Source organism: Neolamprologus multifasciatus, chromosome 15 (genome assembly GCF_963576455.1).
Source record: "Neolamprologus multifasciatus chromosome 15, fNeoMul1.2, whole genome shotgun sequence".
Taxonomy (NCBI): Eukaryota; Metazoa; Chordata; class Actinopteri; order Cichliformes; family Cichlidae; genus Neolamprologus; species Neolamprologus multifasciatus.
This window is the reverse complement of record NC_140453.1, coordinates 6,038,994-6,111,082: the sequence shown is the minus strand read 5'-3', so window position 1 is coordinate 6,111,082 and position 72,089 is coordinate 6,038,994. Positions and strand designations below refer to the sequence as shown.

General features: G+C 39.1%; 1 protein-coding gene across 1 annotated transcript; it reads left to right on the top strand.

Annotated features, from left to right (window-relative positions):
* The first annotated feature begins 23,838 nt into the window (after window positions 1–23,838).
* On the top strand, window positions 23,839–70,858 carry syndig1l (synapse differentiation inducing 1-like). The gene is made up of 4 exons (XM_085132974.1): window positions 23,839–24,346; window positions 31,263–31,911; window positions 56,983–57,120; window positions 66,680–70,858. Exons 2-4 carry the CDS (start codon window positions 31,396–31,398, stop codon window positions 66,836–66,838), a joined length of 813 nt encoding a protein of 270 aa, XP_084989100.1. The 5' UTR covers window positions 23,839–24,346; window positions 31,263–31,395; the 3' UTR covers window positions 66,839–70,858.
* The last annotated feature ends 1,231 nt before the right edge of the window (window positions 70,859–72,089 follow it).

Here is a 72,089-nt window from a genome sequence, read left to right as displayed (position 1 = left end):
GCTAAGTAATGTTAGCCAAGTTCACAGCATATTCCATAATAGCGCTGCCATACTGCATCACACTCAGTGCATTTCCATCATTTCTCCAGCGAGTTTGATAGCTAGCAAATAATAATCATATTTTTTTAAAAATAGCATGTGTAACGTACATATACTGGAAAATTATTTTCTAGGACTCACCTATCATGCGACCGGAGAGCGCAAACTCCGCCATTGTTGTTTTCCATCAAACACTCATTAAAACAGCAACCTACAGGTATGTTAGCGCACTCATCCCCGACTGTCCGAGGGAGGGGCGGGGTCACATGTTGAAACAGACAGAGGCGCAAGGCAGCCAGGCGGGGAAATTTTGCCTCTACATTTTGCGCCTCATTTTATTTCTCTATCTGATAAGAAAACTATTCAATCAGATAGTTATTTGTGGTGAATGAAATACAGTTACACTTTCAAGCACTTTTAAGCACCACATTTGAAATTCAAGCACTTTTCAAACCTTGAAAAGACAACATTAAAATTCAAGCATTTTCAAGGATTTCAAGTAAAATACGTTTTGGGGCATGTATTCTGTAATCTGTAGTGGAATACATTTTAAAAGTAACCTTCCCAACACTGCTGATGATCCTCTACCTCAGACCTTCCCAAAGTGTGGGGCCCGCCCCCTAGGGGGGCGCAGAGCCATTGCAGGGGGGGCGCGGCATGAAAAGGGAAAAAAAAAACAACGCTTGGACACTGCTAGCATGGGGTGCCTACACAAACGCAAAGCAGGAGATGAAGCATCGCTGAATATGTTTCCAAACCAACTTCATTCTAAGCCAAAGACTAGAAAATATGGTGAAGCATATCTTCCCTTTGGCTTCACCTGCACAGGTGCTGAGGTAGGTCTCCCCTGCAGAATTGGTTTTCCCTTTCGTGGGGAGCAGCGCTGGGCTGTTTAAATCACGGACAAACAGTATCCCACATTCTTGATTTTTAGTTCACAAACACTTCTTGTAATGACTAACTACTCCTGACATTTTAGAGAAGTTAGCTCTTTATACAGTAAAGTTACAGTGGGATACAAATAACATGCTGATCCTGCCACGATTTGTTCCCTCGGTTCAAATCACAGACAAACAGTATTCCACAGCTGTTTATGTTTTTAAACCCATTTTGTACAGAGAGGCATTTTTTTTGACAAATATATTGATAGCAATGTTGAATATTATTACACAGGAAAAAAACAACTACATGTAAAATAATCACACCGTGACGCCTCTGCCTTTCTAAATAGAGGGACAGTAACTGCGTGTTTATATGTAAGTGTGTAAAACCTGAAGATCGAGACAAAATACTGTTAATCTGACTATCCGCCATTCTGCAATTCATCTCATGTAAACAATGATGTGTCATACCTTTGACGTTGCATGACCAACTCTGTATTCCTTGTCCACACGTAAACGCAAAAAATTTGTTTTAAAAAATCTTCGTTTTCGGTGATTCGAAACGCCGTTTACGTGTGGATGAAACAGCTGCGTTTTCAAAAATACCCGTGTAGGTGCGGACGTAGCGTAAAAGAGTTAGTAGTTTATTTTCTTACTACCTGTAATTTATCGCAGATTACTTGTATTTGCTTAATTGTTTACTAAATGTTTGAGGTGTGAAATAAACCGCAATTGAGCAAAATATGGGTGTGTGTGGTTGGAGGATGTGTTAGTGCGTGCGTGTGTGGGGGGGCGCAAAAGTTTTTCTGTAAAACAAAGGGGGGCCCAGCGAAAAAACTTTGGGAACCACTGCTCTACCTAATCACATGAGCCAAGGTGTGAAACTGGGTGTGGGTCACAATCAGACAGGGTTTCGGGTGAGCTCATTGTGAAACCTGGCCCCACCCTATCATGTGATTTCCTGAGGTCAAATGGCCCAGGATATGAGTGAGCGTTAAGGCATCTGGGAAGGGATCTCAAAACTAGATCATAGATGGCAGACAGTTGGTGTTGCAAACCACCGCCTCTGTTCAAAGATGGTCGCTCACAGTGGACATAAATGGCTTCTTTCACTCCTCTTTCAAACCATCTGTCCTCTCTGTCCAAAATGTGAACATTGGCATCCTCGAAAGACCTTTGTGACCTTTGTCCTTTAGATGCAGATGGACAGCTGAGTCTTGTCCCGTGGAGATGGCTCTTCTATGTTGTGCCATGCGCTTGTGAAGTGGCTGTTTGGTTTCCTCCGATGTAGAGGCCTGGGCATTCCTCGCTGCACTGTATAGCATACACCACGTTGTTAAGTTTGTGTTTTGGAGTTTTGTCTTTCGGGTGAACCAGTTTTTGTCTGAGTGTGTTGCTGGGTCTGAAATGCACTGGAATTTCGTGCTTGGAGAAACCCCTCCTGAGTTTCTCTGATACACCGGCTACATAGGGGATGACAATGTTGTTGCGTCTGTCTTTCTTATCCTCCCTCGCTGGTGTCTGATCTTCTTTTCTGTGCATCTTTGAAGAAGCTTCTCGGATGAGAGGTGAAACGTCTTCAAGCAACTTAAAGAAGTCCAGACGCTTTTCTTTCCAAGCTCCTTGGACTACGATGACCTGGATGACTGAGAACCTCCACAGACAAACTTCATAACTTCTGTGTATTTGTAATTGTCTTTTCCAACTGTTGCTGAAGAAGTTTGAGAAAGAATCCCACAACAATGGGTAAGCATTGTCTTTTGGTCTACAGGGTCATCTTTGTAAAAAGGGCGAATCCCCCCCCCCCCCCAAAAAAAAAAAAAATCACACAAAACAATCAATAATCCTAACTACACCTTCAACCTCCTAATATGGACTTTCACAGTCTTTAAAAGAAGACTCTGAGCTCACGTCAAACAACTTTGCCACTGCTACTTCATCAAAGCACGGACACCAAAAGAAACACATAGTCTTCTGTACTGTTGTGCCACTGTGACCTACCTCTTACAAGGAAGAAGTGCAAACTGAACAACTCTTTTTTAAAATCAGACTTTTCTATCTTTCCATTCCCTGGATCTTAGCATCACCATCCATGGGGCAAACAGACTCACTGAATGGTTCAGCCAGGAAAAACTGAATCATGTACTAAAGCCCCACAGTCACCAAGATCTCGACTAAATTTTACCCTTGTGAGAGATTTTGGACCAGCATGTCAGACAGCACTTTCCACCACTGCTTTCCAGAGACCTTTGAATTGGACATCCAGCATTCATGCAACTTTAAAAAAGATTTCAGGGAGGCTGTATTTGTTTGGCTGAGATAGTAGTATGGTGGGTGTCACAGCTGTGAGCCCTGACTGCATGCTCTACCGTGGAGGTCAGACAGCAGCCGTAGAGTCCATTAGCACATTACACACTCCTCTCAGCCAGGAGACGAGAAAAAGCCATTGAACATCCCATTCCACCCCGCCACCACACAGATTAGAGTGGTCCTAATGCAGCTACGATAGGTATGTTACTCATGAGAGAGGAGGAGAGGGAGCCGTGAACCAGAGGGTAACAGCAAACGAGCAAGCGAGGGGGAGAGGAAGACAAAGAGAATATTAGAAAGAGAAACGAGAAAGTAAATGAAGTGTGCGCCACTGATGATCATTCTCTTTGATGGCGTATTGGCATAGCGTCCAATAGACCACACACTCATTAGAGACAGAGAACAGAGTGCAACTTTCCTCCATATGCTTGGTTAAAGCAGGCCAAAAGTTAAGAACAAAACTTAATAAAACACACTTCACTAATTATCCTGCTGTATCAGCATAAATGTTGACACGTTTATTTATTTATAGTTCCTCTGAGCACAAACCTGTATGTATAAAAAAGTAGTAAATGTGCTACAGCACATATCCCCTTGGGAAAACGTGCACTGAGCATGTCCGGGTAATGTGTGAGTTGAATGGAAGGACATGTGTTTTATCTGTCTAATACTTTCTGATGCTGTTTTTGGGTTTCTGGGCCAGTGGAAGTGCACTGTGTCAATGCTTTTGATGAATTACGCAGCTCTTCCCGGTTCTACAAATTGATGGTGAAGATTTAAACAAAAAGTACATTCTCCATGAACAACATGGAAGTTTAACATGACTTGAAAGCCTTTTATTCTCTTGGGGAAAACCACATATCTACACTAGCATCACCGAGTTATTTTCCTTGCTCTCTTTCGGTTGCCGAATTTCATTTGTCTCTTGATTTGTTTTCCTTTCACCACTTGTAATAAACACGTGTTAGAGTACATGAAAGGGTATTTGAATTTCCTTTATCTCAAAAGCAGCGAGTGATAATGCAAACTGCCTCAGAGGCAAAAGAAACCTATCCAATTTAATAAACTTTTTCTCCACAATCTGTTTATATGGGCCTGCCTGCCAATGGCACATCAAAGAATAAACTTACAAAAGGTTTTAGAGTGTGTGGTGCCTTATTACAATTCGCTTGAAATCGTTAAAAGAATACTGGGTGTTGTTGCTTCTGGTTCGTCTTTCATATCAGGTGGTTTTGATGAAGGAATGGTTGGTAGGGAGACTTGGAGGCAGCAGCACAAGGTGGTAAACAACTCATCCCTCTTGCATTTATTTTTTGAAAAGCATTATAAGTATAAGAGACTGAAAAAAAGGAAGGAGGTGGAAGGGAGAGGTGTGGGTGTACAGTGATTCATTAAAACTGATTTCCAAGCTCAGTCGATTTCCCTGCTATCGGTCTCTGCAGACATGGAATGCCTTTGGGTATATTACAGACACAGCACAGAGTGATATATATTGGAAGTCTTGTTCAATGGATGCATAGATGGACAAACAGATAGGCTCAGGAGCACCAACCATTTATAATCACTAATGTTATGCAACCACTTTTCCATGATATGAAAGCCTGGAGTACATGAGATATGACAATGTTTATTCTGGGGAAGCTTAGAAACATTAAACCAGGGGTGTCCCAGATGATCATCATTCTAACATTTGTTCACATAAATCAATAAATTCACCTATCTATCTATATTCCCGCAGAACATATAGGAATTTCTGTTCTCCCCCCCCTCCCATTTTCCCATGCTTTAATCAGCATGGAAAAACCTTAACTGACATCTTTTATAGTCATTTCGAGCAGTTTGCCATGTTTGTTGTTGTCAAATTGTATGCTAGGCTTGCTCATTAGCTTACTGCTCCTTGTAGTGGTGTGGAAGAGCTGGGAGAAATTTGCATAGATGCAATAACCCAAGATTAATTTTCCTTTCTTCTAACATTAAAAGCAACATTTGAATGTCTGTTACAACGAACAGAAGCATATTCAGACACTCTGGGCCAGATTTGCGCTGTTGCACAGTAGTTCTGCGGGCTATCTACTTATAGTGCAGTAATCTATCAACAAAGACACAGCCAATTTATTTGTGTATTCACAAACACATTCCACAAAGAGAAGTGCACATTAGTGAGTAACAAATGAGCAGACCTAATAAAGGGGTAGAGGTATGTACCAAAAGGTTGTGGTTCTGTTTGAAATCAACATAGCATTTGACATAGATTAGAGACAGCTGAAGGAGAATCGATATGTTTTTGTTATACAGGTGAACTCCTGTTAGAAGTCACTGTGAATTGTGTATAGGTTGACACAACCGTCCCCTGGATGAAAATGACAGCTCAGGTCGAGTGCTAGCCTTATCCAGCATCTGACTGACAATAGCTTCATTTTTCAGCCTGGCAATGATCCCAAACACCCTGCCAATGAAGTAAAAGCATACCTGGATAGACACACAATGAAAGATCAGTTGTAGATTGGCCTCCATGGAGCAGGGACCTTAATATTATTGAAGCAGTGTGGAATAATCTCATCAGAGAATGGAACAAAAGGCAGCCACCATCCAAAGAAGAGCTTTGAATGGCCTTTAAGAAGTATGACGAACTATTTTTGAAGACTACTTAAAGAAATCTCAAGAAATCTTACCTAAGAGAGCTCAGGTTGTGTCCACACATTTCATTCGCAAAACTGAAACAACACCCCCTGGCTAGGTAATGATGACAGTCTTTTTTTAAAATACTAAAACAGAGTTTTGGGCTCACACAAACTATTAATAAATCTGTCTGTTCATGTCAATATATGCTTAACATTATCTAGTGCTTACAGTAATGTAAAAAGCTCAGCATAATATGTTTTTGCAACTCTCCCCCCCCCCCCCTTTTTTTTTTAGCAGTAACAGCATGGCTTAATTTATTGATTAGAATTATAATCTTCTAAATCCACTGCATTTCATTTGTTGTTATCTAATAAGCTGTATAGACAAATAACTTGGTTTCCACTTCATCAAAATAGCAATTACTGTAGGCCTAATTGCAATAATCTTTTAAAGAAAAAGATTCTATGCAGATTTAAAAATCCTCCAAACACTTTAGGTATTTGTTTAGATTGCTTTTAAAATTATTACATTAAATTGATTTAGAGCCTTGTGATGCACTGGCAACCTATACAGAGTGTACGTTGCCTCTCAGCCTGACAGGTGGGAAGGGCTCCCCATCAACCTAGATTGGATAGACCTCTAAGAAAATGGATGGATTAAAAGTCCAAAAATAAAAATCCAAGTAAGACTCTGTTTTTCTGTCCAAAACACTGCCAGAAGACTCAAACATTGCAAAAATGCAGTGAAAGGTCGTTATTTCTTCTTCATGCTTAACCATTACCTTCAGCCTCACCTTCACATCTTGGGTGCATTTCAAAACTAGCACACAACAGAAATTGACATTTTTGCTCCTAATGTCATCTCCCTGCACAAAGACTCTTGCCTCTTGTTTCACACAGAAATGTTGAGGCTCATTCATTTCTGCAGAACTCTGTCAGTTCACACAACATGCCCCCTATGACTTAGCTGAAATACCATGCAATGAAAAAGCCCTTCCTCTTTCAATAAAACATAATATTATCCCTTTTATCCTATGTTCAGCAGGACTGTATAGCACAATCTATCTGTTTATGTGTTCATGTATGTGCAGTTTAGCAAATGAATCTGCTAGAATTTCCTGTGAATGACTAAATCGTACTGAAAGTAAACATATCTCTTTTTATGGTGGAAATAAAAGTGGCGATTACAATGAATGCTGTATCTTGTGGGATGACCGATTATATAAACTCAACAACAAATATCAGAGGAAGACTTGTGACATCACTGTCAGGTGAATGACTATTTGAACAGAATGCATCAGTAGCAATACCTCAGAGAAGTGTCTGCAATATAACAAAAGGGGGGAAAAGACAAGCGCTGCCAAGACAAAAAGACCCAGATGGCAGGGATAGACAAGAAAACAAAACATATCAAACTCTGACGCCAAAAACGCTGCCTCTCATAACATATTTGTCTAACTAGGTTCTAACAGGCACTGTCAATCGTTGTCCCTCAGAAAAGCCAGAATTTATGTGTCTTCTCCTTGTTCTTATGATTATTTTGGCGAGATGAACAAACAGGGAGGAAGAGAGAGAGAGATCATTTGAGGTACAGGTAAGCTGTTCTAAAATCCTGTGCATTTGCAGCACAGAAAGAGGACACAAAAAGATGATTTAAACAGGCAGTTGGATTCACACTGTTATGCTGTTTTAAAAATAGCCTTACATGTAATGCCATTTAAATGGCTTGGCTTGTTCTTGGCTTGTTCATTTAGCCCGTTTAGCTTCCTGCTGCATAATGGCATGAAAATGCTCAGGGATGAGGACTTTGGAAGGCAGGAGCAGAGTAGGGCATGTTGCCACAAACACAAACACAAACGCATCATTTTAGGCATTATTTGTCTATATAAATATATGTAATATATGTCTTGACTTAAAACAAATTGAATGGAAAACAACATTTGAAAACTTAATTTAAAAAAATAGTAATATTGTAAGTATGTAATACAATAATAACCTTCGCTGACTCTTTAACTCTTCTGCTCCCTTTTCTGTCCAGTTTTGTTTGTTTCATTAAGGAAATTTGTGACAACCCCCGCCTTTTAGTGTCAGTTTTCCTTTGCATGTGTGTGAGGTAGAATTTTTTTCTCCCTTTCTGTCCTTCCTGGCTGCTATGAGTCTTCTCAAGACTATTTTGTGTCCACTGGCATAGGTATTTGCCTGCACAGAGCCTAGACAACTTAGGCAAATGTGCCTGTGTGCAGTCTTCCAAAGAAAAAAAACAGCAGGATGTAGCTCAACATGGATGATTCTATGTATAAGTTGAATCCTCATTGGTTGAAAGTGGGCTGGAACAGGAAAGGGAGCGATAGCAGAGTTCACCATGAACAAAGAAAGTGGAAAAAAACTGTGTCACAGCAAAGACAAAATCTCTATGTTACGGCTGAAGAACCAACAACAGCGTAAGAGCCCACAGAAGGGTGGTTTGGGACACTGACCCCATGGAAAGAGTGAAAAGATGCAACATGTAGAAGACAGTCTGCCAATCTGTCTGTAGGCTGCACATTGGAGTCATTATTTACATGCCTGATCAATTATAAGTTGTTTTAGATAAAATATCATATTTTCATTCAAACCAAAGGACATTTTCACCAGTGTTTTTGAGTGATAGTGTATTTATAGCAGGGTGGTGCTGGAATACTGATAACCTCTGATTGTTAGCAAATCAGAACAAAACAACACGGATGAATACATATCCCTTATGGCATGACTAATGGTTTGGCAGCTGAATTAATTAATCTTCATCTGGGAAATAAATGGCATATTTATAATATTCATGGCTTTTTTCTGTATGTCTGTCATTCAGTCTGTCTGTCTCTACTAAACCATATATATATACACATATATACACACACACACATATATATATGTGTATATATATACACACATATATATATGTGTGTATATATATATATATATATATATATATATATTTATATATATATATATGAGGTGTGCAGGAGTCACAGGTGTGTTGGGACATGGGACAATGGATGTGGGATTAAGTCAGAGAACAGCATCTTCTTCAGGGATCGGCTGATGGACGAGGCGTTGCAGACGACATTAGGATCTGTAGTGAGAGTAGCAAGCAGGTAGAAGTAGGCCTGGAAAGGTGGAGGTACACACTGGAGAGAAAAGCAATAGAAAGTTAGTAAAAGCAAGACAGAAGACACATGTGTGAGAATGAGAAAGAGAGAGGGAAAGGTGATGATCCAAGAAGTAGAGAGGAGTGAGCCAAAATACACAAGGTGGAGTGGTTGGAGAGGGGTGTCAGGGGTGATTTATGACAGGAGGATATTAGCAAGGGTGAAAAAGGAGGTTTACAAGATATTAGCGAGACCTGCTATGATGTATGGTTTGGAGAGGGTGAAACTGAGAAAAAGATGTGAAGCCAAGATAGAGCTTCCAGGTTGAAGAAAAAAAGGAAGCTCATTCATGCATTTAGTGAAGGAGGACATGCAGAAGGATGGTGTGACAGAAGATGCTCGAAACAGGAAGTGATGGAGGCAGATGATGCGTTGTGGCGACCCATAAAGGAAACAGATGAAAGAAGAAAAGGAAGATCATTTGTTTGCATTTGGGACATCTAGATCATGGTTAAAGGAAGAGTCCATTAGATTTAAGTGACTATACTCAAACTTTAGCACCATTAAAGGGTCAAAGTTTGAGGTGTTTTGAACTTATGTCAGATTTTCTCAGTGGTGAAGAGGTACGGTTCGATTCCTTGATGAATTCCAATACATTATGCCCAAGAAATCTAATTTATAGTAACTCCACTAAACTGTGAGAAATAAATAAGTCTTTTTTTCACTCCCCTAACTGCTATCCTATATTTTTGAAAACCTGTTGCAACTGTTTTGTAGCAAAACCAATTTACTCAAAGAGCTACTGCTCGACTCACCAACCTTTCCACTCAATTTCTCTTCTCCTCTGTCTCAGAAAATGTATAATATACATCAGCGTTATGCATGAACCAACACAGAGTTTGACATTTTAATTGAATTCACAGAAGAAGAAAAAAAACTTGACAGCCAGATTCTATGAGCATGTTATAGTACGCCCAAGTTAGGGTTTTTTTTCTACTTCTTCCAAAATCCACCTCTAGCTGAGTCATTCACTCCTAATCTCAGTAGCCTGAGGGTGTCATGACTTTCTTACATATATAACCCCCTTTGGTAGTGTACGTGTTTAACAAAATGATTTGACCATATGCAGTGTTGGGGAGTAACGGAATACATGTACCGCCGTTACGTATTTAAAATACAAAATATGAGTAACTGTATTCCGTTACAGTTACCGTTTAAAAAGGTGGTATTTAGAATACAGTTACTTTGTTGAAATAAATGGATTACACGGCGGTACTTTCCTGTTTCACATTGTGGCGGGTCAGGCCTGTTTGGGTTTTGTTTGACAGTAGTTCCAGGCGGCAGCGTTGTGGTTGCCATGGTTACAGGGTGACGCTCTCGCTCTGCGTGTTTCCTGGGTGATAGAGCGCCTGTTTGTTGTTGTTGTGCTAAGCTAATAGGCAGAATGCTACAGGTATAGCTCTAAAGAATGTAGCATCATAGGCAGTGTAGTCCGTGCTGCAGGGAGAATGGACTGCCATACACGTTATGTGTCTGTGAGCGCGAGGTGAGAGAAAAAGGAGAGTCGAAAAGTACGAGCAGTCATCGAGCAAAAACGGGAGCTGGAAGCATGTAAATATAATAATAACCACTGCAGCCAAGAAGAGAGCCTGACGAGCCCAATTCTAAGTAAGCTATTAAAACTCGACTGTACGCTTTGTTCGTGTTTTCCTCCAAAAACAATAAGTTCCGTTGGAGCAGCCTTTCAACGCCTCTCTCTGTCTCTCGCAAGCAGAGTTGACCCAGACAACAAAGTAAAGCTATTTTTCGGCTACGAGCCCGACACGAAACCCGTATTAGTCAGAGGTCCCTTTACTACGGTTCGGAGCCGCGGACCTTCAGTAATAGTAATAAATCACAGCAATAGTACATTCACGTAGTTGTAAAATGCATGATAATATATTAAGTAATCCAAAGTATTCAGAATACGTTGAGTAACGTAACGGAATACGTTACAGAATACATTTTAGGGCATGTATTCTGTAATGGAATACATTTTAAAAGTAACCTTCCCAACACTGACCATATGAGATATCTTAAATGAGGCTTTAAAGAAATTGGAGCTTTTACAAGACATATGTCCACAACTGTATTAATTCCTGTTAAACCACATGCCACTGAGCTGTGAGTGTGTGCTGTGTTGCTGCATTGTAAACAGTGAGTACAGTATGTAGATGTGTATGTGACATTCACAGTCTATGCTTAGAGAACTGATTTTCACCAGAGCTGTTACTAACATGGCACTGGTTGGCCCAGTTGGTCTATATGAAGGTAAACAGTCAAGACAAACAAAACAAGCACATAAGGATTTTTTTAAAAATGAGCAAAATATCATCATTTTCACAAAATGTCTCTAAAGGTAGAGCTTAAGTAAATTTTGTGTTTTGTTTTTGTTTTGTGTTTTTTATTTCAAGATGTGCTGGGAGCTATAAAGTATATGAAATGGAGACAAATGAAAACTGTCCTGACTCTTTGCCTTTTTTTTGTACAAATCCTGATCTCTCCAGGTGTGGGTGTCTAGCCCTGTGTTGCTGTCTTTTTTATGTATTTGAAAACTCAGTTTTGGGTGGTGATTCAGCACTCAGCTCTGAATATTTCTTCTTCAGTGATTCATTGTGCATTCGGACTCATTTTTGAGATGTCTGCCCACAATGAAGGTGACTCCAATAACCATCTTTCTGCACAAGCAAACCAGGTTTACACTGCTGGGGAATTCTTGCATTTTTCATGATTGTGTTTGTTAACAGGGGCCAGGGGAAGAAACTGTTTGTGAGTCTGGAGGTGTGGGACCTGATTGACCTGAGGTGCTGACCGAGGGCTGCGGATCAAACAGGTGGTGGGCAGGATTCACGCAGTCACCTGTGAGGGCCCTGGTTTTCTTGAGACAACTGGCAGGATCTGGCAATGACCTCCAGGGGTGGCAAAGAGAAACCAATGATTCTTTTGGGCTTTGTTAATTACCCTCTGCTCAGCCTTCCTGTTCTCCGTTGTAGGAACATGAGACCTCATTTTCACACTTGGACTGGCTACCACAGAGACCTTAACCCCAACGAAAATCTTTGGGATATTAATGAGAAGACTTTAGCAGTCTTCCATCATAAGTATCAGGAGATCGCCTGGTGGAAAAAAATAATGTGATTTTGCATAAACTTGTTCAGATGCCATGTTAAATGGCGCCATCATCAAAGCTAAAGATGGTCCAACAAAATATTATAATGTGTGATCCCTTTTCTGGTCTGGCGGGGTATATGGCAGAATACTGCTAAATAGGGATAACTATCATCTGCATATGAGCAGAAATGTATGCTCAAAGCATGATTAAAAATGAATGAGGTGGGGAAAATACATTGTGAGTGGCTGTCTGTGTTGGAAATATGCATGTGTTCCACTCCTGAAAAAGAAAAGAAAAGAAAAAGTAATGTCAACAGTAACTTGTATGATAAATATTGGGAGATCATCATTAACTACAATCATGCTATCATGGTGTGTTCAAAGGTGTTGTAGCCATCAACGTAGAGCAGGCAGATGACATCACCCCAGAGAAATACTATCTAAAAGTTTGAATTGATTATTCAGATTTCCCACAGGGAGCTGCATGAAATATCAAATGTGCCCTTTGACTGGCATTTCGACTGATTACCCAGGGTAGCCAAGACTGTATTCTGTGCTAATAGGGCAAAACTGACATGCTGTTCATTAGTGGGGCCTAGTAATCAAAGGTATGCAGGCCCTCATTAAACAGTTGCCAATCATTTATCCAGGATTTTCAGAAGTCAGACTGAGCCACTGCAGGCTTGGCTGAGCATTTAGGGACAGTGAAATTAGGCCTGTCATTCTGCAAGGTGCAGTTATTTTAAAAGTGCCAACTGAAAAATATGAAAAAAAAAAATTATGGTTTGATTTTGATTTTATGCTCATTCCTTATCCCCAATAAAAGCTAATTTTGCACCCACATAAAAACGTGAAAACTTTCCTATATAAAAATTAGACGATACAACTAAAGATAATACACTAAATTAACACAAGACTTAAAAGGTAATAGAAAGATCTATGTATATGTACCAATTTTATAAAATATATTACAGTTATGGTAATTTAATTAAAAGTTTGGTTATTTCCAAGAACACTGAGATGCTAGAGTCATAATGCACCTGGGAGCATTTGTTGGTGACATTCAAACACTTGCCCAGACTCACTTGTTCAGTATGCACTGGTGGCGTGGTCCTGTGATTGTGGAGAAGTCTGTAGGGATTCCTTTCACATGAAGCTGAGAGGACGGCTGGTTGGGGTTTGAAACAGTCGTGACCAGGCACATCACAAACAAGAGCAGGTAGGTGGTGGAATCAAAGGGCCCTGAAAGGCACTTTATAAGAGACCCAAAGCATTGCAGCAGTGCACCAGAGATGTAGAGGTTCCTGATCAAAGAGGAGGAAGAGCTGAAGGCTGGGGTAGACTAAATAATATTTCAGAGTTGGAATCTGACTCCTCTCAGACCCCACCCACCTGGCTGCCAACCAGACTGCAAATTTTCTTGGCCAACTCTGTGTTTTTCAGTATCAAAGCTCAAATTAGTTATAATACAAAGTCTATATATAATAGTATAATCTACAATATATAACATGACTTCTGTCTTATAGTTTTTTGGAGCTCCAAGTGACCATATTTTATTGATCAAAGCCCATCTACAGGCTGTATGGGTATACTGCAGTCAGATACCTGCTAATCAATGCTAACTTTATCAGTAGGCTAATCAATCTATCCACTAATAAAATTATTGGGCACATAAGTTAGTACAAAAAACCATATTATGTGTAAGACAATGACACTTACAAAAACTAAAAAAGCTCCACCACCATAACATGGCAAATATCTAATCAGTAATTGAAAAAATGACCCCATACAGGAATTAGTTGAGACCAATGTTTTACAGCTATGTTGTAATCATATTTCTTTCACTCTTGCATATAGTATATAGCAGGATAAAGTAACTCTGGCTATAGGCAAAGGTTGAAATTTCCTTAAAGAACTCCTCTGTGAGATGTGTTTCCAAAGAACTGCCATAATATTATGTATTTTAAATGTGATGCAATGTATCCTCACTATAGGGTGCTGTTTTGCCTCAGAGTGACCATCAGTCATGAGATGTGCTTGTAATCCAGATTATGCCTTGACATACCACCTGGGGAAATATTAGCCACCGAAAGATAACAGACTAGTTCCAGATAAAGACTGTTTAACAAGGCTACTAGTTGTTAAGCATAAGACACTTTTAAGAAGCTTTGAGCCAAGGACCCAGCCTAACACTTTCACCTTTAGGCCAACATTAACATATTTTTTTCATAAAAGTGCTCTCTAGCATGCCAGTCTTTTACAGTCTGTTCACCTTCCATGCAGCATAATGACCACAATTAAAACTGACGAGCTACTTTACTCTCATCAGTCACAACGCTAATACCTGTCTAGTAAATTACACACTGGATAAGCTTATTCCCTTGGTAACTGAACAAATCTGTGATTTCTTAATTCTCTTATCTAAACTATTCATTTAAGCAAGTGACATTGGAAAATTACAATGCACAGTTGAACAGAGCACTCTGCTCACTTTATTCTGACAGGAGACCTTTTGATAAAGAATTAATGTTAGTGCCAGTAAGTCTTTATGCCTGGATTACCTTTTTTCCCCCCTTTTCAATTTTATTCGACAGAATTAATTGATATTTTTCTTAATCCTTTCATTGTTTATTAAATTTTTTAACAAGTGACTGGTCTTAATCCATCTCATGTGTGGATAACCAAAATTATATACATATGTTATGTATTATATATACATATATATGCGCCTTTAAAAAAAATTAAGTAAAACGTATGATTTATTGTGCCGTGTATGGTACTAACGATATCATTAAAATGGACCTGTAGTTTTTCTGTGCAAACAAAAAGGATGTAGTAGCTTTTTTTTTTTTTTTTTTTTACCTCTTTTCTTATTTTTTTTCAAGTCTTATAAAAGGGAGGAATGATCTCTTGGGATAAATGATACATTGCTGCGTGAGATTTAAAGGCGGTAATTTATGAAAAAAGCGAAAACAAAAAAACATCAGTCTTAACAAAAAAATGGAAAACTATTAAAATGAAAGGCTTGATGGATTCCCAGTGAAGCTTATTAGTAGAAAGCTAAGAACCATAAACAGAAGGGTGCTTACAAGCATAAAAACAATTAATGTTTAACATGGGGGAGGGCAAGAAAGTACATTTCATGAGCACTTTTGAAGATTTGCCTAAATTAAACTGTGGTCATAAAAGACATTGCTGAAGTGGAGAGATATGTCTGGACGCCGCCTTCTCCAATAATATGCTATGATTGCTCAATTCTTATTCAAACGAGAACAAAAGTCATGAAAGACCTCCAAAGCCCCTTCAGAACAGTGTGTGTGGAAGACCAAGGATGGGTCCACTTTGAGTTTGATTTTCTTCAGACCGGTTTTGTTCTTTATTTTGATTGGTGGTGAGAACACAAAACCCATTGTTTGAAAAGCTGCTGTGATCTGCTTTTATCCTGACTGTAAAATCCCATGAATGCGTAAACAAAGAGTAACCTCTAAAAAGCGTGGTATTTCATTTAAACTGCTGAAACAAGTGTCTCGGATTTAAACAGACACGTCAAAGGATAAAATGGCAATTAAAAAAATACTCTGTGCTTTCAGCTGGTTGTCTTTTTTGTACTCGGTTCAGAGGGATGACAGTGGTGTGTTGATAACGTGCAGGCCGCAGTTTCTGCGTCTTCAAAGCATGAATTTCTCTTAAGACTTCTTTACACAGTTCAATTCGAAGCTGTCTGAGATGTGCGTTTGCAGTCGTTTGCAGAAAACACTGACTCCTAAATGTTTGTCCTAGATTGCACTGAGGCTTTTGCCTCTGATGGCTGATTTTGGTCTTTGACAACCAGTAGTAGTAGATGAAAAACTGATTTGCTCTCCTGCTGAATTTGTAAGTTTGCTCAATTACAAAGAAATGTTAGTCTTTAATTTTTATGGTAGTTTTCTTTTAATGGAGAGGGACAGACTGTCCAGTATTACAGTATTTCATCCCCAAGGAAAATATGACTTAGTACTCGATGAAGAATTCTGTTTTGTCCTGCACTCTTAGCAGAAAAACACTGTGGGCGTGGTTTTCTTTGAGTCATGCTCCGTATTTCTGTTCCTCCACACACAGTGGGTCGAGTTGATGCCAACGAGCTTGATTTTGGTTACATCTGACCACAGCATGTTCTCCCATACCTTCTCTGAATCATTTAGATGTTCACCGGCAAACTTAAAGTTAACGCCTTCTTGAGCACAGTGACCTGTCGGGTGCTGCAAGATCATTAACAGCTCCTATCATGTAGTTTTGGGCTGATCCACCACGTTTCTCATGATCATCCTCCCATGAGGCAAGAGCAAATGATCGTCAGTTATATTTCTTCTATTTCTGTCACGGTCCTGGGTCGGTGTCCCAGTGTTTTGTCTGTTATTATTATTGTTCTATGATTTCTTTGCTGTAATTCAGCGTTCCCCAACCTTTTCTGCGCCACGGACCGGTTTATGCCCGACAATATTTTCACGGACCGGCCTTTAAGGTGTCACGGATAAATACAACAAAATAAATCTAGTACCGGTACCGAAAATTTATTTATAACACACGTGAAAAGACCCAGGAAATCCGAGTTAACGATAAAAACGATAACAAAATAATGCTGAAAACCGATAAAACCATACATTTCACACCTGAGCCTCAACTCTCGCGGCCCGGTACCAAACGACTCACGGACCGGTACCGGTCCGAGGCCCGGGGGTTGGGGACCGCTGTTGTAATTGACTTGTGTTCTGATTTGATGTTTGATTTTCATCATTGTTATCACTATTAGTGTTTAGGTTTCTTTCTCTGTATTTCTAGTGCTCTAGTTCTTTGTTCGGTGATTTCTAGTTCTTAGGTTTTGTTCACGCGTCCCTTTTGGTTCAGTGTCAAGTCTGTGTCTGTTGGGTGTTTCCTGTTATGCTTTGAAAGTCTGTTTCACATGAGCGATTCTAATTTTGCTTCCCCTGTCTTGTTAGGTCTAGTTTCTCCTGGCTGTGTTCCCACCTGTTCCTTGTTCCCTCATGTTCCTGCCTATGTATTTATAGTGTGTGTCTTCCAGCGCTCTTTGTTGCATCATACTACAACTACTGCTATTACACTCGTTGTGCTGGGTCCATCATCCTGCCTGCCTCTACACAGCCATGACAATTTCTAAATAATCACAGCATCATTTTTCACCTGCTCATTAATTTTTCTTCTGATGGTCTTGTAGCCCATTCCAGCCTTGTGCAGGTCTACAGCCTTGTCGCTGATGTCCTTTGACAGCTCTCCTTGAACAGGCGTGCTTTATACACGTAATCAGGAGTATCTAGAACTGATTGGAATCTGTGTGTCACATGGGCACACAGCTAATCTGCGGGGGGTCTGGGTTATAGGGGATCCGATACTTATTTCGCTCACTGACATGCTAATCAATTTATAACTTTTATATAATATTTGTTTATGTTCTGAAGTTTTGGTTGATACTCTCCATTAAAATGAAACTACCCCAAAAACAAGGGATTCTTCGTTTCATTGTAAGTGAGCACACTTAAAGATTCAGCAGGGGATCAAATCATCATTTCCCTTACTGTACAGGTCTGGCATGCAATAAACATACACCATCATTGTTCATGGTCCAGAGGTATCTTTTAAAAAATGCAGCAGCACTGTGTAGGCACTGTGTTGTAGAGGAGCGTACGTGACTGATGTTCTTACCTACCTTCAGAGGAAGGCTTTTAGAGATAAGCAGCCCACAACACCAGCTTTTTTGTTTACTTTGAGCTGGTTGTTTTAGTATGCTGCATGCAAACCTTCAACCACATTAAACGCAGACATAGACTTTACCCACCTGGCAGCTATTAACTTCTGACAAGAGTGTCAAAGTCACAAATATATTCAGGTGGAATTTAATCCAACTTTTCACAGACTCTCAGCAACTTCTTCTGTTTATAAACATTAATATTTTAACACAGCCGTGACACCTGAAAATTTCCTTGCAACTTTCAAACTCTGGAGGTATATTATTATTATTATTATTATTATTATTATTATTATTATTATTATTATTATTATTATTATTATTATTATTATTATTATTATTATTATACTGCATGTGCTAAAAGCTAGCTCATAGCACAACTGAACATTATTATTTGGTACTTTAATTTAACCTTGAAGCATGTGTGCTAATAAATAAATAAAGATAAATATGGGGCGATCGTGGCTCAAGAGTTGGGCGTTCGTCTTGTAATCGGAAGGTTGCCGGTTCGAGCCCCGGCTCCGACAGTCTCGGTCGTTGTGTCCTTGGGCAAGACACTTCCCCCGTTGCCTACTGGTGGTGGTCAGAGGGCCCGGTGGCGCCAGTGTCCGGCAGCCTTGCCTCTGTCAGTGCGCCCCAGGGTGGCTGTGGCTACAATGTAGCTTGCCATCACCAGTGTGTGAATGGGTGGATGATTGTGTATAGTGTAAAAGCGCTTTGGGGTCCTTAGGACCAAGTAAAGTGCTATACAAATACAGACCATTTACCATTTATCATATATAGTATAAGTAAAAAGACTGAAAATATCACAAGCACTGGGTCAAGATAAACATTACAAAAGAAACAATTGATAGAAGTAAGTGATAAGGTCAGTTACTTGTCCTGATAAGATCTGACTTCTTGAGGAAAACCAGTGCTTTCTCCAGGGCATCAAATGCTGCTGTCTTTTTGCTGGTGCCTTGACGCACTGACTGCAGAAATATTGAAGCAAGAGAGTCAAAGGAGGAAGAAGCACTGGAGGTGGTGTAAAAAAACCTTTTCAGCTTTGGTTATGTCCTGTTTTAGAGGTTTGTCTTGGTTAGTTTCATATGATAAGCATTCACACAGTTAAGCTTGCATATTAAAAAATTAGGCTGGGATAGACATAGAGAGGTAAGAAGTCAGAACTCAATTCAGTTTCTGCATTAACTGTTGGGGACCAATTCTTCGTATCAGAAACTTGAACCCTTTGAACAAGGAGTTGGTCGAGACCTCCTGTACAGGAGTAACTAGCTGATCCAACAAAGGGTATACAAAACATTTACCTGTGATGGCTAATTTTCCTAAACAAAGAGTTGAGACTATGATTCCCAGGAGGGCTCTCAGCGTTTTCTCAGCTGGCACATCATAACACTGTGGCCAAAGCACACCTTGTGCATATCCAATTATATGGTAACTGAGAACATGGGTCAGGCGCTTCTCAGAGATGGGTAAGATTTGCCTTTTGATTATGCATCTGTCCCCTCTCTTGCCTTCTTATTCATACTGTTGTCCACTATTGTTCTTTCTTATGTTAGAAAATGACACCAAAACTTTCGTTATGATGAGAATATGCTCCTAACCCATCATCAGTGCATGAGTGTGTGATCACATATGAGTAATAATACATTGCTCATAATGAACAGGCTGGTACAAACCCGTTAACAGGGAGGTAGAATGTCGTTTCTTTTTCAGCTGAGCCTTTTAATAATAATAATGGATTGGATTTATATACTTTACAATGCCACTATTCATTCACTCTCGCATTCACACACTGGTGGAGGCAAGCTATAGTTGTAGCCACAGCTGCCCTGGGGCAGACTGACAGAAGCGAGGCTGCCATATCGTGCCATCGGCCCTTCTGACCAACACCAGTAGGCGGTAGGGTAAAGTGTCTTGCCCAAGGACACAACGACCAGGACAGAAAGCCCGGGGATCGAACCGGCGACCTTCCGGTTACAGATATGCTTCCCAACCCCCTGAGCCACGGTTGCTCGGCAACCGTGTCCAACATTGTTTAAGGAAATGGGAGGAAAATTGAATGTGTGTCTACATTAGATTTACCAACAAGTATCTCACTTGTTGCATTTAAGAAAAATTATTTAAAAGGATAAATTTTAAAAGCAATTCAGTTTTTTTACGGGGCATATGTACAGACCTGAGAGTAGCATCAGTTGTTATCCAACTATTGTCAAGTAGGGAAAACCAGCTTCCTTAAAACTGTATCTAAAATGCAGAGAACCAAACAATTATATATTATGTGCAGCCTTTCAACAGCCGTACAGAAGCATAGTGAATGTTAATGATCAAAAACAGATGGTAGACTGCACCAGTTTTGCCAGCAGCAAATTTACATTATGACATGGAGTAAATGTATCATTTAATTACGTTCATGTACCATATTTCAACATCACATTGTTTGCAATGAAAAACAAATAAGACAGTGTAAGTAACTTTTCAATACCTAACACAAAAGCAAAGAAACTCTAGTGAAAAATGTCTGTATGTATTAAAGTGTAGGCACAATAAGCTTAAGCTTCAGCCTATATAATCTTAATAAATGTTATTCCCTTTGAATTTAATTCTTGATTGTCAACATTTATTTATTTAAATAAACTTTTATTTTTTTCTGTTTTGAAAAAGAAAATCCTAATAATGACTGAAATAAATATCAGTATCAGTAAAACCAGTGAGGACCTGTACATACTGTCATTTAGCTGAGATCTGTATCAGGTTTTTGTCCCTCAAATACTTTGTTGCTCATTTGTATTCCCTCCAGTCGTTCCCCGTGAGTGTCTGCGGAGAATGACAGAGACTATAGATGTTGTAACTCTGAGCATGACACTAGAGATGAGCCCGCTTTCTTTTGCACTCATTTAGGAGAAGGTCGCTACAGGTGACAAATGAAACCATAAGGGGAAAGCGGGAAAATGTTGGAGTGGAGAAGGGTTTATAAAGACAAGGCACTGCGGGTCTTAAAGAATTCTCTCCATGCATCTGCCATTATCCCAGAATGCCTGTCTTCTGTCTCGAAACAGACCTGTGAGCCAGTGAGCCCGGGGATATTAATTTGCAGCCCTAATGTTCTGTGGCAAAGGAATTCGAGTCATCTCCACACAAACAAATTGGATCTTACAGCTCATCTGCATTGCAAGACATGCATGCAGGTATGACAAGTAGAACACCTCCAAAAAGCAGAGGAGGATAGGGCTGAATTTTTCAGTGTGCCTACTATACAGTGGTCAAGCTGGGTTCAAAATAACAGAAGTGAAGGAAGGGAGAATAGCTGTGTATGAGTTCTATGATTGAAAGGTCTCTGATGAGGTCCTGGCTGCAGCTGACCGGTGAATCTGAATCAAGTTGTCAGAAATGATAGCAGGGATATTGAGTTGGTGGAAAAAATAGAAAACAGTGGAGGACAATGTACAAAAAAACCCCAAAACAAGTAAAAGAACAGAAATGTTGTGACAGTACAGAGTAAAAGCGGTGAAATGGAGGTATGAGCATTGTTTCAGAACACTCAGGCTATTACACAGCATCACCTCCCTTTGGACTTGCCCTCTTTTTTCTTCCCTGCTGTCCATGTCTTGGTCATCCTCGCTCATGATCTTGACTATTTTTGATTCTCAAACATTCTGGCTTTTTGTTGATCTTTTTTCTCCATCTTGCTCGGTAGTGCACTGGTCCAAATGTCAAGTGCACAACACACTATACATGAAAGGAAGGAAGTTTCCATTCCTAAAATCCCTGGCTGCAAACACAAGAGTTTCTACTTTAAAGATCAAAATGACAAGATTGTGGTCAGAACTCCACTTTCATGCTGTTAAAGACGATTTAGATGGATTTCCTTTGAAGTTCACTTACATTAAGCACTTGAAATTCACATTAACTCTGTGAAGAATGCCTTGAACTTTAAATAAAGCCCTTCCTTTACCATAAGGAACAGATACATGCCACTGAAAGACCTACCTACCTATATGATGGTCAGCAAAAATCTTGAAATACAACATAATTGTGATTCACCAGAATAAAATACAGTTTCTTTTTGAATGTGCAGTACACTGTTATTACCCCTGGCTATAGAATGTCTGACACATTCAAAATAATACAGCTAGAAAATATCGATGTGTTAATGGGTGCGTGGATTAAATGTAGCAGGGATACTGAGAAATCATAATCTTATTATTTATAATTGGTTGGGAGATCAATCAAGGTTCAGCTTAATATAGGGAAAGACTGAATTATGCAGTAAATGATTATTGAGTAAACTTGCTGTTTCGTGTTAATGAAGCGTCCTAGTTCATGTAGCGGTTTGAGATCGCAAAGTTAATGTGGTAGTTTAACTTAATGTTTAGGGGTTTTAAGCTAGTTAAGGTCTCAAAGAATGAGCGTCTCAAATTGTGATTAACAGACCAATTTTATAATGTGAGGAACTACTGTCATGTACTTTCATAATGAACTACTAACAGTTTTAACTAATTATTTACCAAATAATTTAACTGTGAGACGAAAACAGAAAGGATATATATATATATATATATATATATATATATATATATATATATATATATATATATATATATTAGCGCTTTAAATGACATCCAGCTATTATCAATATTATTAGCAAATTTAGAAATTTAGATATAGACAGACTGTAGCGACTTCCACAGTCGCTAGAGGCCGGGGATGGAGCCTGCCTCTTTGCCTGACGCGCTGTCAACTTTACGCAATAATGCGAGAGGTGGAATTGCTTACTTGTTTATTAAAGTGCTTTGACAGTTTACAGAGTAATGTGATTGGCTCGCGATTCAGACTCTTAAAACATCACAGGATCTAACGCAACAAGGGGAAACTCGTTGTGCAGCGGTCAACAAAAACTACGGCTACCCAGCCCTCCTCTCTGTCAAAATTAAACCAGTGAATGACAGACTGACAACGCCCTCTTTATGTCACCGCTAGCACCCACGTGACTCCCATGACACATCACCATAGCAACCAAACAAATGAAAACCTAGTGATCATCAAAATTCAATACATTTAATTATGGCTCCTACACAGACTGGTCCCAATATCAATAGTATGGATAACAGCAGTGGTATTGGTATTCGATTCGTACTAGTACAACATTATGAACTGATTGTTGTGGAAAGTAAAAATAAATACAGTGAATTGGTCATTAAATGTGTTCAGAACTAGCAAATTGTTGATGGTTTGTTACATAAGTCAGGTCACACTGCTCTCTTCTACATAAGCTGCCTTTATAAAATCAGTATCTGATCAATACCAACATTTTTAGTATTGCACGCCATTAAAGGTGTGTGACATGACCTGTACTCAATTAAGCCACGCCCACATAGAAATAAACCTTCAAGTTTACACGAAAAACACAAAATCTCGCAGTACAAAATAATCGACAGCCTACTGCTGTGACTTTGACAATCACATTAGATGGAATCACTGAAAAGTTCATTCAATTCTTCTTTCAGGTCTTTCAAAGTCTATCATAGGAAAGTTGTGGCGCCCCGTGTCTACTTTGAAATGAAAGATTAAAGTCGCACAGATGTCACAGTGCCTTTACTGAGATTACCGAGACCATTTTAGCTAATCAAATCAGCAGAGTCACAATAGACATCAGCTGTAGTCCAATCGCTCTAATTGTGGAGGCAGCTTGCGAAAGGTTTTGCTGTCTGCCGTGAAACACTTCGAGATACCACAGTCCACCCCAACTGTTTTTTCACGAATAATCACAACAATTACAGAATTATTTTCTTACTTTTTTTAATCTCTAGCAGAACATGTGTTGTAGTTATTTGCTCTTCCGTGACGTGCTGTCTTAAATAATTGATTGAAATCATGGAGCGTCTAAATGATGGGCAATTGCCCACACTCCTCAGAGGTGGAGCTTTTAAAGCCTGCCTCTACCTCTTAATGATTTGCAAGAGGAAGAAAAAAAAAACCCACACACACACACATCATCTGTAAGACAAGATTAACCTCGCTACCGTTTTCAGTACTGTGAAAGTAAGATGCATGCAGACGGGCAGGGGTGGACGCTGCTCTGGGGGCTCTCGCTTTGCGCGCACTGCGAAGCGTGTACACTCCTCACCTCATCTCATCATCCGCGTCTCTAAACCTCCCTACACACTCTCCCGCTCTCTCTCTCTCTCTTTCTCGTTCACAGAAGCTATTTTAACTTTGCAAAGACGACAGAATTTCAGTGGCCAAATGGCTTATTGAAGAAAGCGACCTTCAAATTTATAGAGGAGAGAAATTACGATACTGTGGCAGGCGGCAGTGGGTTTCTTTTTTTCCCGAGCGATTGGCCATTTCTTCAAATGAGAAAGTCTGAGAAATGTCTTTTTCTGTGGGCGACACCATCAGCATCCGAGCCATAATGTACAGGCGAAAACAAGCCAGTCTTTGCGTCCTTCAAACAATATCTGGATTGACGAGAACTCAGAGGTAAGGAAAAAATATGTATAAATCGTTAAAGCGTAAAGAACATTCTTCGGTTATTTGTTAAAAAAACTGCCTTTTAATAGTGTGCGTTTTGATCTGTTTTTTAAGGTTTTTTTTATTTTTATTTAATTGTCTACAGTAAACTCTGTGCACCCAGACGGCGCTTTTACGTGAACACACATGTTCATCTTTAAGTTATAAATAGAAATAAGTAATGAATATGTCGCACTGCCATGTATTCTGTGATGGAGGATGTAGGATGATGCTGATGAAGAACTCTCCACACAGTTTCCACCTGCGATTGCTGGACCAAAAAAAAAAAAAAAAAAAAAAAAAAAAAATCCTTTTCCTTGTCTTTGTGTGTTTTTAAGTGAGAAGTGCTTTTGGCATTAAGTCATCAAGTCATTCTGTGACCTCCTACTGTAACAGCGCCTTTTGGTTCTTTTGTCCCTCTGCAAATAGACTAGAACACTTGGCCAAATAATGCACCAGGATCATTTTTACCTCATAAACATAAACAAAGGGAACCAAAGTGATGATTCTGTGTGCATTCAGGATATTTTGTTGTTGTTGTTGTTGTTGTTGTTATTGTTGTTGTCATGCATGTAGTTAGTTATGGTTTGAGGTACCATAGCAGCTGTTACACAGTTCTAGTTATATCAGAGATTTAGTAGTGAGGGCAAAATAAGGGGGCATACAACAGGAGTGCAAGAGCATGCACTCTAACCCACACACTTACACACTTGCACACTCAACACACCCGCACACAAAAACTAACATTACTTCAGATGACTTAAGCCTAACACACACCAACATTAAATCAAGTCATTATATGTGTGGTTTTGCTTTTTGCGGCAGGTCCCCAAAATGTGCCTGTGCAAACAGATTTATGGCCCTTCTATGAGTAACACACACACACAACACACACAGATAGAGAGACTGCCCCCTCCCTCTGATCTACCCCCGGTGCCTTTAATAATTGGGGTAGCACAAGCAAAGTCAGGCCTGATCCCTGCTTTAACTGCTTTAATAGCTGGAACTGAGAAAAGTGGTACGTTTCAGCTTCCACCTTGTCTTGTTTTTATTGTTTGTTATTTTTTTGTATTTTTTAAAAGGATTCATTCTGTTACTGTACATTCATTCATCGGTCTATCTGCAGAATAAAGAGCACATTTAGAAATGAGTGCTACAGACTAGAAACAACCTAAATTTTTTGCTATCATCTGCTAATGGAGATGGTGATCAATAGGCAACAACAAAGGCAACTTAGCCAGAGCCTGCATCTCATAAACAACAAAACACTCCAGCAGAGGCATACACGGCTGCTTTCTGCAACACCCAACCAGTGAATTATTCAAACACGTAACAGAGATGGTGGATTAACATACTGAAGAACACTTTAAATCAACCAACAAAGGTGTGGAAGACAGTAAGCCAGATGATGAGCTCAGGGGCTTCAGAGGAGCCCTGACGTCTATGTTAAAGGGTACTTGCTAAGGGTTTAATGCTTTATCAGCTCACAGATAGACATGTAGACAGACGGGACAGCAGTGGCTGCTGTAACAGGAATAGGCTTCAGATTAATTTCAAGTGGATTATGACATTTTACACAGTCTCCTTTGAAGATAATAGTTCATAAAAGGATCAGTCAACATGGTGTTAAGTCAGTTACTTCACTTCGTCATTTTCTGTCTCCTAAGCTGTCAGTGGACTTTCACGTGCTGAGGCCGGGAGTAAGGTTCACTGACAAATGTAGCCTATGTTGGTATTTGCGTTTTCAGCAATAAGATCTCGTGCATTATCCCGATTTGTGATCATCAATAACTGCCGGGCGCTACCTTATTATGCATATTATATGCCAGCCGCTGCCTCTAAATGAAATTACGGGAAGATGAAGTTGTTGTTGTCGGGTGCAGCGAGCAGATCTCTACATGCGGTGCGCAGGAAAAGCTGTGAGAGACGCAGTCTGGATGGAACGGATTGGTAAACGTGGCCGACGGATGAGACACATTGGTATTCAGCTGCTCTTCGCCGCCGGCTGAAAATGCCCACGCTTGGCTTCAGGGTCAGAGGTCCAAGGTTGATTGGCAATGGGCTGACATGGGAAAATTGATTGTGCTGACTGGAGTCTAATGGGGTTGGAGCGCACAGACGTATCAGCGCGTCTGACATGTTAGCAGTGCCACAGCCTCATTCTTACCCTCACACACCTGTATTCTTACAGGTTGTTCTCTAATCTTTTAACCCCTTGTCAGACACATCTGAGATGTCTTACACGGCAGCACTGCAGCACACAGGCCCCCTCTTGTGCTGTCGCTCTCATGCTGAACTGTTTCCCTTGCAACAACGATTGCTCTGCCTCATTCGCTTTCAGCCATACCTCCCAGCTCCTTACGACTCCATAACCTCTGCTGCCCGCCAACATGCCCGAATGCACTCGACCGGAGAATCGCACAAAAGTGTGATCTCTCTCTCTCGCTTTCTCCCACCCATCTTCTCTCCCTGTCTCTTTGCTACTCTCCCTTCCTTTCCAAACACCTCCACCCACTCATACACACGTTTATTTACTCACAGCCGCACACGCACAATACACATCCTCCAACAAACAAATGTGCGCACATAAATAAACACACAAATCTGTGGTTATTTCTTCAGCATTTATCATCATCCATACTGAGTTGTCTTCGGCTTGCACTAAAATACTGTATTCACACTTTAATTCCTGTTTGCAGCCAAATAACCCTTGCTCTGCACCAGCATTGTGGCAGCAATGTATTTGCAAGGATGACAGCACCAAAAAGATTACTCGGAGCATCCCTAAGTAATGACACGAAAAGTAATCCGCTGTCAGCTCGTAGCTTTGTGCAGAGTGGGAGTTTTTACAGAAGCAAAAGCTGGGAAGTTTAGAGGAAATGGTTTTTTTTGGGCTGTGTGCATCACAGCCCATCGTATCTCGTTCCTCAGCCCACGTCAGAGTGAATTATTTAGCATTTATTTTTGCATTAGCTGATGCACTGGTGTGTTTGGACACAAAAGAAAGCAAAATGCTAATTTGTGTCACAAAATCTTGTGTACCTTTTTGGAAGATGAAAATCCCATTTAGCCGTTATCGGAGCAAATTCACTCAGTGACGCAAACTAACAAAAGAATAGCTGTAGTTTTTGAAGTTTTTGTTTTTGGTAAATACGACAGATTTTTGTCTGTCCAAGCTGATTTTTGGTAATGTTACTTTTAACGGGGAAAAATGATCCCGTCTGCCGCTGTGATTGCTGGTCTGATTAAATTTACATTTGCTAAAATTTTAGTTAAGAGTTGGTTCCAAACGAATTAACAGCAAATTCAATTGTCTTTTTTTATGTTACTCTAGCTTTTAATGGACTCTGTTCAATTCTATTTCATTTATAGAGCATCAAATCACAACAACAGTCACCTCAAGCTGCTTCCTCCAGGACATATAGGAAGGAAGGGGCAACCTCCCTAACTTGCCTCCCACCCCCAACAAATAATGATTAAATGCAGAGTGGTGTATAAACACATAGTGAGTAATGAAAGGGGAATGAAGAAGAAATACACAGTGCATCGCGGGAAGCCTAACCCTAAAAGTAAAGAGGGTGTTTGTCTCCTGAATCCCAAACTGGGAGCCTGTTCGACAGAAGAGGAGCCTGAAAACTGAAGGCTCTGCCTCCCATTCTACTTTTAAATACTCTAGGAACAACAAGTAGGCCTGCAGAGCGAGAGCGAAGTGCTCTAATAGGGTGATATGGTACTACAAGGTCATTAAGATAAGATGGGGCCTGATGAAGGCTCTGCCTCCTACTCTACTTTTAAATATCCTAGAAACTACAGATAAGCCAGCAGTCTGAAAGTGAAGTGTTCTGTTGGGGTAATGTGTTCTATGAGGTAGAGTGCACTCCAATTCATCTGGCAGATTTAGTAAATGTAGCGATGACATAACCCCAATAACCACCTCCCACCACCACCACAAGTTGTATACCCAACCAGTCACTGGTTGAAGGGTACATACAATTTCACTCAGCTGAGGTTTCATTCAACTTGGCCTTGAACAGAGCCTACTTACTACTATCCCATTGAAGCTCTCAGGCTTGGTGGCTGTCCCACATGATTATGGTAATCGCAGCTGTACTTTAGTATTAATGCAGTCATGATTTATTGATGTTAAAATGCTATTTGTGGCCCCTTTAAGTCTTGATCCTTTGATGTCCTTTGACATTTTGAAAACACTTGGACGTGGGGTGCGTTATGTAACGCTTATCACTCACTCCCTGTTGGAACCAATTAATGTAAAGCAGTACAAATACTAAAATATAAATTAACTTTGTGTCCACAAAATCTGCATGGATTATTCATTAACCCCACCAGGGAGATTGCAGATGATTTTCAGCAATGCTTGTAGCTGTCAGGGCTGCTGGCTGTAGATTTTTGACACTTAAGCACACATGGGTCAGAGAGCATCCTGCTGCTTAAACAACAGCGCGTAACACACACACAACATCAGCATCTAAAGTATTTGGCAATCCCAGGGCCGGCTCATCTTTTTTTACAAGGTACTCACAGTTTTATCTGACGAACTGAAGAAGTATGTGATCCCCAGGGCTATGCACGGACCAAAAGGAGCACTGGCACGGAACAACAATGTCAGCATATTCAGACGCAGGAGGTCCAACAGGGAGCAACCATGGAAACTTTGCTGGCTGTCCAGTGCTTACAGAGCTTCAGGAAATCTGGGAGCATGGGGCTCGTGTTTTATTCATGGCGCAGAAAACATAAAAAGGATAGCTAACAAAAATCCTACATCGAGGTAATTTGAGGAAGCGAAAGAAAGAAAACTGCAACATATAAAGTAAATAAGGGAAGGGGAGTCGGGGAATCTGAGAAGGAAGTGATGAATACGCAGCAAATTAAAGAGTGAAACAGAGTATAATAAGGAAGCTGTTACATACAAAGCATGGATGGAGGAATAAAGAGAAGAAATGTTAATAGAAAGAGTCTTTAGGTGATTCGACATCAGTTTCCCCTCCAGGAACCTGAGTATGTTGGACTTTTATAGGGGCTTTTGTTCTCTTGTTCTAGAGTTTATTCCAAAACAACTGCCTGTTTTGAGATGAATTATTTGTCAGAAAAAAAACAAAACAAAGCTTAAATATTTTCACAACTTCTCCTGATCATCGCTCATCTTCCTCTAAGGGAGGAATAAATGTATGGCACAGAACACAAAAGCCTACACAGTATGAAGAATTAAACGTTATTCTAATATGATCACCAGTGCTTTACAACCACAATCAATCTACAAAGAAAGCGCACGAATCTTCCGTGACATTATTAACCTATGAACTGACAGACTATTATCCTTATCCCATCACCATAATGCCAGTTTGCATTTTGCGTAATCTTGTTGTCTTCAATTGGAAATACATTACCTTCAAGCATTTAGAAATACGCCAGCAAGCCAGATATACATGATTGGGGTCACGACCCCCCAGAAATAATCTGCTCTTGGCATTTCTATTTTAAACCCAGATTAATCAGACGAGAGTTCAGGGTGCCGACTGGGAGGCAGAAAACTCTGGACTATTTTTGCAGTATGGAAATAGCTGGGAGGAGGGGAAGTTTGTAATTTGGTCTGGATTGCTTTTTAGGGCTGACTGAGGCCTATAAGTCTGGTGTTAAGTATTTGGTCCATCCTCTGAAGCTCACACTTTTCTTAGCTTTGCACTGCATCAATATTATACATGTTTATAATGCTAATAATCAATGTTGGCTTCAGTATTACAAGCCTGTAGCTATTTAAGGCTGCACATCTGCAGTATATACATTCATGGCAGAATCCCAGATTATTAAACAGATATAACAGCTATATTTATATACATAGTTCCTGCTCCTAAAATATAGATATATGGAAGCCAATTACAAATGTAATTTATGTCTGGATATAAACTTATGAGAAACTGTTTATTAAAGTATAATATTTAAGAATGTTGAATTCAAAACCCACTTCTAATCTGCAAGTTTATACACAATCAAAATAAGAATTATTGTAAAATCTGCATTTACATGTATCCAACTTGAAGTCTACTCAAACACCAGGTAACTCCTTTTAACACGGGATCATTATTTGCTCCCTTACTAATGAGGCCATTTACGTCTTTGGGAACTTTCTGCATGTTCCCTTATTTCTCAAAGGGTCTTTACAGTGAATGTATCCACGTTTGATTTGGCACAGATTTTATACCATATTTTTCGAGTGTAAGATGAATGTGTGAACCACTATTATGAATCATCACAATACAGTTACAGAATACTAGCCAATCATTTTTAATGCTCTACCCACTGTGTTATTTTATTTATCGTACATTTGTACATTTCATAGCCGATGTGTAACTGATTTTAGTATAATGAGTCATAAATTTATACATACATGGGAGCCTTCTGAGCTTTATATGGGCAGGAGGCCTCAGCTTATCAGGATCAGACCGTGACAGTAATGACACCCCAATCATCTCTATAAACAATGTAGAGATAAAAATCAAATTAGGTGGACAGAGAACACATGGACACTGATGGTGGAGGTTGATATTTTTAGTAGATGGAAATGTACTGCTGTTAATACTCCAGTGTGTGTATGTGTGTGTGTGTGTGTGTGTGTTCATGTTACTTTATGTGTCTAGACGAAGGAAGCAAATTAAACTTAATTGAGTCGTCTGCAGGGTGCACCTCTCGACAAGCAGAATGTTGTAAAATTTGTTTCTGCTGAGGAAACGACAGCTAAACTTTGATCTGATGTGAGCGAGGTTTGAGTAACTGCTACCTGCTGGTACATGACAAATAAAATTCTCCTTCCAAGTTTTCCACTGACTCTAAAAACGCTCCCCCTCTCTATTGCTGTTTCTTTTTCCTCTAGGTCTCAGAGTGCTTAATGCCATTAACTCCTTCACTGACATAAACCAGTCACCGAGGAGCCTCTTTCACATCACTCTTTCATCTCCCTGCTGTCACCGAGAAGCTCCTTCCACTTTTTTTTACCCCTGCTGATTATGGAGAATCTCAGTGAACTCCAAAATCCATTGCTGGACAAAAACAGTAAACACATGATCAATGGTTACGGAGGAGAATTCCCCAACAATCATTACCAGGAAAACATTATAAACTACTTTGCTGGAGGAGGAGGTGGAGGTGGAGGAGGTGAAGGTGGAGGAGGAGGAAAAGTGAGTAATGGCAATGCAGTGAGCGGAAGTTACAATACCAACGGGAAGGTGAAATCCCAGCAGTTTTTGGATGCCACCTCGCTACATCTGGCAGTAGAAGCCTTCTACAGACCCAATTTCATCCTGTACAAGGAGGACAGTGGCAGCATTAAGGCTAAGGAATACAGAAATGAGTGTTGTGAGACCACCTTCACTGAGAAAAAGGAAAAGGAGGTGTCTAACACAACCGGGGCAGACACGCCCAGCACGGAAGAACCCCAGACGAAGCTGCTGGAGGACGGCGAACACATCAAGATCCAAACGGTTTCCTATGAGGTGGAGGAGGAGGAGTATGTGGAATATGAGGTAAGGGCAAAAAATGCATGGAAAGACAATGCATGATAGAAAGCTTGCATTATTTTAGATACTTTTTAAAATTTGCTCTGTTCTTAACAAAAAGCACGTAGAACTAAAATTAAAATAGAAGAATCCAAAAGTTAAAAAAATGAACTTTCAAGAAACCCAAGGATGCTTTACAAAAGTATATAAGTAAATAAAAAGGCTACAGGGTGAAGGCTTTGTTGAAGAGATTATTTTTGAGAGGTTTCTTAAGAGTTCAGTGTGGGGTGTGTCAAAGTTCAGATTACAGAGAGTTCCAGAGGGTGGGGGCTGCCACACTGAAGGCTCTGTCCCCAGAGGTGTGGAGGGTGGTGCGAGGGACAAAAGTAGGCCCATTGCATTAGAGACTGTTTGTATGGGTGCAGCAGGTCAGATAGGTACCGAAGGACCAGAATGTTGAGGGATTTGTAAGTGAATTGTACCGAATAGTACCATATATATAATATTTTAATATACATATAAATTTCAGTTCAGTCATTCATAGACGCATGTGCAGTTGTTCTGTTTCGTAGGAAAAACCCAAAGCAGGCAGCTAATGTGGGTGTGCATGTGTTTCTGTTAATTGACAGCAAGCTTGCTTGTATTCCTGTGGCAGATCTGCATTTATATCATCACACCAAAGGATTGAGCTTAGCTCCTGGATCAGTCTGCCATTTTTACTAAACACAAATCCGTTTGATCCACTGACCTTGGCCTCAATTCCCAACTTGTGTAAAATTCATCGTTAGATAATAATAAATCACCCATGTCTGCCTCACACAGAAATATTAGGTACCACAGCTTTAGCCACAGTATTTTCACTCTCAACCGACATGACCAATAGCACAAAGCACTCCAAAGGATTTAGGGGATTGGACTGGTGGAATAGGGTGTTAAGAGTCGACCAGTGTCCTGCAACGCTTAATGGACTGGCTGCCACACACCTGAGTCCACTAGAATGAACCTGGACTGCAGTGATAAACATGCAGCTGCAGAAATGCTACGTGAAATGGGTATATATAGCTCATAGGATAAGAAATAGAAACTGGGGAAGGGAGGAATGTAAATGATTAACTGAAATTTGGATTTTCTGGATTTTATTTGCTCTTGGCATTTGCACATCAAACTTTTGCACATCAAGTTTTTTCCTCAGCTCATCCTGAAAAAAAATTGATGTGCAAATGCCAAGAGCAAATAAAATCCAGATTTTCTGATGTGAAGGTTTATTCCATTGTAGTTGTAGATTTGCACACAAAATAAGTTTGAATACATGAGTTACAATTCTTACTGAATTCACACAAATTCTCTATTCATAGACTTCTAGAGGTTCCTTTCAACCCACTCAAAGGTTAAGCGAACACATTACCATATAGTTCATATTTTTCCACACACTTCCTGTTTAAAAATGAACAAGTGCTTAAAAAAGCATCATCAGGCCCCACAGCCAGATTTGAGATGTAAAAGAGGCAAATACACAGTGGGACTCATTATGTAGCCTCCCAACAGGAGATCATTGACACCACAAAGTGTGTGGTGTCTCTACCACCAGGCCCACAGTCTGACACAATGTGCAGAAGGAAGACTAGAAAGCCCCTACACTGACATGCAAAAACTCGTCTGTGTCTCACATTCGAAACACTGCCATACAGGATGTATTTGCAATGTAACTAGCAAACAGCTACCAATCAATAGCATATTGATTTGTTCTCTCATGCAAAAAAATACACATCAGTAACTTGCACAGAATGCAAGTTACTAGTTTTTGTATTCTTCACTGCCTTTGCTAGCACTCTGCTATAGTTTTTATGTATTACTATTGCAAACAGTAACCTGAAAGTCACAGCAGGACTGTGGCTATGGACAATAAAAACACATGGATTTAGCTTATAGGTTGTAAAAATAGATCCAATATCAAAGTGCCTTTTAACTTAATACTGTCTAAAGGCCTCAAAATGGGAATGGGTCTATGGAAAGTATATAGGAAAACCGCTTTTTGACTTGACCTTTATATAAACACTCTCTCTCTAAATTTCTTACTTACTTTATTGGCTTAGTCACCATTTTGGGTCACACTGAATTAAAACAAATTGAGCCTATTTTGCAAGTCTCGGCCTTAGTCGTCCATTTTGAAACACACTATCTGTGGTAGGAAATTGTATGCTTATTGGCTAACAACTTGCCAGTATAAAGTTGTTAACTCGTGAGCATGCAGTTTTCAGTCAGACTAGGGCCTCCTCGTCATGTAATTTATTTTCATTGTTTCCAACCAAGATGATGATGGCAGAAACTCCCATATTGAGGCTCCAAAACCGATGGGTAATATCACAGCACCTATACCCACCTTTTATACGGTCTATGATTTTGACTCCCATATAACAACCCATATAACAGGTTGTTGTCGTAGCAGAAACTCAACAGGGTGTCTTTAATGAACCACCTGAAACTGAAAATCCTAAATCCTAAATGTGAAGAGGTACTAGATTATTTTGTGTAGGACATGTGGACTTTTAAGGCATATTGTGAAATATTAAAAATACAGTTTGCCTAATGTAACACAACTTTATTTGTTTAAAGCATAACATGGGTACCAATTTGTGTGACACTCTGCATGCGCTGCCATATATTACCATCCTTTTAGGCACTAGGTCTTACTTGACCAATGCACAACTGATCCAAAACCCAGAAGAATTGTTTACTTTGGGATGTGACAAAAAATTGTACCTTTGTGTAGGCAATTTTCTGGTAATAATTTAATTTTAAGCTTGTAGCTTTTACAGCTGTTTTGAAGAATTTAACAATGAGTTTTGAGGAAAAATGAGGTTTGGACTATAGTAATAGCATTTTTTTAAAATTTAAATCATGGCTTCAGTATGACAGTTGATAGGAATGTGTCACAAAATGTATATTGTAAAATTTATTATATAAGAATTATTTTTAATTACTGTATATGCACAGTATTAAATACTGCAAGTATTAATATTTTAAACAACAAAATCTTGATGCAACAGACAATTTTGTTTCCTTACTCTTTAAAGAATACAGTGTTTTTAAAAAGTCACTAGTCGTGAAGATGTTGTTTATAGGTATAACCTGCTCCTGAAAGGTGATTTATGAAATCTAGCTCATTCGTACAAATATACTTTGTGAATAAACTGTGTTAACTTGTTTTCTCATTAGTGAAAATTCACTAGTTGCTTGCTAATGGACAGTTCTCTGAACCACTGTCTGGTGTTGCCGGGTCAATTGGGACTTATTTCAGGAATTTAAACTGCTGTTCCTTTTTTAAAATTTTTTTTTTTGTTTACTCCACATTGACTTTTTGAAGTTTTTAATCCTTTTATCTAGTCTGCTTCTCTTTATTTGCAGCTCCTCCTTAGTGAGTTGTATTGATTTAATAAAGGGATCAGTAAGGTGTAATGGTTTTTGCCCGACTCAGCTAAATAGAGCAATGAGAAAAGAGTTTTTCTCTATGGTTTCTTTCTTTCTTTCTTTTTGAACCATTTGTATTGCTTAACCAAAACTACTTCTTTTGCGATGTCTAATCCATAATCATCATTATTCCTGTGACCAGGAATGATACCACCAAAGTAAAAAGCATATTATCTGTAAAGTTTCTGAATTACTAAAACTAATAACTAGAAAGCTAATCAACCAAACTCAACAACAAAAAAAATTTGCAGGCTTATAGAACAGCAAACATTGAAGTGCTTCTGACTACATAATGTGATCTATGTCTGCTTGAAGGATGATTCTGGTGATTAGAGTTATGGTATTTTTGTCAGCTTGGTTAAGATTTGGACAAAAGCCTTTTTAGTGGTGCGCTGGACCTTAATACTACTGTATGTGCTGGTTTTATATAAAGACATAAATATGAATGCAAATTCTTTAGATCAAATTTATAAAGCCCATTCGCTTAGAATCACTTATGCAGCGTTTCAGGCAGGCACAGTGTTAGCATTAGTCACAAACCCCATTCCTGGCCGGTTGGGCCCATCCAAAAACATGCTTTATAAATCAGGCAGTCTTCATTTACACGAAAAGCTGTTGGGGGTCATAATTTGTGCCATTCTCTCTGCTGCCATTTTAATATCACCACCTGCCGTTTCTCTTCATTTCTCTTAATTGGATGCCATTTTGAAAAGGCTGTCAACCTGATCCGCCCAATCCCAAAAGAACTAGTATAGCAGCTGATATCCTCGTAGATCTTCTCACCTTTTTGGCATCATTTAAATTAGTATGAATTTGATCTGGACCGCTTGTCGTTTTCTTCACTTCCCATTTCAATCAAATGAGTTGAGATTTGCTCTTGTTGGACTTTTTTTTATTAACCAATATAAAATGATCCAATTTGGCAGTCCAGCTATGGGTTATTCTTAACAATTAGAAACTTACTTGTTCACTGTCATCTAATAATCATAATGGGTTAAAAATGGGATTCCATTTTTAAAATAGACAGCAGACTACCGGGGCCGGAATGTTGTGGCCATTTTTGTTGAATGTTTATAAAACGCAATTTGTATTCATTTTTGTTTTTTCTTTAAAGTTGTAAGAATATGCTGACCTAGTTTTGTTATGTAAATTTGTAATTCATTTTATTGGAAAAGTTTTTGGAAAGTGATTGGTTTATCGGCTTATGGACCCTCCCATTAATCAGGGGATTAAGAGCACCCTGGAGGGGTGTGGTAAAGATGGTTTTTTGTTTGTCAAATGTCTGATGGGAAGACGGGAGGGTTAGAAAATGATTTTTTGACCACTTTTGAAGTTGTTAAAGCAAATTGAGTTAACTTTCGTTTAATTTGAAGTTTTAAGAAGTTATTTGGTTGATTTTTGTTTCTAATTTTCCACGAAATAAACAACATATGATTTTTAAACAATGGAGTCAGAAGTGCGTTCTAAAACAAACCTCCCGTTGCCACCCACGGCCTTTTCGTGGACTTTTTTGGTGTTTGGAACATAAAAGGCCGTGACACCCCTGCATTAAGCAAAAGAAACCAGTCAAACACATCAGCAACCCTACGACACCTGGCTGGAGCTGCTCGCTCAAGGACAACACCATGCCATCCAAATGGCAACCCAGCTGAGCGATTTAATTGGACATTTCTTCAAATGCTAAGGACACTGGAGGAGAAGGCAAAGAGCAGCTGGAAAGAGCATCTGCCTCAGATAGTACACGCATACAACTGCACCAGGCATGAGGCAACAGGCTTTTCATCCCACTACCTCGTGTTTGGTAGACTTCATTTTTGGCTTGTTAGCCAGAGATGGGACTGAAACACCTCAGAGCTATGCTAAAAAGTGGGCTTTGTGGATGGAAGAGGCTTATCGTATTGCAGCTGAGAACAGCCAGCACTCTAGTGCAAGGGGTAGAAGAACTATGATCATCACACACAGAACACAGTCACTCTCCAACCTGGTGAGACAGTGTCCTAGTCCGTAACACGAGTGAGAGGGGAAGAGGTAACAGACTACAAAAAAGTAACCATATGAGTTAATGGTCATTTTCAATTGAGTATGATATTTATTTTGTAAACTGTTTCCATTTTTAAAGTAGACAGCAGACTACCGTGTGTATGTTCACTGTCTGCTAAGGTTCTACCTTGGAACCATAACTCACTCATGATGTGCAATTTCAAGAAATGTGATGATGTGATGTTACCTTGACTATATCCTTTTCTTAATACACAGTGTATATATACATAAGGTTTGAAGTATGTAGAATCACAAAATACATTTAAAAAGTCTAAATTTTGATATATATTTTTAATCATATAATCCGTATCTGCATTGTGAATCGATACATCACTCATGCTAAATACAATTATCCCTTAATTGAGTGATAAACTCATTTACAGGATTCTCTTACATTCCCCATAGTAAACCCCAGATTGTCATGAAAGGTATTTGCCTTACCCATTACATTACACAGCCAGCTGTCTTTGCCCGCATCGCCCTTATTAAAAGCCTGGTGCCATCACATGTTTTAAACGTCTGGCGCCGCTTAAAGTATTAAACGCCTGGCACCAATTACAATGGAATTTAAAATGGCAGGTGGCATCAGTGCTGTAGTTTCATTCTGCTTGTTCTCTGCTTACCACATTGCCCCTACATTGGTAGCAGTTTGGCAGCTTTGGTTAATTCACTTTGTGTTCCTGACCTCGTGTTGTTGTGACGCACAGTAATGCAGATAGGGAGCATTGTTTTTTTCAGCGTGGATATTGCTGTTGTTGATGGTTTGCAAACAATTTCATGGTCCATTACCACAATCACCTGAACTGGATTTGGCGTAGAATGGGATTTGTCATAACAACTAAATATCTGTATTAAATTTGGTCTTTTCCAAAATGTATCTAGCCCTCCACCCCACACTCCCTCAATTTAGTTCTCGCTTCTATGTGAGTGTTGAGTGGTTAAGGATGACTTGTGTTGTGAAGTCACACAAGTGATGACGAACTGAACCTCAGGTTGTTTAAATATCTTCAGTTCAGCTTCTGTATACTTAAGTGAACATTGCTGCTGATGGATGCTTGCATGAATTCAAACAGTGCACTTTCCACTACAGCTAACTTAACTCTCATATTCCCTCTGTCAGTGTGTAGCACGATGTTCCTCTTCACTGTTTGGGTGGTTTATGGTCTGAGCAGGATCCCAAATTTAAAAAAAAAATGTCATCATGTTAGATCTGATATATTGCCTACCTTAAATGGTAGTTCAGTCACAAGATGTTAGTCACAAGCTCCTTTCTATCCAACCATTTAAGGCTCGAAGCTGTCTCACCCAATTAACACACTTTATACCTGAGGTGGCATTCATATTGCCTGAGCTGTGCTCACCAAATTGTTCTTATATTGTCCCAGTTCAGATCTGTAAGTTCCCGAATTCCTTAGTCTTTTCTTGCAATAACAAAAGTTTCTTTGTTCATAATATATACATTTAACTGTGTAAGTCTCTTACGGTCCCAGGGACAGTGCGTGCTATGCCTACTCAGATTGTTCCAGAGAAAAACTCAAAGTCATAGCCAAATTCAAATGTGTGCTGTAGTAAATCTGTCTCCTGTCTGACTTCTCAGTCCTTGTCGAACTGAGTGCACATGCCAGAGCTTCATTTCCACTCCATCAGTTATCCACTGGATATAGAAACGCCCTAAAACATTCAATTAATACTTGTGCCTGCTTCACCTCTCATTAAACCTGTCAGTGAGAAGAAGTACAGTTTAACTAATTGTGCGTCATTGCTGAGCTTCTACAACAGCAGAACGGCTGTCTTTATACACTACCGCGACACAGCTGTGGTTACTTATAAGGCTTCTACCACAAATGTATCACATTACTCCAGCAGTACTTGAATCTTGATTATTAAACACAGAAGGGTAATAAAAGATTTTTTATACCTCTCATATTGGAACAAATCCCACAGAATATATTGCATTAAAATGAATAAAATACAAATAAATAATATTAGGATTTAAATCGGAAGAAGTTCATCGCTCATTAAAAACAGAATTAAGTGAGCTTTGAGTTGAGGAATAATTAAAAGTCTAAATCAGTGTTTTCCCAAACCTTTGGAGCCACGGCTTATATTTCACATCAGAAAAATCATGCGGCACACCACCAAACAAAAATGTCACGAAAAGCATATTGATCATTTTTCCCCGCGGCCCAGCGGGATTGGCTCGGTTTGTCCGTAGTATACATTTTTTGCTTTCTTCTGACCACTACTTATGCTAGGGCCTTCATCTGTGTCAGAATTTTCTCCAGGACATATCTTCCTTTAATTTTTAATTCCCAATATACTATATATCATGAAATCTATTAGGGCTATGCAAACACGTATATATTTTCATAAATTATAATATGCATAGGGCACGGTGGCACGGTGGTTAGTACTGTTGCCGCACAGCAAGAAGGTCCTGAGTTCAATTCCACCATCAGGCCGGGGTCTTTCTGTGTGGAGTTTGCATGTTCTCCCCGTGTTTGTGTGGGTTCCCTCCGGGTACTCCGGCTTCCTCCCACCACCCAAAGACATGCAGCTTGTGGAGTTAATTGGATAATCCAAATTGCCACTAGGTGTGAATGTGAGTGCGAATGGTTGTCTGTCCCTGTGTGTTGGCCCTGCGACAGACTGGCGACCTGTCCAGGGTGTACCCCGCCTCTCGCCCTATGACAGCTGGGATAGGCTCCAGCGCCCCCCGCGACCCTGAAAAGGATAAGCGGAAGCGGATGGATGGATAATATGCATAGGGTGGCTCCATTCAAGTTGGTTGGATTCCTTTCTTGGACATTTCAAGATTACATTACTGAGAAAATCTTTTAATCAGGTTTACCCCCCCTTTTTTTTTAACTTAATGAATGAACAGCTTAGCCAGTACAGTATGCTCATGTTACTTTTCCTTTATTTTGCTGATTATGTGTGTATATGTGTGTTTAAATTACAAAAAAGACAGATAAAAAAGAGAGAATTACTGCAGTGGAAAAAAGTATTTTATTTTTAAAAGGGTGGGCCTGAAAGGAGTTATTATATAAAGCACAAACTCTCCAATGATCAAAGTGCATGAGTAAATTACAGATAGCCTCTGAGGAGAATCAGTAAAGTAGAATAGCAATTTCTTCAAGTATGAAATTGGAAGTAAAGCAGCTCTTAATGATATTACTGGAGAAACTGAAATCTCAGTATGATTCAAAGTACCATTTGTCTTTTTTAAACACTTTTAGAGCTCAGTAACATCTCAAGTGTAAAAAAAAAAAAAAAACCCAATAATTTATTCAAAACACTAAAACATCAAATGATTAACTTTTGTTTACTAACACTTACATTCCTTTTTACAAAACGCATCCTCTGTCCAAAAGCCCCTTTTAAGTCTTACATCTCCCATTAGAGTACTTTATTAGTTTTTCCCCTTTATTAGTTTTATTTTATTTTGAGTGAAATATTGAAAAGCAGAGCAGTTTTTAAGCAGAACATTTGCTGAATAGAAGCAGCATAATGGCATGCACCAGAATTATTGAATCGGTCCCAGCTGCAAGGTCACAGTTCTGCATTGTGAACTCCATGTAGAACATGAAAGGTGAGAGTTTTGCCTTCAGAAAACACTTTACGTGTTCGAAGTGTCTGTGCCAGACAGCTGAGGAAACCTCACCTGCCTCCTCTTATCAGCGTAAACCAAAGGAGGTCTACCAAATGAAGTCCTCTTTCTCTGCCTTGCTCCTGATCTCACTTTTGTGAGGTGGGAACATACAGTCAGCTCGATTTGAAAGAGCTCCTGTGTTTTAGGCACTGATTTTTCCAAAATTATGCAAAAGGTATGCCTGCTCAGATCCCAGCTGTAGTCACTAATCTTGAATGCCAATAAAGTATGTCACACGAGAGGTAAACTATTTATTTATTTGTTTATTCTTTTTTAATTTATGCTGTTAGACGATGTCATTATCATGTCACAGTGACTGATACAGACCGTCAAGATGCCAGTGCTCATATTGCAACAGTTGGCAAGTTACTGCTCTGCTTTATTATTTAGTTGTGTGACAATATAATCAAGTTAAAGGTGACGGTTCTGGTGTGCAGAGTCTGAGTAGGGGGACAGTGTAACTGATGTTTTTCTAACTGTAACCAAAAAAAGAGGGAAGAAAATGCATTTAGAGCATTTTTCACTGCAAGTCAGGTTTGAGAGAGAATCCTCTGCAAAAAATAAATAAATACATTTGAGTGGGAGGTGCAACCTTTGAATTTGGTGGTGAAAGATGTTTTTTCAGGTAAGCTCTACACAGGGGCAGGTAGCGACCTGGTGGATAGGTCTTGAAGAGAGTGCATCAATCAAATAAGTACTTGCAGGAAGCATGATGTGGCAGGACAAAACACGCCAAGGCCACAGTACTACCTGAAATCACTCATCCCGTGATAGTGCTGGTGGTATCAAATTGAGAAGACGGGTGGAGTTAATGAACCAGCAGAAACTGATTTGCCTTGATCATAACCCGTTCCCATTACTTACCATTTCACACCTCAGTATCTGGGTTTTTAGATGGCAAATTCTTCAGTGTCATGAAATGACACTTTAACTTCATCATAACACGATTGCTAAACATTGTAGTAGGGTGATTTAGTAGGTGTTATGGCTGTGGTTTAATTTCATTTTTGTCTGGGCCCCAGAGGTCTGTAAGTGTCCAACTGACCACTTACAGGCCAAATAATTGGGGCAGTTTTTAACTTATACATTAAAACTGTTCTTATACTTAAGCTGCAAACACTAATTTAGCTTTGTACAAGTCAGTTTATACTGTTGGCTGAGTTGAAACTAAAAAAGTTTAAAATTAAAAGAGAAGAATTACTGTTTTGTTTCTTCAGCTGTCATCCTCCCATATCCCATCCTCTCTCTTTCACTGTCCACAAAGCATCAGCAGCTCTCTGCACAGAAGTGCAGAGAGCTGCAATGTCAATGTTCAACTGTCCTGTTAATACCCCTCGCCCAAGGTCCTAACTTTCACGCTGAAACCCTGATACTAGTGTAACGATTATGTGTGTACTATACACAGTGTTGGTCAAGTTACTTGAAAAACGTAATCAGTAACTAATTACTGATTACTTCCCCAAAAAAGTAATCCCGTTACTTAACTGATTACTTATTTTCAAAAGTAATTAATTACTTAGTTACTTAGTTACTTTTTAAAAACACGATTTACAACCTGAATAGGCGATAAAGCGATAGATCTTTCAGCCCAATCCTATTTTTTCTGCATCATCATACAAAATGTAATCAAATGGAAAAGTCCCTTTTTAAAACTTGTTTTATTATTTATTTAATCTTTTAACTTTATGCATCAAGCAAAAATTAAATTTTATGCAACATTCTCTGACTGGAAGAAATTAGTTTAACATTTAAACCTATTTTCTGCACATTCCAGCACATAAAATAAAATATTTTTTGTGTTTACACTCAGTCTTTCAAATAGATGCAAGTAAAACACAGCAGAAAATAAATAACATCAAAGACTAGCGGTCCTGTTGCTCTATTTTCACGTGTAAAGCAGGAGTAGGATAGGCGGAAGTTTACCCTGGTGCAGGTGTGCCGCAGCGGTCAGTGGAAGGATACGGCAGTTTCTCTGTGAGTTTCCCATTATGTCGTAGCACACGCGGTGCTTGTTTAGGGTTTTTTTTCGCTGTAAAAAGAAGTTTTCTTCCCACGCACAGCGGACACTAATGTTTTTGTCACTTTTTATGGAATCAAACTCAAAGTAAGGTCAGTACTTCCACGCTTTAAACGCTGCACGCTCATACTCTCTCCCGCACTCGATATATGATCCATTGTTGATCTGCACACAGCTGTTGTCACAAACGTCGCACTCGCTTACGTCACTGTCATGAGACACTCTCGCAAAAAATCACAGTTTTAGTAACGCAGTAACGCAGCGTTCCTACGGGAAAGTAACGGTAATCTAATTACCGTTTTTGCAACAGTAATCCCTTACTTTACTCGTTACTTGAAAAAAGTAATCAGATTACAGTAACGCGTTACTTGTAACACGTTACTGTCCATCTCTGACTATACATATATAGAATCAGGGATGAACAGGCTTAACGTGTTACTGGCGTTGACATACTGGAATATGGGTATTTTTAAAATCATGTGAGTAAATGTGTCTCTGTCACAGCAGCAGCATCATGCTAGCGTATGTTGTTTGTTGTTATATCACATATTGTTAATTTGAGAAAAACCTCTGACCCTCGCAGGTAAACATACTTACATGGTGTTAATGATATGAACGGTTCCATTGTAAGTGCTATATTTATGACTCCCTTAAAGCATGGAATGTGCTTTGAGAAGCTACATATTCAGAAATATAACAGGAAAAGAAAAACGCCTGGTGGTCTTTCCTAGAATTGGAGGACTTCACCAGCACAGTGTTAATGGAAGAGGAGAATAAATGACAGCAACGAATACTACCAAAACTTGAGTTTGAAAATGGCTGCACCATCTGTTGCATGTTCTTCAGCGTACAGAATTTGCAATCATCAGTGCATATCATATTCAGTGGCAACATTTCATTAAATCATTAAATCCTGTCTTTCTTCAGCTTTGTAATTTTAAAACCCTAAGCCTTGAGGAGAAATCCAGAGAAAGAAATACCATAAATGACCTCTGTTGCCTTTCTGAATTTCAAATCAGACCAGTTTGATTGAAAAGGTTATCAATTCTGTCTAAATCTGTGGGAATATGAGTGCCTATGGCTTAATTAAATCCAAAATGTAGTCATTCTTCAGTTCACTGCACGCATTGTTCTTCCTCTGAAAGGTCTGACCATTATGACGATGTTTCATGTATTCTTGTGAAATCTTTCAGACATTTCTTTGTGGCAGAAAATGACAGACCAATCTCTTGAGTCATTCCCAATTCAGCAAAATTAAAGTGTTCTCTTTTCAAACTAAAGATATTTATTTCTCAGCTTGGAAAATCTTTCTGACCTATCAAAATCTTCTGGTTCCAAAAACATGATTGAACATTGTAACTTTCCAGAGTCTGTGAGTCACTGCTTCCATTGGCCGAGAATAACTCAAAAATGTGGTCATGATAAGCAGAAACCTTTTCCCCTTTGATGTTATATTCATTTGGAATGTCAGTAATTTCCGCTAATTCCATGTTGAGTTTTTCTTCAATGTTAATTTATAAAATGATTTAGGAATGCTCATTTATATGTATTTGTTAAGTCGCTCTGCCCTTGGCTGCCTTTTTCACATCATTTAAAGAATGAATCAGATCTTGTGCCAAAACTACTTTTGAAATAGTGGCTCAGAATTTCTCCTTAAAATTGCAACAGAGTTCTGACAGATTGCCACTTTGTGTGTGATAACATGCATGATTAGTATATTTGAAGTTGTAAAGAGTCCAGAAAAGTATGAAAGGCACCACTGCAAAGGCAGCGGAATTTTCCATTCTATTTAATAGGACACTAAAATCCTCCTCCAACCACATGGACACATTTTTAAAAAGTATTAACAGCAACATCATAAGTCCTTGGGTGATTGTTAAACGGAAGAGTATGGCAGTGATGTTCTGTCTAATGCAATACTAAGTCACACACAAGCAAAACATGCCAACCAAACTCTGTTTGCATTCTGATGATCTTTGCTTCCTGGGAAGCCTCGTGTGGTATTAAAATGGGATATCAGTTTGAGTCACTGCATTTTATTAATTGTTTGGCATGGCCTTGCTCTCTTCCACTCAGCATGCATTAATACATGGCCCTATATATTATACAAATGACCACTTGGAAAGCCACAGGGTTAGTTCCACAGGAATTATAAAATTAAGCAAACTTGGCCTTGAGGGGGTGTGAATAATGACAGATTTTTAAAGTTGCAGAATTTTATATAAGGAATTATTTTTTGTAGATTTTTTTAATTACATAAACCTTTGTTTTTCTATTAGTATTCTCCTACCCGATGATTATGGAAAACATTTCCACTGCACTTTGAGCTAATACAACTTAGAAACCTCCGTTGTCATAAATTTAAACACATCTTTCCTCGCTGAAACACAAGTTGCAAAAGAACTCTGCTCATATTCTCAAATGAAAGCTCATGTGATGCAACATGCTTGCCACAATCAGCAATATTTGAACACAATGAACACACCTGGCGTCATTCATTACACACAACGACTCAAAATTGAAGACACCTGTTGCTAATGCTGTGACCACATGTATAAAAGCAAGTTCAGAGTGCACAGTATGCTGAAGAGTCCAAACACACACTCTGGATGAAGGCAGAGTCAGGGGAAGAGGAATTTGATGCAGAGGAGGGAGAAGAGCTGGCCCTGGAAGAAGAGGAGCAGGCCAATGAGGAAGAGGAGTTCAAATGAGAGGAGGAAGAGGAGCAGGCCAACGAGGAAGAGGAGTTCAAATGAGAGGAGGAAGAGGAGCAGGCCAACGAGGAAGAGGAGTTCAAATGAGAGGAGGAAGAGGAGCAGGCCAACGAGGAAGAGGAGTTCAAATGAGAGGAGGAAGAGGAGCAGGCCAAAGAGGAAGAGGAGTTCAAATGAGAGGTGGAAGAGGAGCAGGCCAACGAGGAAGAGGAGTTCAAATGAGAGGAGGAAGAGGAGCAGGCCAAAGAGGAAGAGGAGTTCAAATGAGAGGAGGAAGATGAGCAGGCCAACGAGGAAGAGGAGTTCAAATGAGAGGAGGAAGAGGAGCAGGCCAACGAGGAAGAGGAGTTCAAATGAGAGGAGGAAGAGGAGCAGGCCAAAGAGGAAGAGGAGTTCAAATGAGAGGTGGAAGAGGAGCAGGCCAACGAGGAAGAGGAGTTCAAATGAGAGGCGGAAGAGGAGCAGGCCAACGAGGAAGAGGAGTTCAAATGAGAGGAGGAAGAGGAGCGGGCCAACAAGGAAGAGGAGTTCAAATGAGAGGAGGAAGAGGAGTTCAAATGAGAGGAGGAAGAGGAGCAGGCCAATGAGGAAGAGGAGTTCAAATGAGAGGAGGAAGAGGAGCAGGCCAATGAGGAAGAGGAGTTCAAATGAGAGGAGGAAGAGGAGCAGGCCAACGAGGAAGAGGAGTTCAAATGAGACGAGGAAGAGGAGCAGGCCAACGAGGAAGAGGAGTTCAAATGAGAGGAGGAAGAGGAGCAGGCCAACGAGGAAGAGAAGTTCAAATGAGAGGAGGAAGAGGAGGCCAACATGGGAGAGAAGGTCCAGGAGGGAGAGCAAGACAACCTCGCACCATCATTACGGACGTGATGCGAGCAACGAGTCAGTAAGCAGCAGCAGGCATAATTGGTCAATGGGCAATGGAGCTGGCCTGTGTTGACATCCCAGCGGAGGCCTTCCAAGGATGGATTCGCCATTCCAGGGCATTTTTCCCACGATGCCTGGCAAGTGATTGTGGTGTGAATAACGTAAATAAAAAAACTTCACACCCTGATCATGTTTTCAGGAGTACTGTTGTGTGCAATAGATTCTGTTTTTGCATTGAGTTGTGTTACAGTAGTGTACGTACATGCAGGATTTTCTACAGATTTATACTCTTCATATGAAACTCACAAATCTAAATGCCTAATCCTCTGCAGAGATGTACGACAATCCGTTACTGTATGGTTTCTAAAAATATGCATTGGCAGTTATGAAACAAAGAAGCTTCTCACAAATTGAGCATTGTGTTTTCAATTGTTTTGCTGTAGTGTGTAATGATGTGTGTAGTGTTTACATTTCTGAAAGCTTCGAGCTGCTCTTTTGGTGGTGAAGTTTGAGTTTTGCAGTGGGAAGGTGTGGTTGTGTTTATGTAGCTTTAGAAAAGGGTGTTGTGTTTAGACATTGGGGAACATGGTGGAAACGTTTGTGAAATGTGTTTTAGCATTTGAGGAAAAACTGTAATGAACTGTGACTACAGGTTTGTTTGTGCCTCCTCCACCGGAATTATCTCCTAATATGACAGTGTTTTACCAAAACCCTGAGTCTGCCTCGAACCTAATCATAAATACGTCAAATGAGGTTGTTGTAGAGACACAAACAGCCTTTTTAGTTGTTTATTTAATCTTAAAGATCATTTTTCTTTTTTATTTACCCATAGCCACTGTTTAGACAAAGGAGCACACCAATTTGGGTTCTCGGAATAGGCAGAGGAAAAAGCACTAATGATGGTCATCATAGTGATTCAAGTGCACAGTCTCTACCCAGAACAGGAGTGGGAGTCGGTAAGCAGCAGCAGGCATAATTGGTCATCCTAAATGAGGATAATATGATATGTGGCTTTCACTGTTAATTACAGAATAAGGAGTAAAAGACTCTCCTTATTTTTGGTTCTGAATAAGATTCCTGAAAGAGAAACGAAGTAGCACAGATTTTCTCTCTGCCAGACGTCACTGTTGCAACTTTAATCCTTGCCTGAATAGCAGTTCAGAGTATTAAAACGTGAATAATGAGAAAGATGCTTTTGCAATGAGTTTCGAGTAATATCAGCCCTCCGGGAGTGATTACATGTTGCAAATCTGAGCAGTTTTTTCCCTCTTTCTTTCTTTTATTTATTTTTATGGGCAGACATGTAATGATTAGTCTGTTGGATTTAGGTTTTTTTTTTTTCCTCACAAAATAAGCAATATGTAGAATTTGTGGCTAGTTATAATACCAAGAGGGTGTTCTGATTGATATCCCATCTGTCCCTCTCCATTACTGTGGCAGGTCTGACTTGACACCTTTTCAATGGATGTGAATATGTAATACAGTCATGCCAAATCACGTATTACACAGCTAAAGGCACCAGCGAATCAATTACCTGCTAAATTATAGATGCAAGCCTTTTTACTGTTAATGCAGCTACCGTCTCAGTTGGGGTGACGGTGCTCTCATCCCAACTTGCAGGAAGGTGTTTTGGGTGTTCTATATTCTGAAGCTACTTAGATTAGTTAAGACAGCCCTATCCTTTGAGTTTTTTCAGGAGTTTCTTTCATTTGCATAATGTAGGAACATAGTGTGCTCCTGTTTGCTGAAATATTATTAGTTGCAACTTTGTATAAACCATATAAGTTGCATTAGTATTGCAACTTATATGGTTTATACAAAGTTCATGATCCATGATTCTGTATGTTGTTGTTGTTGTTGTTGTTTTTTTTTTTTATTTATTTTGACCCTTTTACCTTGTCATAGAGTTTTTTTTTCATTTTTCTTTATGCTATGTATGCTTTTTTCATAGTGGAGAAGTGATGGGAATGAATGGTAGTACTATATGGGGAGCAACACACAGCAAAAGTCCTTGGATTGACCAGTCAGATTCATGATTCATGAAACCCTGTAGGCTACAACTGCACCTTTAAAAAGTGTTTCAAAAAAGATAAAAATCTAACTTGTACTGGGGTCCCACAAAACAAGAATTTGTTATTTTTGTCAGATTTAATCACCAATTTCTGTGCTCAACAGCACAGTTTAGCTTATGCATTTCAACCTGTTTACACAACCTGATGTGAATGCTAAGCATGATGTGTAGTGTTTCCCTCTTGCGGCCTCATTACACGATCCTAAATTGCACACCTGTCAACAAGAAGCAACGGGGCAACGAAAAGGAAAAATAACAAATATTTTGCTCATTAATCCAACACTGCGAGTACATCCCCTTATAACTGCAATACATGTTTGGGAGAACAACATCATGAAAAGCTCTTAATACTGAATATCCCTCTCACATACAGGAGTGTCGTCGACCCAGAGTTTGTGCACTCAGGTACTGTGTAAATCTTACTAATCATATGGTAAAGATTATATTATTTTTTTACTTGCTGTTTCTTCTGTTATTCCTCTGAAACCCCTAAAACCACACATCTAGGGCATCTTTTTTTACTAGCTAAATGGGGATCTGACTGTGAGAACAAGGGATGGTGAGCACTCATGGTAGCAAATTGTATCTGCACCCTAAATCATACTTCTTTTTTATTCTAAATGGAACCACAAGTTACAGAATAAACATTGTGCTGTATTGATAGACTATAAACTAACATCTGAGAAAATATGGTTATTAGGAACATTTTTACTGAGGTCATATATCGAATGTGATGAGGCTTTTTTTTTTTTTTTTTTTTAAATAACCAGAGCAGTGTTGCTCTGTTAGTTAGAAGAAAATGCAAATTTAGACATTACATTAAATTAAATTTGATACTTTATACCATTTTCAGAAGTCTATGAGTGAAAAAATGATTGTGATTAGAACAGTGCAAACAATAACCCCAATGACAACACTATTTTTTTTTTAGGTTGTCTGATATGGTGCAAAATACAGTTGCTTAACTGTAAGGTGTTTGTATGCCAGATATTTGATTTGATAAGGAGTTGGTAATGTAGGCTAGCATTCTTTCTGTCTAGTGCAGGGGTCGGCAACCTGCGGCTCCAGAGCCGCATGCGGCTCTTTAGTCCTTATACTGCGGCTCCGCGTGGTTTGGGAAAATAAATTAGTATTTAGCTGAAGTGTATTTTATTTGTGTTTAGTTCTTTTTTTAACTTGTAGTTCTAAATTGGAAGATTATTGTGATATTGAAATATAAAAATAAAATTATATTCTATTATTTTTTCATCGCTCAAAATTCTTCCGCGAGTCACACTCGCCGAAGCCGGTATACCCGCCGAAACGCCGTGCATTTATCGAGACTTTCAACCCCAGGTAGGCCAATTATGGATCTTCGGATCCACATTATGTCAGCAGCTATTCTCCACCATGAACTATGTTAAAGACAAACACCGCTCACGCCTGACAGATGACAGCTTACAGTCCTGCGTAAACTGACTTCGTACAGCCCCGATTAGCAGACGCTGTGCGCAGAGGTTCGGGACCATAAGTCTTATTGTAAACATATCACGGCAGACCGGCGATGTTTGCATGAACACGCTTTTCAGCATCTCTTTATTGACCACTTTTCACACACGTTTGCTGTACGCATACAGCCGGCTATAGCTTTTCACCTCACAGCCCGACATACACCACCAACAACACAACAGCACAGATAGCGCAGACGTAAAGGCAGCGAGGCGTGATTGCGGGTGTGGCTCAGGTGTGTCCGCCTCCCCTGCAGCAGCGCTGCAGACCACGCCCCACCGCACGCATTAACCTGGTAAAATACGTATTTAGGCAGAATTTTGCAAATATCTATTTTTAATTTTTCAGCAGCATAGTGCTTTTTTACCAATTATTTTTTAAAAGTCAGGTCAAGGCTCCAACAGCCCAAAGGCGATATAAGGGTGGTGGCTGACAACAGTTTTTGTTTGCTACATGGATCATTTTAGTTCAGGTTGGTGTCTTTCCTTTTGTTATATTTCTTTAAGAGTTCAAAATGTGTTGATTACATAAATAAAATGTAATTTTCTCTGTAGCACTTCATGGATTTCATAAGCAACACACCTTAGTTGTTCACACAAAGCATAAAGGTAAAAAACAATATATACAGTGTTATCTTCATTTTAGATGTCAAAAAGTATTTGCGGCTCCCAGTGTTTTCTTTTGCGTGGAAACCGGGTCCAAATGGCTCTTTGGGTGTAAAAGGTTGCAGACCCCTGGTCTAGTGGCTGGGACGTTAAGAGAAACATAACTGTTTTTGGTGTTATCCTGTTAAATTAACACTGTGGATGGACCTGCAAGGTTGAACTGGCACAGATTTTATGTCTGATGCCCTTCCTAACGCATTGCATTTATCTTGATACCAGCATTAGCTGTATGCTAGCTTATGATGCGCTGAGGCTGGGTTTGTTATCCATCAGGGAATTTCTGATAGTTAAATGGTTAATGTTAATGGGTACACTGGCCAGGTTAATAGTTACATTAAATATTTAATATGCCAATGCTGCTGAAATGAGTGCTTAACTGACCTTGAAGTTCATTGTTCTATTGTTGCTGTTTGTGTTCAGCTGCTAGCGAGGTGAGGAGCTGTGTGCCCACCTGACTGTAAAGTTGAGTGTCAGCTAGAGGTGAAGACACAACAGAGTACCACCAAATGTGCATGGGGTTGTTATGGCAATACCCCATAATGTCATTTCTATGTGATACCTGCTACTCAGTCTGTGGCTCTTTAGTCAAACTCCAAAACCAGAGTATTGTTTCTGTGCAGCCACTCCCCTCATAGTTTCTGTTACGGCAGTATCAGGAGGCCCAGCTAGGGCCGTAACAGTTTCATAAATGGTTATTTTGATTTCTGTGAAGATGCTTTCATAAATTATTGAGTGATGCCACTGACTAGCCAATCCGTAGCATGCAGTCTGCTGATGTCACATTTTTAGATCGCCTCAGAAAGCTTGAAACCCCGGTCGAGTATTAAAAAAAAAACAAAAAACCTGGTACCAGGTACTATGACCTAATGGAAATCCCTAAAAACCATTTTGAGCTGTGCCGAGGTGACCCGAGTAGGTACTAATGGAAATAGGCCATTAGTGTCGATACGGTTGTTAATGTAATACAATAGTGCTTTTTTGTGTCGATTAGTACCGAATCGCTAGTGGCTACAGACTTCTGCTTGTTGCTTTAATGTTCTTTGTTTTCATGCACGATTTCTTTTCATTTCCCCTGAATTCATATTCACCACCCGAAATATAAATATTCTGAATGTAATCTATTTTTTTAAGCAGGTAAATAATTCGGTGCCCTTTGGCTGTTAAGTAGTTTCTTTCTACATCCAGACCATCCTGTAGTACTTTACCTTTGCGTAGCCTCACACAATTAATTTCTGTTATTTAAACTGCTGGCTTTTGCTTTTAAAGTAGTTGAAGATATAACTTTCATTTTCTTTTATTGCACTGTTTTGGATATTGGTGGAAAAGGATGTATTTAATTTTGTTCACAAAACAATGGCAGAAGTGCATACTAAACTATCGGGTAGACACACACACACAATGCGTTATTTTATGAAATAATACATGTAATGTGTAATAAAATAAAATGCTCCCTATGATTTTTGCAAAGATTAAAAATGATCTTGCTGTTGTCATCAGGAATTGTGACATTTAGATGACATCTGATGAAAATAAATCAATAAATAAAACATTTTATTAAATTCTACAGGTCGGAGGGCACATTTCCTGTAGTGCGAATTACACAAGCTTTTGTTTAAGCTGTCACAGCAGAATGGTGAAATCATCAGTTAGCTGTTCATTAACTGTCAGCCAGTTACCGCATGTTGACAGGATTTACACCTCGTAGGAGATATCTGAGCACAGATAGCATCAACTGCATACACAAGTCATTAGTCCTTTCTGTTACTGGAGAGAGAAACAATTCATAACAAACCCACATGCGCATTTGCTCATTTAAAGTTTGAACTACAAAGCTGTTTAAACTGAAGGTATCATCTACAGCATCTTCCAGATAAATATGTCTATAATAATAATATAAAGGTTTTCTTACTTAAGCATCTCCTATTACAAACTAAAAGCGTGTGGTGGTGTATTCATCTGGAACGCTTGTGGTCTGGGTGTCTACTTAACTTAGCTGAGCTTAACAGAGACAAAGAGCAGAGAGGTTAAAGCAGCAGTGGTGTGTGTGTGTGTGTTTTAGAAGCAATCATTGTGAAATAAATGATGATAAATAATGAAATGTTTCTATTTCTATATATTTCTCCAGTTTGTTATTTATTGCTGCTGCCTTGCTATTTACATTTTATTCCTACACAGTTGAAGTGGATCAACCATGATTTCATGGTACATGTACAATAACAATAAAGGGCTATTCTATTCTATTCTATTCTGTGATCCACTGTGTTGTTCTAGCTAACGCTGTCCTTTGTCATCATTCACTTTCCAGTTCTAATAACCATTATATTCTAATAACAATAATAAGCTTTTGTTGGGCCAGGAAGCAGGGGCCAAGTTCAAATATTGTGGTCACAAACAGTATCCAACAGTTTTTGTTGATGGGTTTTTCTGTAAAGACGTTTGCGACCCGTAACGTCATTCAGCTCTTGATTTGATTTCATACCCATCATTAATTTTGAGAAAAATGCTGTAAAAGATAAAGTCATTTCACTGACAACTGAGACAGTCTTCCAGACGGGTTAGTGGCCTGTTTTACTTTGAAGGTTTGTGATTAATGACCTTCCTTCCTTCCTTCCTTCCTTAAACACAGACTTATCTGCAGGTCTGCACTGATTTCAGACAACCTAAATCTTCACCTGCCTGCCTCCCCTGCTTCCTGAACTTTTCTCCCCGCAGTAATCTAAGCCAATAGAATCCCTGGATGATGTGTGTTTTGATTCTCCAAACAGCCAGAAGGCTGTGCAGATATTGTCAGGGAGCTCTAAGGCACAGCACACAGCGGGGCTGGCTCTGCAGAGATTGCACCATAGTGCTTGCTTAAGGCCACAACAGCAGACTGACATTATGCACTCTTTAAGCTTCATTATGTTCATGTGTTGCAACCTTCTGGTGTCCACATGTCATTATAAAGAGCATGAAAATATATTGACCACCTAGACAGGGGCCCGTTTTTGCAGCTTTTAACGGCTTTGTAGGCAAAGCTTTTCACACAGCGTGGCATTGTCTGAGTGCACAGAGAAATTAGAAATGTTCTTCTGCGGCTCAATTACTTTCTCTAATACGGTTGCATTCAGAGGGTCTATTTTTGGAGACGATTAAACCAGTATTTCCCCCTCCATCGGTGGGCAGGGCCCCCATACATCTCAACCACCCACCCGCTAATCCTCGTCATCAATCAGGCAACATTGTTACAAGGAGGGTGTGTTATTGAAATGAATTAAACTCTTTTGCCCTTAAAGCAAATGTATTTCCAATACTCTAACATATTTACAGAAGCGTAACTTTCAATATAATGCTAATGTCACTGTTCTGCACTCTTGTTCACCGATATGAAACACAAAAATATAAGATAAGAAAGGTAGTAACTTCTAAAAGTACTTTTATTGCACCATGTTCATTCACTCATGAGCTTCTGTAACATGAATCAAATGGCTGAACTGCCACCTCAGCATACAGTCAAGTTCTGTGGAGTCTTCTTAATGACCTACTAATTTTATTCAGGTGTGCTGCAGCAGGGACACATTAAAAAGTTTCAGGACACTGGCCCTCCGGGACTGGAGTTTGACACCCCCCTAACCAGAACTTGCATAAAAAAAGAATAAAATTGTCACTATAGCTATCTTAAAAAATAATAATTATTGTTATCTGGTCAGATCATATATCATAACAATTTCTGCTTTCCTTCCCTGACCTTTTGCCTGACATCCAACATCTGTGCAGACGTCATCTCTCTTATTGAAATGTTGAGCAAAATTGACGTCTATTTATTTGACACAATAGTCACCCACAATTTGTTAGCCTTGATTGTATTTTTCATTTATTTTCCATGTTCCACCCTCATGCTGGATCATCCTTCAAACAGGATAATGTGGGAAGGATGCAGCTTAATGTCTCATATAGAAACTGTGGCCTCAATCTGAGACTTCTTTTCATCCCTGGAAAATAAATCTCTGTACTTGGTCTTGGCTTCGTCAAAGAATCCAACAACAAAGCCGCAAGAGGAACGTGTTTGTGTACGTGCATGCTAGAGGATGACGTAGTCAGAACGTCCTGTACCGACTTCACAATTGTAACACATACTGATCTTTTCAGCTCTGGATCAGGACTCTGAATTTGCATCATCCTAAACTGTATGCAGATGTATGAGCATCTATTCTCTTTTGCTGCAGTTTCTTGTGAGGAATGTTGCATGGAGCGTGAAATAGTTTCATAAAGCTTTAGGGAGGAGGTGTGTTTGATTCATAACTATTTCACATCTGAAATGGGGTGTACTTTCAACCGTAGCTATTTTTTTTTCATGCCATCTGTTGTTTAGATGCCAAAATGTAGGAATCTGCATATCTCAAAACTAATGAGAAACTAATGGGCCATCACCAAAAGTCTATAAATGTGAGCTGTGACATTATGTGGAAGCAAATGATCCTGCATACGCTGGTATGTTTTGTTTCCCATTACACAAATGCCTTTTTCTTTCCCAATAAGTGGAGTCTTTTCCCACCCACTCAACTTGAAAACCAACTCTACCTGTACAAAGACTGCTGTACCATATAAATCAAGTCTTACTCATATGTATTTTAAAGTAAATCCTGTTTTTATCTGCATGTTTGTTGACAAATTTCATCATCCAGTGACAGAAAATTTACAGAAGTTCCACATGGTTGTACTTAGGCGCCCAAAAATATACAGGATGAGGTGTCTTGGTGATATTACTTGTATTACTTGTATCGCTATGAGTTTGCTATGAGAAATTTCCATCTCAGCAGTTAGAAACTGTTCAACGGTTAATAATGCTTGTGCTTTCACTGAGGATTAGAGGATATTGAATCTGTTTTAAGAGTGATACCAATATCTAAAACTATGATATTTCAATATAATGGCTGATTATTTTTTTCTTTCTCACAAACCTAATATAAACAGATATCGCTAATATCTGTTTTGTTTGGTTATTTAGTTACTCATTTAACCGTTTGCCTGACTCTGCATGGATCAGCTGGTTGCTATCTTTTTAAATGTTCATTTTTGGGCTATTATATATGCCGATACCAAAAGACAAATGGCTAATATCAGCCATTAATGTCAGCCTGTCAATAAGTTGATCAGGTTTTAACTTTAGTCTTCAACCAAAAACTGGTTAGCACATAAAACAGAGTTCTGTCAAATAGAATCAAAGCTTGCCTACTTACCATGGAAGCTTTATTCTGGCACTAAAAAAAGCAAACAAACATTTTTTCTCATTCACAAGTCAACACAAATTCCAACTTGGTAGCTTGAAATTTATTTAAGTTATTTTATCCATTTGGAGTGTTTTTGTTTTTGTTTGTTTTTCGCTTTTTTAATTTTTTCTTTGCATTTCAAAATTTTAAGATCTTAACTCAAAATTTTCAGATGCAGCGAAAACTTTCAGCAACAAAAATTTTTGTCTTGTGGGTTGAAAAAAATGACCTAAAAAAATTAAGTAACAAAAAGATCCACTCCACTTTCAACAACAGAAAAATGTGATTGGAACATGTGTAGGGTTCACCACACAGCATAAGGACTTAGCTTACTGTTCTCACTCTTTCACTTCCTTCGACTGACTTCTGTGTCATTTCCTGAACCAGCACAACCCCAACCTAGCTTATCTCAATCATCCACGCCACAGCTGCTACCTCTGACTCCACATACTTCATGTTTATTATTTTTACTTTTATTTTTACTATTGCAAACAAAGTCACAATTGGCATAACAATCCATCTTGTCATTGGCTATGAGTTGTGACAAAAATATAGCTTTTCAGTTAATGAAGTGCTTGTGGGCTTTTGTGCAGGGGGTAGATTAGCTGTTAGTCTCTACAGTTCTCCAGGCTGTATACTAACTGATTGTTGTCAGTAGCCTTAAATTTTGCAAAGCATAACAGTGGCATCAGTCTTTGTCTGCATTTTGATGCATCTGTCTGCATCAAAAATCAAAGGAATCAATTCCAGTGTTTTCTCCAACCACCTGTTTACTGCTACATCGCCACTGAAACTATACAGTCTGCCCATATACGTCATGAAATGTTAAATGGCTACATGTTTTAACATTAACTGCTGTTTTCTGTGCAGACAGACTGTTCTACCGACAGCGAGAGTGAAGACAACTTCATAGTTGTCCCTCCACGAGATCATCTCGGCCTGGCCATATTCTCCATGCTCTGCTGTTTCTGGCCTTTGGGGATTGCAGCATTTTACTTCTCACAAGGGGTGAGGCCACACATACACATATTACCACAGGCATGCAATGCATACCCTTTCAAAGTTGTGGTCTGTCACACATGAATGATGCAGCATCTGTTTGTCAAGGTCTAGCATGCCCCCACCCCCCCTCCCCCCAATCACTCATACACATGCTTCTATAAATTCGTAGAGATGGGAACACACAAACATGCAAACACACACATCTATCTTGATTTTTCTTTACTCATTACCAAAACATTAAGAGCCTTCGCTCTTAAAAAAGGACTGACAGCTGACTCTCTTACTGCAAGGCCAATTTTTACTGAGCTACGCATCAATAACTCAAGGCCAATCTGCAATGGCTGCTTGATGCTCTGTAAACAGGCTGAGAGCCTCCTTTAGGAAGAGTCTATAAATCACTTCCAAGGTTCTATCTGTAAATGCCAAGAAAGGTTGTATTCAAAATAATAAGATGAGAGAGGGTCTCTGTGAACGTGTAGACTTTTCAAGAGGACTGAAGATGAACCCAATTAAAGGTGGGCTGATGTATTAAAGATGGTGAGCCCTTGGGAAAGATGAGGCGTAATTATTTTGCAGACACGCTGGCATTCTTTGGGCTGATGCGCTAAAAACGAATCGTGTTTTATTGCAGTCCAGCATAAAAAATACTAAAAATGACCCTTAACAACGTAATCTGAAGCGAGAAGCTTTACCAATATTTTCTTTTCAGTAACGTCTGCAATCACAACATAATAGGTATCTAATAGATTCCAGACAGACTTCCTCCCTCTTTTCAGTTCTCTTTGAAATGACTCTGATGATGTTATGTCAACCAAAGAGCACAGGGAGTGCCTCTTGTCTTGCCGCTAATCAAGTCTGTCCTGTGAATCATCAGCATAATAAAGACAACACATTAAAAGGCTATCAGCACAAGCGTACACGCGCATGCACGCACACACAGCATGTCCGAAAATGCATGTAAACACACGCGCTGCACACACAAACACACAAACGTGCTAGAGACAGACAAGCTTTTCATTAAATTGCCCTGCGTCTGACCACAAATTCTTATCAAAAGCTCAAGCATTTAGCTGCCTTATCTTGGGCGCAAGTAGTCTAAGCCCGTCAGTGAATTATCTTGTCAGGAGCTAATTTGATTCTTCCTGGGTAATTATGGGGAAGTGATGGCTGTGTTTAGGGATGGATGATTTTTCTGCCAATCTCCCCCCTTTAGAAGGTGCTTTCCTGAAGAGCTGTCAGGATTTCAAAGATATGGAGGAAGTTTGGGATCGCTTAATTTTATAGTTCAATAACCCACTTCACTGGTCTTCGTTTCATGCCGTTATTCAGAAGGACCAACCTGAAAGTGGTGATTCTATAGGAGCTAGCAGAGCACATGTCTGATTATGCTTACCGGTGCATTTGCACTGCACTGGCGGCCAATAATGACAATATCAACTCAGCATGTAGGTAAAATCAGAATCTTTATCAGCTTTTACTTCATAAAAATATTATAGCTGAGGAATATATGACTCATTAAAAGAAGCTGACACAAACCATAACTAGCTGAAGCTGAGTCAGATTTCCTTTTTGGATTGGATGTTATCTATAATTAAAGGATAATTTTGATTTTCTGTGTTTTTGTTTTAGACATAGGTGCAAATAGCAAGATTAGCAACTGGTCTTCCTAAGCTGTGCAATCATCGCACAATCAATAGTATCATTCTGACTTTGTTAATCTCAGAATCCTACCCTTAGTGATACCAACATCCCAATCCTGCGAGCATTCAAGCGAACCCTGTTTCAATTTCCAAACCTAACCAAACAGCGGTGCAAGCGAAGCAAAGAGCAAAACAAAGTTCCTAAATTCAAAGCCATGTTCTTCTGGCTGATTATTCCACTGCCACTCCAAATGAGTACTTTGCAGATCTCAAAAATAAGACAGCTATTTTTCCAAATCTAATATTTCCATGGCACGCACCCTGTGTGCATCTCTGCCTGCGTCATTTGCCAGAACAGCAGTAAGTGATGCCCTGGGATGAGAATGTGCTGTCCAGAACTGATGAGAGAAAACAATAAACAGATGTTGCATTGTTGCCTAAGGTAATCTGTCTGTCACAATGATGTTTGGGGGTAAAAATCAAACAAATGGAGCTTTCAGATACAACAAAGCATGCGTTTCGCTCGCTGATGTTGAGGGCACTGTTTTGGAAGAGCTGTGGACCACATAGCAAAATCAGTTACGTTTTTGAAATTTCCAATCAGTGCATCAAGAAAATTCTGTATATGAAAACTATATTGATTTACCCTTTACTTCAATCAGAAAGCTTCAATAGATCTACTGAGAGAGAATGCTTAAGCAACCCTAAGCCATGCTTATAAATATTGCCTACCTACAACAAGCTACCTGACCGAGGCTGGGCAATTAATTGTCTCAAGGGGCCGCTTGAGAAACTGGGACTGTTGTAGAAGGCCGTACCTTCCACAACAGTCCCAGGTTCTCATGTGGCCCCCTGGGAAAATGAATTATCCACTCCTGTATCCAACTGTTAAAACACACCTAATATGCAAACTGGGATGGAAATCAATTTTATAAGATAGGGATTTACCTCTATCGCTGGTTCCTTTCACATATACACACCCCGCTCAATTCATTGCTTTGGCAGAGCTTTCTGTCTTTGTAGAACACTGTAGATGTGACAAGGGCAAAGAAATTTATTTATTTATATTTTAGAAATGATAGCACATCAGCTTCACCACTTACTCTAAGGACATTTAAAAACAAACACGTTAGCGACTGTAATAGACTCTGTGGATGGCAGATCAATAGTGTTTTTGTTCCACTGGAAGGTCAGGCCTAGTCAAATACAGCGCCGCTGCTTTCCCAAGGAGACGAGTGAGTGAAGGCGTCAGCAAACACCTTAACACAAAAACAGACATGCATTCATACGCTGCTGTAACGCTGTTCGCCAAAGACAACAGCTTTTATTGTGCATAATGTCTTTATGGTAACTTGTGGTGCACAATTTCGAGATTCAGTGTTAACCGCCCCCCACAAGCGCACGCATCAGCTGATAATAACTGGAATACCATAAATATCTGAGGGAAATTAGCTTTGAGCATTTGATTGGGAAGCGGAATTGAGTTTCAATTATTGCCGCTAATTGGGTGAGTGTTTTGTTTTGAAGATGCTGATGAATTCGTCACTTAGCTCTGAGACATCTGCGCTGGAAAGTGCAGAGTTGAGGCGCAGCAACAATTCATTTCACGATCTCGCAAATAAGACTCCCCTGAAGTTATCGTATGGCGTACGAGCCATAATAAAGAATGAAAATGAATGAGCTCGTTATAGCGAAACTGTTTCTCTATTTGTGCCTGTCTGTGCGAGGGAGGCGGAGACACAGACACAGAGAAGGGGGCGTCGAGTGTTGTTTGTTTGGAAGAAAAACCCGTTAAGGGTGCCGAGTCTCCGTGCAGCCGAGTCTCAGATGTTATCTTTTTTCTATGACACCACATTTCAATCATTTTGTCAAGGTGGTGGAGATAAAGCCTTAAATGCTTCTAACCATTTTGCTCTCAAGGGTATTCAAGGAAAAATACAATGATTGACAGTGTTAAAAGTTAAGCTGCGATATTTTCATCACTCTCAGTCCACATTACAGCATTATTTCAGTTTGTCACAAAATGCCTTGATTTCATTTTAACTGACAAACATTGCGTATCATATTTGACAAACGCACCAGAGAAGCTGACCCTCGAGTGAGTGCCCTTTGAATAGCCTCTGTAGAAAAAAGACCCTCTTCAGTCTGAATCTCAAAACAAGTCAGAACTATTTTAGTGTCCCCAAAGACCTCTGTGGGGTTGTGCTAATATATTGTCAGAGGGAGAATGTGCTTTGTGTCATTTTGAAAGCAAATTAAAGCCTAATTTCCCATAAACCCCTCATAATGGTGCTTCTGTTCCAGTGATTACTGTATTGATGTGGAAGCTGAAGGCTGCCTCGAATGCACATATTTCGTCTGGATTTTCTTCCTGACCTTTCGAGGCATTTATCTAAAGAGCCTCTCTCGTTGGTTCTAATCTAGCTGTCTTTGTCTTGGACTATTAACTTTGTCTTCAAAAATCTGCTCAGCCTTAGAGAAACAGTGCAAAGTGGAAATACCCTGTGCTGGGTTTTTTTATTAAGTTCAAACAATCAAAGTGATACAAGACCCTTCCTAATGGCCACTCTGCGTGCATTCTGCAAAAGTACAGAAGGTTCTGACAGATGCGTTGTGTCTGAGCCAGGGCTACATCCACAAAAGTCAGGAATTCAAACAAGTGATTGGTTTTTCAGTGATGTGCAGTGAAACATCTTCTTCACTTGCTGTGGGCGCTCGCAGAAACGTACTGAAAGTTTTAGGCATCTGATTTGGTTTAAATGCTTCGTAATTGTCTCCGTACCCTAAATTTAAAAAACAACCCCAACACAAAGTTTTCCGTCCAGTAAGCATCAAAAAATCCTCTTGAGCTCTGAGCTCTTGGTAATTAACAATGCTTCCTTAAAAGCAGAAAAAAACTGATTATTAATCCTGTCTGCATTTATGTTCTTAACAATATATTGAAATGACTACATAAACAATGCCTGTCTTTCTGTTCTAATATAATTGGCTAAAGCCAGATAAATGTGCAAAATTCATTTACATCTGCTTCACTGGAGTTATTTTACCCTGGTGAGAAACTGCAGAGAATGAGATCCAGAATTTTGAGCTAAATGGAGGAAGGCATGAGTAACTAGAGGTCATATTCTGGTTCAGCTGCTTTGTCGCTGTTTGCATGACTGTAGTGCAAATTGGCAGAGACTATGAATAATACAATATTTTTGTCAGGAGAGAGCGATAAAGCAAGACACTTAAAGAGTAATTAAAATAATGTATTTGACTTAATATGCACAAAAGGGAAAAGAAATATGCCATTAGCCTTTGGTGAGTAGACCCCATTGTGATGTCATTATTTTAGCGGGTTAGTCATTTTATGGAGCCTAGACCCTGGTGGTGGACGAGGAGTGATGACATGAGAACTGGACGGATGTGAAGAACCCACCAGTAAGGTTGAAGAGAATTGCATTAATTCCACACTGAAATAACACCTGGCAGTGGGAGAGAAAGCACAATCTGATTGGTTTGACAGCGAATAAATGACCTCGGGAAAAAATGATGAGTTTGAAGTGGGGGAAACGGGAGAGAGGGATGTGCGGTAATCTAAACAGAGCTAGCATCAAGACAATCTTCCTGATAGAAATGTCAATATATATTTTACATTAGATTTATCGCACACTGGACTCATTTTTTGTTATCACTGTTTCTGTAAACTGTACTGTAATGTGCGAAAGAGTTGAGCCTTCCGATATTTCCTCATATTTTGCTGGTAGAACAGGAAGTAGGTGCAGCGATTTATTAAAACGTGCAAACATAATACAGTTTCACAGGCAAACACAGAGTACAATTCTAATAAGTTTGAATGTCAATAATTGGTATGAGCACCTTTATTATTCAAGAAAGACTGAACTAAGCTGTTTGCATATATTAGAGCCAATTTCTTAAATTTGTCACTTTGTAATATATTGTATTATTTAATTTAGTTCAGTCTGTTACTGTTCTTATTGTCTTGGAGCAACTGTGACCAAATAATTTTCTTAGGGATTAATAAAGTATTCTGAGTCTGATTCTGATGATTCTCCAGGCTTCTTGAAGGACATTTAAAGCTCTTTTTAGATGTGTGCTGCCTTTTGTTCTGTTCTGTCAAGATGTTCCCACACTGCTTCAAAAATGTTGCGGTCCGAGCTCTGGGGAGGCCAATCCATGACTGATACTGTTCCACTGTATGTTTCACATGGTCTCCCAGTAAGACCATTTGTAATGATGCAAGTAGATGGATCAACTGAAGAGCCAGATGCATCTCTCGGGTCCCGTCAAACATCATTGCTGATTTTTTTTCTTTGTAAATAGTAAAAAACGTCAGCATCACCTTCAAATATAGTTTAGGAAATAGCCACTTTTTATTGCATCTTCCACTCTCTATTTTCTCTACTGTCCTCATTTTGTTTAAGGACATGCTGCACTCGATGCCAAGATCCGTTTTTAGCTAACAGCTATTTGGGAATCACCTTATTGCTGCAAAAATACCGTGTTATGTCATCTTTGGCTTTTTTTTTTGTAGATTCAACTAAAGAAATTAGAATAAATTATGTGTTTTTGTTACAGGCGGCTAAAAACAGTATTCGTACTATACAGTACTGTATAAAATATTACATTTTAATTGCAATACTTAAACATTATACTGGCTTAATGTTACAAAGACAGATTTTGTTTTACTATTTATATGACTAGCACAAAAAAACCAAACAAACAGCCAATCTTCAAGGAAAAGCAACTTTGAAAGGCCTTCAGAAAGCCTCGAGAACTATCTCAAATTATACTATGTTAAAAAAGTAAACTGCAAGTATTCCTTACTCCAGTCAGTATTTCTTCTCTCCCCTCAGATATCCAACAAGACCACACTTAAATAAAGAAAGATGCCATGAGACTGCATACCTGAACCTCGCTCTTCTCAATGAGAAGATGATTTCAGAATTCTTCTCAGTTTTCCCTTTTGTTGAGCAAAGCAATTCTACAAAAGCAGCTCACATGCAAGACTTTCAAAGTCGAAGGTCAAACCAAGTATAGCTCTTTCTTTTTTTAATGGAGACTTTGTGTTTAGGGTTCCACTCCCTGCCTCTGCCAGATGCAAACTCTCTGACTACTGAGAGAGCTGCACCTGAGTAGCAGACACAATCCCTGTTAACCTTGATTTTTAGTAAGAAATGTTACCTCATGTACTTGGTGCTGTGGCTCACCTCCAAAATGAAAGCAGCAGAGTGAGCTAGTGTGACCCTAAGGTCAACTTCATCATACTCACATGCCACACATCATTATTAAATTGGATACAAGAATAATGAAGGCCATTTCATGCATCCGCACAGTGCATTTCAAAATTCTGTTAGCACAGGTTCACACCCATCTGACTGTGTTGTGTTGTTGGCACATTGAATTATGGTTGTAATTTATAAACATGTTGAACACTGGAGACTGCTGAATCTTTGCAACTGCTGTAAAAAAAAAAAAAAGTAGTAAATACAGGAAGGCATTGTAATAAAAAACTGAATTTATTTTAATTTAGTGGAAGAAAAATGAAACAAGAAACTTAAAAAGCCAATACAAAGGCCAAAAAACGCCAATATAACAGTTTATGTTCTGTAATTTCTGCTTCAGGGATAACTTCCACTCAGTGAACTAAATGAAAAAGAGAAATCAAAATAGTCTATTTTCCCTTCCTTTCCCTTCTGGCGAGGAAATCCCTTTGAACAAGAAGATAGCTAAAGGTTACATAGCACAGCAGCAAAAAGTGTTTATACCTGCTCCTGCTTTAGAGAAGAGATTCTCTATTTACCATTATTAACTAACAAATCCCCCGCTCTATGTGTGGGAGATAGTAAACATGCATACATATATTACAATCATTATAGTGTGATGATAAATGCTAAAAAAAAAAAGTATGTTTTGATGTAGATTCCAAATACTACATCCAAACACTGCACAACTCTGCAGCTCCCTGCTTTATAATCATTTTCAGCTCAGTGTTTTGGAGCCCAGACTTCACATTACAATCACCACAAAATTAGGATGAATTTTTAGCCTACATGATTACATTTAGATGTGTTTAAATACAACCAACATGTTTAATATACATCTACAGTGACTAATGAGGAAATGGACCACTTCAAAACATAACCAAGTTTCAGTCTGTTTATTTCTGAAGTTATTACGTATCAAATAATTGTTATTTCTGAGGATGTAAGTACTGCCCATTGTTAATCTCACAGTGTTAATTTAGTTTCTGCTTTTACCATAGACTCTTCTAATACACTTCTATTCATTACGCTGAATCATGCAACATAATCACTTCAGTGTTTGCACTGTAAAACACAAAGTCAGTAGTTTCCTGGAAACACAAATCAGACAGATTAAATATACAAATCAAATTTAGTTAAATGGCAAATCATATATACATGATTATACTGTAAATGTATACATACAAATATATATTTTCCTTTTTGTCAATTGGTTTTCCAGTTGGCATATATACTTAGAAAAAAAGGGCTGCAGTACCTGCATGCGTGTCATCATTCATGTCTGTAAACACAGAAAAGCTCAAAGAGTTTTGAATTACTTCTGATAAAACTTTGCATGTGTGTAGAGTTCATTAAAACTTGGCTTCCATCCTACAAGGTCTTAAAGGTCAGCTTAATGATTAATGGATTTAAAAACTGACAAAAGCCTTATAACTTCACCTATAAACTATGATTCTTAGTATTGAAAGTACAGTATAGTATAACGATATAAAATATCATTCCCCATTTGACCTTTGACCTTTCCGTTAATGTTAATAGGTTGATCTGAAATCAAAGTGATAGTAATGCTGTAGGTATTTAAAAATATATTTATCACTGCCATTGTTTGTATTGACAACGTATGGGAAAATAGTGAATAAATATTATATTTATTATAATATTATTAATATTTTATTTTGATGTTGTTATATACATGACAGTAAAAGGCTAAGTGTTTAAATACATAACAATTTGAATACATGCTCGTGAACAAGTATGATTTTATTTGGAAAACAAAACTATCAAACAAAAGATCAATAGAAACTTTTTCGCTTGACATTTATCACTAAACATTTAAAATTAAGGTTAGTAAGTAAAGTAAAACATAATTGTACTGAAAAACATGAACAACAACAAAAAGAACAAACAAAGCAAAATGAATGCATAAAGATCTCAATGCCATTTCCTTGAAAGCAAATGCTGCCCAGACAATGAGAAGCCTTGGTGGAGGTTTGTGCTCTCAGAGTGGTTTTTTGTTATAAAAGCAGATTGCTTGAAAAATAAATTTATGTCAGAGGACAAAATATAAGGATATATAGGATTCTTATTTGATTGAAAACAAAAACTAGTATTTACTGCGGTTTAATGGCTGCTTTTTCTAGTTACGCTAACAGGGGCTCGTGAAGAGGATCTATATGTGCCTGTTGTAAATGGGTCATGTCAGTGGGAGTCACTCTTTGGAGGGGAAAAAAGCAGTGTGGGCACACAAAGAAACAGGTTTACACTCTGTGACTTGAAAGCATGGATTAACTGTGTGATATATAAATATGAAAAGAATTATTATTTTTTTAGTTCAGTGATAAATTATGAATCTTGTTTCCCCCCATACGATTTTTGTCATTCAGTGACAGCAGCTGAGGTGACCATAACCTCCTGTCCTTCACATTTTCACACTGATTGCGATTTCTTAGTCCTGCAGTGCATTTTTTATTCAGTTTGTGTATTTATTTGCACAGGTCAGTCAGTTGGTCTCTCCATTTCCATAACTTGAGGTTTTACATTGCAATAGAAACGATAAACAACATATTTTTCAGTGGCTCACCATTTCTCTTGAAGTCGTTGCAAATGTTATCAGGCTTCTGACTTTCTTCTTCTTCTACTTTGTTTTCTCTTTTACAGACCACTAAGGCAGTGAACAAAGGTGACTTCCCGCTGGCCAACATCGCCTCCCGAAGGGCTTTGTTCTTAGCTGCCCTCTCCATCACTATAGGCACCGGTGTGTATGTAGGGGTAGTGGTAGCGCTCATTGCCTACCTCTCTAAACCAGGGCACATATAGCAGTCACACCTTCTTTCCAAACACCTCCAGGGAGCCCAGGAAGAGAACACCGTCCTCTGGGGAATGTCACTGCGCCTGCAGACTTTGAGGAAAGTTTTTCCAGGATGTACAATTTACCCCCCTCCACCTTCCTTTTGTTCCAGACTTCTCTCCCTGCAGGCCCTCTGTCATCCAAGATTTGCCACAGTGACTGGAGAGAGGTCAAGCAAGAGGGCAAGAAGAGGGAGGACTGTGGATTGAGAGAGACTGCTGAGACAGAGGGTTTGAGTAAAGGAAGCATTCCATGTTGGAGCCCAGTTTGCATCGCAATGGCTTAAATCCATGTCGGCTTCATCCTCTCCTGACGGATTTTTAGGTTCCACAAGTCCTAAAGAAACTTTGAAGAGAGAAGCTCATACAGTAACCTATTGACCTTTACCAATTATTAACAAGCAGAGGTTTAGGAAGGTTCAGATCAACACAGTGTAACTTATTCACCTAAACCAATACTATACTGTTGTTATTGAGCTGCTGTTAAAATTGGAGCTGCCCTGTGGAGCCTTGCCCTGTATCATCTCAGTTTGCCACCTAGGATTGTCTTTAATATACTATAATCTGCCCCCATCAGCTCAAAAATGCATTTGTCTCTGGGCTGACTGCCTCACACTGCAAGATTAGAAAAAAAAAAGACATTTGAGAATATTTACAGTTTCTTAAACCATGACAAAGGAGGACTTATTTCCAGAGGGACATAAGAAAAAAATATAGAGCGTTCATCAATAAAGGATCAAACTCTTGAAAATCAAAATAATAATAATTATAATAGGGAACACGGTTCCCTTCTCATTAAAACAAATGCACTGGCATGAATCAGAAAAATCTCAATGGAGCCACAGGCCTGCATTTTTCCTCAGTAAAGCTAGCCATCTGTCAAATCCCTAGTACTCCTAAAATCTGCTCATGCAGATATGTTTCCCTGCATACATGCAAATGTGCTTTGTTTTGTTTGTTTTTTAATGTTTGTCCTTTTGTGTTCTCTACTGTTTAAAAAGTGTCTTCATTAATACTGCTTAAACTAATGTTCATTTATGGCCTTTGAAGTAAAGCACAGATGTGAGATGGTCAGATATTCAGGGCAAATGGTGTCCAGTGTTTCTACAAGTGACACATCTGATAACACAGCATGAAATATGAAATGAAGCATGAGCCAGGATGCCATATACATCAGGTACATAATGTCAGTTCAAAGCAGGACTTACATACAGTTAGGTTCTTTGGTTTTTGGACAAAGACTTAATTGTGTAAATTTGTTTGTTTGTTTGTTGGAAATCAAACGATCAAGATGTGCAGACTTTCAGATTTCATTCAAGTGGTTTAACAGAAGTATTTAATTAGTATTTAATTTCAAGAGGTTTAAAAAAATACTAATAATTGGACAATGGACTAACAAGCAGTCACACAGCCAGGTGAGGCCTGGTTTTCTGCACCATTCTATTATAAATTAAGCAAATAAAAGATCTGGAGTAGATTCAAAGGGTCAAATGTGGCATTTGGTAGTGGAACTGAGTCACTGGTGTTTATTGATGATAATGACATGACTACACTCTGTTCAGATTCAGCTGTAGCTGTAAAACTGATCACACTGAACTTCACAGTGGAAGTGGAAAGCATACTGCGAAAGCAAACCAAGGCAAAACAGTTACATATCCTTCAATGGTGAAGTAATTCGTGCGTATCTGTCTGAACCGAGCATGTCGTTAAATACAAACCCAATAATAAGCAATTAAATGTGACCACAGTAAAGGCCTAGCAGCGAATCTGAAGCAAGGAAATGCAACATTTGGTGACGTATATAGATTCCAGACTTCAGGCAGTCACTGATTGCAAAGGATTAAATGAAAAGTATTAAAAACTACTTAAACTGATGTAGTTTGTGCAGTTAATTTTGAACCTGTAAAAATGGGGGACTGTGTTTCCTAAACAGTGTTAACCCACCGAATTTAAGCTTCAAGCCTGCACTTCACTCACATCTTCATTGTTTAAATTCACTGTGGTGGTATATTTGTCATTGTTCAAATAGTTATGGGCCTAACTGTGTATATATATATATATATATATATATATATATATATATATATATTTATTTATTTATTAGGGGTGCAACGCTACACAAAATTCACGGTTCGGTTCGATACTTTGGTGTTGCGGTTCGATATTTTTTCGATTTTTAATTTGTCATTTATTGAAATTATAAATATATATTTTAACTCAAAATTACAGTTTTTAAGTTTAATGTTGCTGAAACAACAAAAGCAAAATAATGAAAAAAATAAATCTATCTGATCGAGGAATCACTCATCTTTGGAAAAGAGAGTTTAATACAGAGAATGAGGATGGGGGAGGTTCAATTTCGGGTAGCGTTGAGGCAGTTGCCATGTTGCAACAAGCTTAGCTTCTGTCTTGCTAGCTTGCGCTGCGCTCAGTGGATCTGCACTCGACAGTGCAGCCTAGGCGGAGTAGTCAAATGCAGATCCACTGAGCTCTCAACACAGACAGCATCGTAAGAAGAAAAGTTGATAAAATACATAGAAAATTTGGTATTGTTCGAACCGAAAGCACTGTATGGAACGGTTCAATATCGATAAGAGTATTGTTGCACCCCTAATATATATATATATATATATATATATATATATATATATATATAAATGTAGACTTTTCCAAGTGTGGTAGTCCTGATTTTAGCTCTGATCATTTATTTGATTTAGAGCTTTATCATAAATTCAACTGAGTTAAATTAAAAAACAAACCAAAAGGCTCATATTTTGCACAATGCCTTTTCCCACTTTCCCTTATTCCAGCTAATAAAACAGGGGAGATTTCGCTTTGTTCCTTCACACTTTGAAGGTGAAGACGTTCAACAGACAAGTTCACAGATTTTCTGCAAGAAGGGCTTATTAATTACTGATATTTTAGCTTGTGTTTTTACACAAGTCTGGCAGATACTATTTCAAGCAGTGAAGCCTCAAGGGGTGACGATATACACTTTGCTACCCTGCACAGGTCCTGCATTAGTCATACCTGACAGTTATGGTGCACAATTAGCTCCCATTAATGGCTTTTTCTGAAGGAATGCATATTCTCTGGAGCATAGCCCTAAAATAGCACAACCGCATTAATTTCACTAATAAGCCACTTTTGATGTCACTGCTTGCTGTCAAACCAGGCAAGTAAACAATCCATTTACACACATCCTTGGTTCTGTGAAATTTTTAGGCTAAAATGTAACTCTGTTCTTATGTGCTAATGACGAGTGAATATCTTTCCATATTCACTACAAGAGGAAGTTTGAAGTTTGGGGTCCGAGCTGCAGTTTAATTCAAAAACCCCAAAGTTTCTTTTGAATGTTGTCTTTGACTGCCTTTATGGGTAAACAATCATCTTCTGACTAAAATAAGTCAGAAACGGACCACAGTGCACTCTTAAGGGGTTCTGAAGACAGGATAATGTATCTGTATATGTTTAGTCTGATAACCTTTGACACCTTTTTGACCACTTGTCCCAAACTTAACTCACAAGCTACCGATTGCAGTGTATGCACACATGACCATCACTGTACCTATAGTGAAAGTTTGTTTTCATCTCACGGAGAAAGTTTTATTGCTGATAGCGATGAAGATACTTTGTGTTTCGTAGCGTGTCATTCAAATGATGTGTTTTTAGCTGGCTTCTTTGGCAACATGGTATTGTGCAAAGTGTTACAACAATACGTAAGTTTTAATGCTGTTATTCTTTTTTTGGTTTCCTCATTGTGATGAGCTACACATCCATGCAACAAAGAAGTTTGCTGAATGCCAGGTTGATAGTGATCTCTTCGTGTCGTGCTTTTAAGCCGCGTTAAAGAAAAACAATGTTGTTACATTATCTTTGGGATTTCTTTCCTATCTTGTGTGACGGCAACATGTACATATTGCAAATAAAGACATGTTCAAATGTAATGACAAATAAATCGGGAAGGATGGCCTTTCTTTGAAGCAAAAATTCTTTCTCTGATTTTTGTAATGTGAAGTTCTATAGTCGGATTCATATCTGAAAAGCTCTTCGCAATCTGAAGGAACTGGCTGAGCAATTGAGATGCTTGAGTTGTTCTTAACACTGGAAAAGCAAAAGCAAACACAGACTGAGTCATGGGGTGTAGGTGGTTTTGCCAGAAAGAGACAGAGGAGCAGCTTTGAAATCTGTATAACTGCACCATTCTCTTTGCTGCATGCAGGAAAGTACATTTCCCTTTGTGTTGTCAACCATTATGGTTATTGAACAGCAGAGCTGTTGCCTACCCAGCTCAACATTTCACACAGTGAACAAAATGCCAACAGAGCAAGCTAACGTTTCCCACATGGTGTCCTATTATTGCGGCAGTCACTTTGACAAAGAAGAGCAATGATGTTATATTCTGTTGTGATTGTTGGTTGTGGTGCACATTATCAATGGCTCTAAACTTTTTTTTCTGTTGTTGTTGTTGTACATACCCCCACAGTGTATCAGATGAGCACAACGGGTGTGGTGCAGCCCGCAAACACCACTTTACTTGTTTGTTTCCTAAAATATGAATACTGCTGGCTTAAAAAAGCAGATTTTTTTAATCTATCGCCATGACTTTTAACTTGTCAAACTGTGTTTCTTCTTTAATTTATGGTGGTTTAGTAAAAAGGCAAATAGCAATTGTCTGCACTTTTCTTCTTTGGTATTGTCACAAAGAAGAAAAGGTCACCAGCATCACCAGGGAGGCAAATTTGAAAGTCTGACTGGCCAGATCATACCTTCGGCTGAGCGTGGCCTCATCGAGCATAAGATTTTCTATTATAGTCAATAGGTTTACAGGGTGAGGATTTTGGGAAGTGCTGCATTATCTGCAATTTATGCATCACAAACTGCTCAGCAGACTACATTTATCACACATAGTTTTGAAAATGTTTGCAAATGGTGAAGTCAAAGTATTAAAAACTCTGCATCGCATCATTGCTTGGCTGTATTTACCAAGATTCTCAAGCTCAATCTTTGGCTGTATCACATGAATTTTGTAAAAGGATTATTCCCTGAATTAAGCTCAGCTATTTCAGTTCATCATTACATTTTTGATATTTTATTTGCATTTTCTTTCAAAGTCACCATCAGCTGCAACTTTTTCCTACTCATAGTAACTGATTAATTTCCCTTTAGTATTTACAGTTTCAAGCCACTGCTTTTCAATTTTTACACTAGCTAACAGTTA

Bases quoted from the DNA above. Each gene is read 5' to 3' on its own strand.
- syndig1l (XM_085132974.1), top strand. From the start codon at position 31,396: ATGGAGAATCTCAGTGAACTCCAAAATCCATTGCTGGACAAAAACAGT. The intron at 31,912-56,982 runs GTAAGGGCAAAA...TTTTCTGTGCAG, and splicing joins AGGAGTATGTGGAATATGAG to ACAGACTGTTCTACCGACAG. The intron at 57,121-66,679 runs GTGAGGCCACAC...TCTCTTTTACAG, and splicing joins CATTTTACTTCTCACAAGGG to ACCACTAAGGCAGTGAACAA.